This window comes from Lonchura striata, chromosome 4 (genome assembly GCF_050655825.1).
Source record: "Lonchura striata isolate lonStrDom1 chromosome 4, ASM5065582v1, whole genome shotgun sequence".
Lineage (NCBI taxonomy): Eukaryota > Metazoa > Chordata > Aves > Passeriformes > Estrildidae > Lonchura > Lonchura striata.
The window spans coordinates 44,726,998-44,799,086 of record NC_140706.1 but is presented as its reverse complement, the minus strand read 5'-3'; the positions used below and the strand labels follow the sequence as shown (position 1 = coordinate 44,799,086).

The following is a 72,089-nucleotide window of genomic DNA, read 5'->3' as shown; positions in this document are numbered from 1 at the left end:
CGAGGTATGGTTTTGTTTCTAATTTAAAGACAGAGTTATCCAAAACTAACTTTAATACTCTAGGGGCTGATGCTAAACTTGGTGAGAGTAAGATGATAATCTGCACTTTTGAATGTGAGATCAAACCACTGGGACAAGAGAAATTAGGAGTTAGATGCATGCTATCAGCCAATATGACTTTGAAGAGTTTGTCCTGTCTGCATGATCTACAGTTTGTTGTTTGCTTTAATCAAGAAATTGCTAAGAATTTGTTACATGGTGGTGCAGTATGACTTGGTACCACAGTTCAGATTAAGTGTTCAGCTGAGATCATGTTAAATGTAGAAGATATGGTAGAAACAAGATTTTCCCTAGTACGTTTTTATTAATAGCTTCAGATGGAAAGATAAGTTCAGGCAAAGACTAAAAGGGGAAAAGAAAAGCAATACAGCATTATTTGCACAAGCTAGTGCAGTGGAAAGTCAGGATAGTGAGGAACTGGTTGGAAAGAAGTTCAGTGGTAGACTGGAAGGAGCATTTCCTCATTTTGCTGAACTTATATTCCTTTAGTTTTACTTCTAAGCATGTTGCAAATCTTTATTAGTTAAATATGAAAAGAAATTAAATTTTATAATTTTCCTATAGCTTGAACTAGTTGTTTTGGTGTTGTTTTTGATGCTGTTGACAGTGTGCTGCTTTGAATAGGGTTAATACTTCTATTTATGTTTTAGTGTGATCTAAATTACCCCACATTCTGAAGATGATGCAGCTTTTAATGATGCAAGGAAACCAGACTGTAGACTGATCATTTGTGCCATTTCTGTGATTTGTGTGTTTTCTATGTATCCACATGGGTCTCAGCCAGTGTAAGTCTGTGCTCAGCTCTGCTGAAGCCAAGGTTCACTTCAGCCTGTCTGCTCACTATTGGCTTTCTTGAATTTTGTATAGAACATTGTACAGAAGAGACCAAGTGTTAAGAGAACTCTTGAGGGCCACTGCATAGCCAGAAACATGAACTGGTTCAGGAGATCACGTTGGTTAAAAACAGAGCAACAGAGGAATTTTCACAAGGTTCTGATATTTTCCCCTTCTGATATCTATCCTGTTCTTAGTGTTTTCTGGGTATTTGCTCAATGTCCCTGCTGGAGACAGATTGCAGGGTTAAATGGAGCCTTGGACTACTTTCTGTTCCTACAGTAATCTCTTCATTTGAGCGTGGGAGGGGTCAAGCCTACGTAGGGCTGTGCAGTAGGTGTATCTGGGAGGTCATGGCCATCTGCTCCAGAGCGGTAATGCTGAGCTGAGTAAATTGGACCTGGGGAGGTGACTGTGTGCTGCTGGTGGTGCCACCATGAAATGACCTGGCTCCCTGCCTGAGCATGGCTCAGCTCAGCCCTGGCACACACACCAGCTCCAAGAGGGGCTTATGCAGTGCAAAGTGCCCAAGTGATACATGGGAAGGAGATGGGTGACTCCTGACAATTGGAGATGTCACCCTCGTGGGTCCTGGGATGGCTCACTTTGGTGGGTTGGAATTAAATGGCATTCAAGAGAGCAGACATCGGCTTAGACACTGCTGACTGGGGTGCTGGTTTTATGAGAACCTCTTGGTTTCTGCTCAAAACATTCTGATCTGATATTTTTTTTTTCTGCATACATTGAAAAGCAGGGGTATTTGAACATTCATATGACTTGATTTACTGTATAAGACAGTTGGCAAGTGAATTTGCCAAACACTATTTGGATTTGATTTTTATTTTAAAATATCTGTTAAGTCACCACTACTGTACAAAAAAGAGGACAGATTTTACTAACTATAAACCCTTCCTATATTGTCTGTGCCTAGAGAGGGAGAAGCTGCTAGAGGGAGAACTATTTTTTTTCCAAAAAATCTGAATTTAGACAATGCATTTTTCACTTCTGTGCTGCTAGATGTTAGTAGATTATTGCATTCTTTCCAATTATCTGAATAGCCCTCAGGTCTTTTAAAATAAATAAGATGTCAGGGTTTGCTGACTCCATCAGGAAAGACTGTCCATTTTTACTTTTAACTATAAAATATGCACCTTAATCTTAAATATCATGTAAGTTGCCATTATTATCTCAGAGTCAATAGTACCATTAAAATTTTCTCGTCTTTCCAATGAGAAAATAGCTTAATTTTTCTCCTTGCTGTTTTGGCCTATATGGAAGTCATGCAAGTCTGAGAAAATGTCCTCCATTGAGCAATGGGTTCAATGTGCAGTAGAGCTAAAGGGCTGGACTGTTATGGGAGCTCAGCTCCCACTAGCCACACTTCATCTCATTAAACACTTCACCGTGATAAGAAACACTGTCCTTTTTGATAAGACAACTGTTTAAATAGGTGAAATTAAAAGAAATAATCTGCCATGTTAGTCTCTATGGTATTGCATTATTTTGGCATTGGTACATTGCATGTCTGTTTTGCACACAGCTACCCAAGTAACTTCTGCACAGGCTGCCTCTGGGCTAAACCTGAAATCTTCCCAGTTAGAGCTATCTTCTTTCCTTCTTCTGAAATGGACTTAGTTTTTCAGTCTGTCTTTTCTTGCTCTGTAAAAACTGACATGTTGTGAGGAGGTTTTAAATCAGGATTAGCCAATCCTAGTTTTGTTAGGAAAGAGGAAAGAAATTAAATCAGATTGCCTGTCATGAAGAGACCCTGGACAGAAATGGCCTTGGCACATCTGCATTAGTAGAATCACTGTGGTGCTCTGTGCTGGCTCTAAAATCCTTTTTCATGGTGAAACAACACTATTTTTTTCTTGTGCTCTTATAATATCATGATTACTTTACTCACTATAAATCTTAGACTTTTGGATTTTGAAAGAGAGAAATATTTTCAAAAGGTACCTGATTTCTTCTGATTGTGTGAGGCAATGTCACACCATAAATTATCCTGCCTATTAATGGCAAACATTGATTCCAACTGCAAGGGCATGTGTTGCTTATACAAATGTCTGACATTGGATGCAAGCCACCTTTTTACCATGTTAATTGAAGATGGATAGTGAGGACCTGAGATCAACAAATGGGCCTGTTTATCATGTTGTTAAAACTCAATCTGTCTGACACTGAAATGTTTTTCAGCTCCTTAAAATGAAAGGGAAACTGTCAGCCTGAAAATCACATGTCTAACAGAGCTGTCATCTTTTTCCTTTTCACAATACTCCTTGAATAAGAGCTCAAACACTGTAGCTGGGAAAAAAAAAAAAGGCTAGAAAATGCAAAATTGCCTTTTATGGAGATGTGGAAAATATTATCCAGGTTAGACTGTGGTGAAACAGATCCATAAGCACTGACTGAAGCCTGTTCCAGTGTTCTTATGCCAGCCATGGGAGTGCCTTTGGGTTTTGGGGAGGCTTGGGACAAGAGAGATACAGAGCTGTGAGCATTATCCCTCCAGAAGTCCCAGAAAAGTGCCTCAATGTTCATTGGTGTTGATGGCACAGTGTCATTGCATATGGATCTTTTGTTATCAATGATCCACAGTACTGCTGCTTCGCAACCTGAAAATTTTATTGTTTGATGCCACACAAATGTCTGTGAACTATTAATAATTCCCTTCCTCTACAGGACTGATGCTGCATTCCCTGCTGTATTAAGATCTGGCATCTCGGACTCTTGTTTGTTGCTACCACAAGTAGCCCATTTTTTTGTGTCCCTATGAATGTTAAAAAGTCATTCCTGAGTTGCTTCTCCTTGCAATACTATGGAGGAAACTTGAGTTTTCAATTTCTAAAGTCTTATGAATGAACTAAAAAAACCTCTATAAAGAGTAGCCCAAGGGGATGCAAGCTAATTGTTCACTAGTAGCTGATGGTGAGCTAGCGAAAATGCAATTATCTCAAAAATAATTTGCAAAACACTGACTTTTGCTTCTCCCCACCCCCATCTTCATGGGTGTCCAAGGGGAAAAAATCCCTTATGCTGTATATGCTGAGGAATGGATTTGTGCACAGTGTTTGTCTTCTCTTGACTACTTCTGCTTGGCTATGTCTCCCTTGAGAGGGTGTATGAGCCCTTCACAGGCATGACTGTGTGTGCTCTCTGGGCTTCCTGAGCTATGGGTTTGTTTTTATCTAGACATGCAAAAATAGGATTACCTCTCTTAAGCTGATTTATCCCCCTCAAGCACAGTGTTTCTTTAAGTCAAGCAAGAACATTTAGGAATATCTTAAACTGAGAGATTTTAACGTATGTGTTCATTAATTTTAATGCCGTTCAGTCAAAGTCTGAGATGTTTCCAATTCATGCTGGTGCTTCCCTCTTGCTGCATTACACTGAGATATGAAGTGGCGGAAGAGATTCCAAGGGATGTGTGTGAATGTGGATAAGTTGGTCTGTAGGTCTGGTAATTTGAGGAGGTGTGTGATTTACACCGGTCACGGGTCTGTCTTCACTTCCCATTTACATTAATGGGCATCTGGCTTCCCCGATATAACATGAGGAAAATTGGTCATACAAAGATTAACACTAGAGTGATCATAATATCCACTGGTTGTTGCAATAAATCTGTTTATCAATAGACTCTAGACACATTCAATATTGGTGTGTTTCATAACAAATTACTGTAAGTTGCTGTTCTGTTTTATTCCCTTATTGCATTTTCACAGCACATTATAGGAGTGATAAAATTCCGTGAGCCATAACTCCTAATGGCAGAGATGATCAATTTGACTTCCAATTTGGAAAAAAAAAAACATACGCAGTATACACTCTGCTCTAGTGCAGAGTAACAGTTGTGCTTGTCTTTCTGGCAATATTGGGACATTAGCAGTAATGATTAACAGTAATAGCTTTTAATGATAATTTATTTCTACGTATGGAAATATATTTGATTCATTGGTCCTGGAACTAATGCCAACAATATCATACAAGTATGTGAGAATGTGCATCTTTGAATACATCCATAATTCAGAGCATCCCTGACATCTTTTTAAGGCACAAGAAGTTGTTCACAAAGAGAAGAAATTTTGCCCATGGTTTGTTCTACCAGTGCCTGGTAACCAATGGCAGTCTGTGTGAAAGAAAATTAATAACTTAATTTCAAAGTTGAGCTTACACTGCTCACAGCATCATCATAGTTTGCATTGATGTGGGTATTTTTTCTTTTTATTCTTTCTTAAAATGTTCATTGAGAAGTTGTTTGAGAAGTGAGCTGGAAGCTCTTTGGAGCAAAGGTTAGGAGAGTTTGGATGTTTCCCTTTTTGCCAACTAAGCAAAGCAAAAGCTACACTGAAGCCTTCCAGTGATTCCTCCATAGCACTTAAAAGTGCATCTCCCATTTGCAAACTATTGCCTATTCAAATCTATTTAATTTACAATTAACAAGACACCTCTTACTCTTTCAACTTAATTAAAGAGCTACTGACTCTTAGAAGGATTGAAATGCAATAAAGAAGATAACCTAGTTAGGGTATAATTAAGGAAATTTACGTAAGTAATAAACATGGTATTGCTGCCTTCTAAAAAAAAATTACCCTGAACTTGTGTTAATTTCTAGAAAAGCTTATCTTAAAATAAGTGTTCAGACATTTAATTAGAATAAGGCAAGGTAGCTATTGAGAATTAATTATATGTAATTTCCTTTAAGCAACCATTGAAAGCACAGCATACCAAATGGCCTCTGTGTGATCTGTCGGCAAGCCAGGGCTTTAACCTCTGTGTCTTGGATTAACCCCTTCTGCACAGCTGCTGCTTTTAACTAAATCCTACAGGTGCTTACTTCATATTCTCCAAAGAGGAAAATTGAAAAGTGGTTGGAAGTATGAAATCAAAATTATCTCCTTGTTTAAACACTCACTTGACCTTGGGTTAAAAACACAGAGTTCATTTTTTCAGGATGCTGACTGGAGCAAGATGTAAGGGACAAAGCATTGTTGCTGCGCACTGGTGGCTGGTACTTATTTTGCCCTGAGTATTATAAGTCCAGTAAGCAGAGCTGCATGGGCTTATACTAAACAAGAAAATATTCTTATTAGGGAAGAGGATTTTGTTGCCAGTCCTAGCGGGGGTGTTATCTGCCATGAGTTTCAAGATGTAACCCCACTTTACTTTGAAAATTGTTTGGCTTTTTGAGTAGGTGAAAAAGAGTCCAAGCATTGGTAAGTGAATACTTGGTGCAGAGGTGAGCCTGCAACGTGCTCACTTGTGCTGCAGGAGAGCGTGGTGGCTCCTTGTGGACCACCATGGTTACCGCTTGTGCGGAACAAATCCCTAAAGCACCACACTTGGGTTTCTTATAGCTCAGCTTCTCTTCAACCCAGTGAGTTTGCAGCTGTTTGCTTGGCCAGTGGTGTGTGAAAGTACGGTCCTGAAGCTGCTTCACCACCGCCAATGCTAATTGCTTTGTTCCCCTGTGTGCCTTGCTGGATGCAGGGAACGCAGCGTTTATTGTGCACAGGGACTACAGAGAGAAAGACTCGGGTTTTTTTGATTCCCATGCCATTAGGCTGGGGATGAAGGTAGCACAGCCACACATTTAAATGATGTGACAGTGGCAGTTAGAGCTATTAGTGCTAGTGACAGAATGGCAGATGCTTTCTGATTGAAAACAAAAAAATCTCTCCCACAAATTACATTAAGCCTTCTTTGCATTTTGAAAGGCGATATGTGCTTTTACACCTGCCATAACTGTCAGCTGGCATGTGCTGACTCTAACCAAGCTGACTTCTGCAAATTCATGATCTGGGCTGGTGCTTCCACATACAGCCACACTTTTCCCGGCTCTGAAAAATTCTTGCCTTGTTTGCTGGTTGTGCTGCATGCAGGTTCATTCTGAGGGGGAAATTAGGACTTTCCCAGGAAGGTTCATGCTTTTCATCTCCTTTTATGGATTTCAGAGATGCCTGGTTTTAATTTTGGAGTTTTTTCATTTTTATTAAAGTGGCTATTATAGCTACTTATATTTGAACTGAATGTGTAATGTTTCTATTTCTACTCTAAACTACGGTCAGAGTATAATTCATCTGATTCTGTACATTGTAATCTAAAAAAACCCCTGAAGAATAGATGCTTTATTTCTGTATTCAAACTATTCTTGTCTGGACATCCCATTTTGATTGGTGGCTAAAGCGCCTTGAATCAAAACAGGTATTTGGAGGCCATCAGGCCAAATCTACTGTCAGTGCAGTGACACTGCTTCGTTAGATGTGGGACTTGATATATTTATATGCCTGGTAGCAATGTAACGAAAGATGACAGATTAATTACTGCTGGAGTTGGGCCAAGCAGAGGACATGGTGCTCTAGCAGGTGGCCCATTCCCCATGTGATAGATCATGTTTGTTCAAGCACTCAGAAACTCATTAGGTTCAACCTGAGTTATTTGGTAGAACTGTTATTTGGGTAATTGCTGCTGCATTGTTTGGGTGGGCTTGTGTTCGCAAGACATTTGCAGGAGGGGTATTGGGGTCTGGTGAGCTGCAGGGCTGCAAAAGTTGTTCAGTTGAAGGGGGTTAATCCAACTGGAAGCATAAGAGTTACAAAACCCACCTGGAGGAGTGTCCTTGGCTTGCGTTTCTCTAAACAACCATTTGGTTCCCTTACTGTTAAAAACTTCCAAAGATGAAAAGTTGGAGGGGTAACTTATTTAGAGTATTTTAGAGAAAGAAAAAAAAGAAAACCAAGAAAAAAGAGAAAGGAAGAACTTTCCTTGTCCCAGTGCATTTGGAGCAGAAGAAGGAACCTGAGTGGAAATGTGTTGGTAAGGCATGTGTCTGGAGCTGCCTTTGATAAAGAGACAGAAACACTTTTCCTCCATGCTCTGGTATGAAGGACAAAGGCTGGGGCATTTTTTAGTGTTATAAAAGGATAGCAGGTGCTGCTTGGACCACCTTTACTCTGTCTGCCGTGCTCTTCAGGGATTTCAGTATTTCTTACTTGGGCTCAGGTGCTTGTTCTGCTCTTTTACCTGCTTCAGCTTTGTTGTGGTGCCTGCCCACTGCAATAGAAATTATCACTGGTAGGAAATGTTTATGAGAAAGAACAGAATAATTTATTACTAGGAAAAAAAAAAAAGAGAGCGAGAACACTGTTCCTCCAGTCAGATGTTTATTTAGTGTTTATTTAGTGGCTGCATATCAATTATCTGTTTGAACAGGTTTCATTACAGAAAGTGCAAAACCCCTGAGCACATTTTAAAATATGCTAATCCTTACTTAGGCAGGAAATGGAAAAGGCTCACTTACAGTTTAATTTCTAATCCATGTGGGCTGCCATGTTGTATGCTGGGACATAAATAGAAAAGTTGGAGAGGACAGCTCACTCACAATAAACAGGTGCTGTTGCTTTGCTTTTCTGCTTATCCACTCTAATCATGTGTCATAGCACAAGCCACAAAATGTTGGGCACAAACTCTGCCAAAACCATTCTATTCTGTGTTTTTCCTTTTGAGGGATAACATATGGGCAAGAGCTTGTAAATCATCATTGATGAGGAGGGAATGAACAGGTTCCTATCTGATGTGGTGAGGACCTGCACAAAGAGGTGCTACAATCCTTTCCTTTGGCTGACCATATTAATAGAACAGGATCAGCACACAGTCCTACAGGATACCCAAAAAAAGCAAAACCACATTTCCTGCTCAGATTCCTGCTACTGCTGCTGCAAATGCACTGGGACAAAGAAAGTTCTTCCCTTTTCTTTTTTCTTGCTTTCCTTTCTCTAAAACAGTCATGTTGCACTAATGAGCTCCCCCTCCAACTTTTCCCCTTTAGTAGTTTATAACATTAATGAAACCAACTAATTCCTCTCATAAAATAGTTATTCATTCAAGGCCACCAATTCTGCTATTAGACCTCCCATATCAGTGTTTAGTCAGTTGCCCGATGCTGTTGTTTTCTGAGTGATACAAATATTATCCTGTACCTTTTCAGACCCAGGCGTGGGCTACTCCCCTTTGAGATTTCTGGAAAGAAGATAGAACTTTGCAAACTTTGAAGTGCAAATCTTTCTTGAAATACATGTCTGTGTAGTTATAAGAAAATCAAGAGAGCAAGGCATGTTAGGAGCTTTGAGGGAAAATCCAGCTGTAGCAGGAGATGCAGTGGCAGTCCTGGGCCCAAGCAGTGATCCAAAAAGGGACATCCTTTTTTCAGGACTGCTGCTAACCCAGCCTTGGCAGGGCTGTGACAGATATTTGAAGTGATGGGACACAGGGTATATTTGATATAGAGCAGCAGAGTTTAATTATGGACAAGAATCAACTTGATATTCATAGGGTGATAAATAAATAATATGTATGCACTCACACAGAAGGACAAGAACATTTTTCTCAAGTGAAAGAAATAAAATCAGCAAAACAGAAATTAAAAATGGATCTATTTAGCAGAGTTTCTGGTTATGTGATAAAGGCATCAGTTGGTGGGCTCGATCTTTCTTTTTCTCAGGGAGTCACATCTTGGCTAAAGGCTATGAAATGATCTGGGGTCACCTATCTCATTCTCTGATCTCTGCTCTGAGATTTCCAGCTAGCATTTTTTCTCCTCAAGGGGTGAATTGAGCCTCGGGAGGCTTAGCAGCAGCTGAGAGCTAAAAGGACAAGTGGGAAACTGGAGGAGTTGATTTGAGAAAGTGCAACACTATTCTCTCTGGTTGGCTGAGCCAGGGGTACAACCCAGCACATACCTATTCAGCAGGAGGCTCTTTAATATGGGTTAGCTTTTAGTTTGACCTTTTCAAAAGGAGCTGGGCATTTCGCATACGAGGATCATGTATCAATGCTACATCTGCTTTTATATTTTCCTAATTTCAGGAAATGTCTCTTAAACAGTGGGTGCTTCTGACAAAGTTCCTCTCTGAAACACACATACTTCTTCAAGATAAGGTCTCAACTATGGACATAATTTTAAAAATAGGAAAGAAATAATCTGAAATTAAAAAATGGGTGAAAAAATCAGCATGTTATGTTTTCAACAAAATTATTTAAGTTTTACTCTTGGATTTGGGGAGTGGATTTAGGCCTCATGTCATAATGATTTCAATATGTGGTGCTATCAATATTGTGTTAAAAAAAATGAGGGAATTAACAAAGACTGACAGAAAATGGCACCTTGGATGCATCAGGGATTTGGGTGGCTTTCATTTGTCCACTGAGCACTTTTGCATGTTTCAAAAGGACTTATTCCTGGCTATGGCCTGAGTGGGCGCTTTGCTAAGAACCAAGCTGCATTTATTTCTAGAAAGAAAATAAGAGAGTGATCACAACAAAATGACTGTGTGTGTATATATATATCTGTATGTATGTGTAAGATTAAAAATATATATATAAAGGGAGCCTTAGGTCATACTTACTGTAGCCTAGCTCCATGGGGCAAGGCAACTTCTTGGTGTTTGGTTTTCCTTCTCTTCCTTTATCCCCTGCACTCAGCAGCTGCCTGCCCCAGCATCTGGGAGGAAATCAGAAAAATGCTGCCTTGGCAGAGGAGAGCTTGACAAGCATGGAAGAATTCATTTTTAATTAAGTTTTTCTTGTTTAAAGAAGACAGAGAGAATGTAGCATGGAAGAACAAGATCTGAAACAAATTGCTAACTGTAGTAATAATCAGTTTTGTCTTGTTTATAAGTTTTGTTTTTTTAACCTTGGCTGACGGACCTACACGAAAAGTCCTGTAGCAAGGATTAAAAAAGCAGGCAAAAGTGTGATAGAGGCATTGCTTTATTTTCATGTGACCTAGGAGGTTTTTCAAAGTTTTCCAGGAGGTGTCAGCAGTACCTTAAACCTTTCATTTTCTGTGATGGAGAGTTCTGACAAACTTCTTTTTCTAAATTAAGTAAAGGGAAGAATCTCATGCTGAGGAAATAGTAAATATCATAATCCAGTCCCACCCCTGAAGAGATGAGTCCTTGCTGCTGGCTCAAGCTAGGTTTGCAAGCTTTTGGGCACTGCATGTTTTGGCAGGGCTTCTTACTACCAGACTCTTGGCTAGTGGGCTGTGTTGGCATTGTTTTCCTTCCTGTGTTCTTGGTAAGCATCAGCCCTGCAGCTGGCTCTGGAGATCTTCTTGTTAAGTTGTGGTACGTGGCAACTTCCAAGTCCTGCAGAACCTGAGCTTTTATTACCATAAAGCAAATTTTTGCCCAGCTCCTGTGAGAAAAATATTGAAAAATATAACCATGTGTGCATACATCAAAAGATAATTAAAATAATTTCTTATTTTTTTTTCTTAAAAGAAGAAACAATCAACCCTGGTTTTGAGATTGGAAGTGCTGCTTTTTGGATGAGGAGAGAAACAGCTCTATTTATACTTTTTTCATTGTCCATAGCTGGCTTTCATAGGAGCTGTTAGGATAATCTGCTCCAAGTTCTCAGCTGGTGTAAGCTGGCAGAGCTCAGCAGGCATCACAGAGGCTGAGCCACATTATACTGCTTTAGAAGCCAGGAAAATAATCATAATGACAGAGAGAACACTTTCCACCCGAGGATCAGAAAGGAGACGGGAAAGCCCATGGAACCTGCGAGGGAGAGCATTACCGGAAGTGGCACTTTGTTCAGCATCGTGCATCTTTTTGTGATAATAAAGAAAAAAAAAAAAAAAAAGGGGGATGCACAGACATAATCTGGTGCAACTGGGAACAGAAAATGTTGTGCTTCAAATCCTGCTGTTGGTTGATGCAGCAATGTTAGTGAGAGACATAGGTGATTTTGCCAGTCTCAATGTTTTCAATCTGTTTTTACATGGCTAATTAGTAAAGAAAAAGGGTAATCAGTAGAATAAAAACTTGAAACATTTCATTTCAGGGCTTGCTGTGAGAAGGCCTTTTATAAAAAGTACAGGCATTGCAAGGAGATAGGGATTTTCTATTTCAAAATCCAGCAGAGTCCAATAAAATCAGGCAGATTGACAGGCATGAAGAATTACAGTCAATTTACTTTTGAAAATTAGTACCATTGGGTAGATAGTGGGTAGATTCACTCACTAAGGTCTGCTTTGGGACTGTTTGATCCAACTCTTCTATGTGATCATAGATATCTCTTTAAAGTATCATCATACTGACATATGATTTTTCACATCGCAATAATTAAGTGCTGGGGTGCTCAATAAATGCTGGAGAGAGCTTGGGTGGATCACAGCAAGTACTGAGCTAAGAAAGCCACACTGCTGTGATGTATGTTTGCTTAACCTCTTGTACTTGGTTCTGGCAGGATATTTTATGAAATTATCTTTAAAAATAGGTCAGTTGTGTACATATAATCAAGATGTTTGCCCTTGAGTTAGAGTGGCTTATTAAAAAAGCACTGTACTGTTCAAGCCATTAATGGCCAGCAGAGTTAGAGATGAAAAAGAAGATAAATCTGTTGTGTAGGATTGTGTGAGATGGAAGGTCCTCTGCAGAGTGTCTGCCTGAGTCTTACCCCAAAGCTAGTGGAGCCTAGCCAAGTCCAGGTCTTTCTCATGTGAGTTTTGTCATATATAATAAACTTGCCCTTGGTAGAGAGACACTGATAAGGTTTTTCCTGTCAATGCCAGCTTGCAGGAAACTTGTAGGAAGCATAAAACAGAGAAGGTAAACCAAAACTGGGCAGGGGCTCAATACATGATCACTGCAGACACATAAGCTTTGTTTCCCCAAAAACGCAAATTTCTTAGGTGTCAACCTCTCAGCTGAGCTGTCTGAAAGGAGGAAAAGGAGAAGACAGTGAAGGCTAAAACCCAATGTTAGATGCCCATTAATGAGTTTATAAGGGCAGAGTAACTGTGTGAGAGCAGAAGTGCAAGGGGAGGTTTTGGGGGAGATTGCAGGAATCCAGTCTCTTTGCATCATCCCTGTCCAGCCTTTAATCCTGCTTGACAATTGCACTTTGCCATGCTTGGCTGGAGTATTAGAGGAGAGGGGATCTTTTTTTCAAATTTTAACTTTTCCTTTTTTTTTTCCCTTTCTTTATTTTTCCCCCTTCTGGACATTCTTTCAGGAGCATATCCTCTCTGCCTGTCTTGCTGGAAGCAGCGCGCCTGCGTGCTGCAATGCCCCGAGCCGTGCTTGACGTGTCCCCAGGAAACCTGGCCCCATGTCCACTGGGACTGAATTTCAAGGCATATCCCTATTAGCTTATTTTGATGTTTTTATCTTTCCGTGATCGGGAACCATTCTCTGCAGCCAAAACAGACACTTTCCCGATGGCATCAAGTGAATTTTTAGCTCTCCTCTGAGGAGAGGCCTTCAATAAAAGATGAGCCGCTTGCCACGCTGACTGGCTGGAGCTCTGCGGCGTCTCCGGCGGTTCCTGCCTTTTGCTGTAAGTTTACACTTGTATGAACATCGGCTCGGCTGCCCCGCGCTGCTGTAAGTGGAGGTTTGCACGCAAACATGGCCTCCACAAAAGCCACCTCAGGCGAAAGCACTTCCCAGTGCAGCGTTACCCCGCGTCTCCAGTGGGTACCTCTGCCACGGGTTTGGCAGTGGAGCATGTTTTAGTCATGAGGGGCTGGGGGGCCCTTCCCTCCCACCTGCCCCCTGAGCAGGGAGCGTGGCAGGTTTGCTCCAAGGCACTTGAGAGCAGATTGCCCGTAATTTCTGCGGAGGGGCGCATCGCCGCAAGGAAGTTTGACTCAGCCATGGGAGTGTTTGTTGAAGGTTTGATACACGCAAACCTCGTGTGAACAAACACTATGGAAGCCCCATCTTCCTCCTTTAACTCCTGAGCTCCCACCCTCCCACCTTCAGTTCCTTCAGCAAATAAACACACCAGTTTTCTTCTGCAGCTTGGGAGGTGCAGAAGGTCTGTGGGTCATTCAACTTCCTCTTTTACTGAAGCTGAAAATCCATGGGAAATTCCCAAATGGGTACACATACACCCAATAAATCATGTTAGATTTTGCACCTGCTGAAACCTCCTGGGTTTTTTTCTTCATAAGGCTAATGCTTCTGTCTTGCTGCCCTTAATTACAAGTTGGGAAGCTCTTTGTTGCTTCAGGGCCACCCCTGCACTGTGGCACAGATTTCTGGAAATGTCCCTGCATGTAGCAGTTCCCACCAGCATACGGCTTTTTGCCCAGTGTCTGTAAAATACAGGTGAAAAGATGTGGATCCTGCATGGCATAAACCCCACAGCTTTTGGTCTCACCCAGGTTGCATGTTTAATGGGAAGTGTATAGAGAGGTGAGGAGGACCAAGTGTGTGAAGAGGGCATGAAGAAGAGAAAAACCATTGTCTTGGCAAAATTCTGTGAAGTTGGTGGAACTATACTCTGAGCTATTTCAGTACTGTTGTACCCAAAATGTAATTAGATCTGTGTGCCACTTAGTAGTTGTTAAGAGTTTTTACAACTGCTTTATGGGAATTTCAGAAGCAGGCTGAGACTGTCCTACATCCCAGGTGGAGAGAACTTGGCTGGATAATAATGGGCTGTCCTACTTGTTTCCCTGTGCCATGCAGCCATCTGCATCCACGTCCTGGGGGAGGCATATTTCAAGGTAATGCTGAACCAGGTTACTAAAGGAGAAATGCTGGAAGTTTTCAGGAGATGAGACTTGGGGTGTTTTAGGAAGCTGCAGGGTAGGGGAGCCAGTGGAGGGGGGAGAGGGATACTCTCAGCAAAGATGCTGAAGCTACTTAGCTGAAGGGGAGATTATTAGCTTTGCAATATATTTGTAGGGGGACTGACTTTTTGGCCAAATATTTGTTCTTTAGCAGCTTATCCTTACACAGCTGTTAGCACTGCAGCAAAGCATGTGGGAAAATGCTGCTAATAAAATGGGAGTTGATAAGGGGAAGCTTTTCACAAGCAGGTGGCTCCTTGTGGTCCCAGGACCCACTGAGTTTCAGTCAAGTTTATTCAGTTGCTCAGGAGCTTTTGAAAAATTACTGAAAGTCTCTCCCCATTCATTATTGTGGGCTCCCCAGCAGGTAGCTCAGTCTTCTATAATCTTTAAATCAAATATGACAGCTTCTCTCCTGTATTGGTTTTCATTTTCACACCAACTTCAGGATGGATATTTCTCTTACTCTTTGTTGCCACTGGACTGATGTTAACCATTTTAAAAGAAGCAACAAATATTGTCTGTTTTTGTATTCAGGTGTTCCAGCTAATTTCAATTGCTGCAGCTTTAGGTAATTCTGGAGATTAAAAAGGGAGTGCTTTAAAAGGAAAGCCAGATCCATGCTAAATGTAGAAGTATTATTTATGTCTGTGTTTGCTTTCTATTTCCCAAAATCTCCTCCATAAAGTCAACATTTGGCATTAAAATCTATCTTAAGATATCAGGCTGAAGTGTGTAAGGAAAAAAACAATAACATCCAGCAGCACATTTTCATTACCCTGAAACTAAAAAAGTCCACTAAGAAATAGTGGAATGTTTCCTTGAAGCCTTTTTTTCACCTTTCCGTACATATTTTGTCAAGCAGTTTAATCAGGCTAAAGCTTACTTTATCATTTGATTTTTTTTTCTTTTTTTTTTTTTTACTCCTACAGTGGTTCCTGACCTTTTGGGAAATTGCTTATTTAAAACATTGCAAAGAAAGTGCTGTCAGTTATTTATCGGGTTTTATGTCATGATTTGGGAAAACTGACCTTGATTTACTTGTGCCATTAGAGACTGCGTGAAAGGAATAAACAAGCATTTTTCAATAGCATCGCTAAGTAAAACCAGCAGTCTGTCAGTCACATTTTTCCAGGTTGTGTACTTGAAAAAGTAGGCAAAAAATGAATTGGTTTGTTGATTATATTGATAGATCCAAAGCGACTTTAGTTCACTGGTTAGTGAATATTTCCTCACTAAGATCAGTATTTAAAATTCTTTCCTATATAGTCCAAACTGCATAAGCAGGAATAGGAATGGAGAGGTGCTCAGAGCCTGGTGCTGTGGGAAGAGGTACAGTGTCAGATTGAAATTAAAAGGCAATTATTTCGTTTTTAAACCGTTCTTTAAATAAATGTGCAGCTCTGCAGGACACTGTGAGAATCACCTTTTGGGGTCTGGGAGGGCAAGCACTGCCACCAAATATTTCTTTGCATGGTTAATCCCTTTGGGAATTCTCATGTGCTTGAAATGAGGTGCCTGCTTTGAGTACTTTCCCCAGTCAGAGGCACGGCCAAGGAATAACAATGATGTCGATAGCAAATGCAGCAGGAAATAAGCTGAAGATCAGGAGTGTTCGGCACCCTGTGGCTACCCATGTTACCAGGCATTTGCACATAATTTTTAAGACTTTCTCCTGCTCCCCGCATTTTTTTTCCACACAAAAGCTTTGGGCAGAATCCTACTTTCCTTTCCCCTAAATAATTGTTCCAGCATATCTGGTGAGTTTTTTAAGTAGAAAAAAAAAAGCCCCTATAAATACTTCTAGCACCCACTTCTCCATTGCTCCATCCATTCCTCATTGATTAGGAACTGGAGAGGCTCAAGAGGTGCTCACAAAGGACTGATTACAAAGTCAAGGAAAATGAGACATTCTCCAAAAGGGCTTCTCATCTGCTGCTGTATGTGCTGCCGTACTTTTCCTGCAACTCTGGACCATGCCTGTAATAGCTTTGCACCTTTTTCTTTTCCTTTTTTTTTTTTTTTTTTTTTTTTTTTTTTTTTTTTCTGAAGAACTCACTGAACAGGATGCTTATTCTGGGAAGCTCATTTGAGAGGCTGGAGGTATTTTTTAAGAGTCATTCCCTACGTGTTTAACATGAGCAAATATTTTAGAGCTCCACTCTGACAGTTTTAAGTAAATATAACTCTGATTTCACTTCACAAAAAGAATCTGGATGTTTCACCTGTAGAATAAAAGAAGTGGTTTTCTTCTAGACATTTCTAACCCCTACCTGCTGTAAGCAAAGCCTCTTTGCATTTTGTATTTTAAAAAGAGTTTAGAGAAAGTGTTTTCAAATTGCATCGTGTGCAGTCTGAGGTAGAATGTAGGCTGGCTGTATTTTGTGGGCATGATAAATACAGCTTTTGATGAGAGTCTCAGCTGTAGGTGTTAAGTGAAGCAGAACAATAACAGCAAAAACTTCAAATTCATGTACTTTCACCTTCCCTCCAGATTCTCACTTGAGAATGAAAAATCAGCAGTAGCAGCAGACAACTGGACTGTGTTTGCAATAGCAAAAGAGAATGTGGAATCTTCTCATTTGGGCAAAAACAGGTTAAAAAATACCAGATTGTGGCATAATTACCAAATTACGACATCTAATTTGTAGGTTTAACTTGCTAATTATGTGTGATACATGGGTTGTGAAGGAAGAATACCAAGCACTAGAAGCTTTCCTTTTGTCTTTGGGAATTTGTTTTGGTTAGGAGGAGGAAGAGGAAAAAAATCTGTCTTTACCACATGTAACTGAGCCTTATTCTCTTGTGTCAGGTGGAATAAAAACTAACTACACAGAGTGGTGGGTGATGTGTTCGTTTTAAGAGAAATAGAGGGTGTGATAGGCATTTTGCTGGGTTTAGGTGTCTCTAATATATGTACGTATGCTTTTGTGGAAAAGAAATTCTTCGAGTGAAGACTAGCACCCTGAAGTTTTTATTGGCAGACTGTGTTTCCAATGGCTGTCAGGAGTGCCAGTGTCGATATTTATGATGAATTTGTGTGTAAGTGTCAGCCCTGTCTGCACAGAGAGTTGCTCCACATTTTTTTTTCCCCTCTGCTTTGTAAGTAACTGTCAGTATTTGCTAGCCAATATTAAGCAGGACTATTTACCTTGTCAAAAATGCATGCTTTTAAATTAATTCTGAAGTGGGGAATATACCGTTCTCCCCTGCAGCTGATGGACAGGGTTAATATCTCGCAGCTGAAATCTGGGGACTGGAGCAAAATGCAAATGGCCACGGAAGAGGCTTGAGAAAACGGCTGCGTGTGAACTTGACAGTGAGGGAAGCAAGAAGAACAAAATGACCTACATTTGCTAGGACGAGCCCGGTCGTTAATGAAAGAAAAGGGCATCCAGGCATTTGTGCTTTTATGTGTGTACATTCATAATGCTCATGCGTGCAGTAAACCTACAATCTGTCTAGAAATCATTCTGAGGTATTAAATAGCTCTCTATACAGCAGATGCATTTGAGCTGAATCTTCTAGGACTGCAGCAGCTGACTTGAAAAACTCAGTCAATATTGGCAAAAATTGAAGCACTGCCTTTTTTTTGCTCATGGACATGTAAATATTTTAGTTGTTAAAGGAGGTGGCTCCTCTGAAGCTTTTAACTGTGTTTTAGTTAAAACAAACCAACCCAAAACAAAAAATCCAACCTGACAACTATTTTCCTTTGTATTTCAGTTTTAAGAACTTGCACCCCTTTGGAGAGTGAAGGGAGAATGTTGCAGCACACACTGATTAACTATTGGGAATAACACAATGCACTCAAACTAAACCCTCTTCAAATCAATAGCAATCCTAATGCAAGACAGATTTAAGTTCACCTGAGAACCGTATTTTACCTTGGAGATAAGGGAAGTGGTTGCACTGAGCTTAGTCGCATTAATAATAATAATAATTACATATTGAATTAAATACATTCTGCCCCACATACAGCACATTTCAGCAGCAAAACCTTCATTAATAAGAGATGCAGAAATATGCCGTATGGAAGAATGAAAACTGAACAGGGATTACAAAGTCACTGTTTTGTTTGTAGGTTACATTGACTCTGCTGTTATTTTTTTCCTCCCATAAATTCAAACTCTTAAAGAAAACTGATTATGATGATATTTATTGTTACTGGAAACAAGAGTTACAGGCCATATTGTTGTACCTTGGAAATCTAATCAGCTCAGAGTTTAGAGCACGTGTGGGAGGACCAGTCCAGTAATTAAGGGACATCTCAATCATTCACAGCAATCTTTATTTCAGGGAACTGTATCCATGCTCAAAAGCCTAAGAAATAAATACGTATAGTTTTAGAAAATAGGTGCCAAATGTGCATTCTGAAACAGAGGAAAGGCTGAAATTGAAATGTCATAACCAGACAGGCAGATGCAGTTTCCAGCGTGCTCTTTTAATTGCAGATGCGTTCTTGTAATAGCAGATCCGCTTTCTCAGTCTTGCTTACTTTCTCTTTGGTGTGGTGTTTGGAGTCAGAAATACCTCAGGTCAGTAATATTCTACTGTCAGAAGAGCCCTGCAGCTGACTGCAGCCCGAAGGAGGTGTCCTTTCACAACAGGGGTTTATTGAACAAATATTTAAGGAAAAGGGGGAACAGAGAGCCTGGAAAAGCTATGCTGCAGGCAAATAATCTGATTCCATCTAAGGGAGCAAGTGAGGCATCCTGGGCCATTCCTGCCTTTCTCAGTTCCTTTATAGGCTGTGGATTTCAGGGATGTAAATCTCCCTGGCTAAACTCTTTTGTTTGCTCATTTATATGGAATATTCTCACAGTAGGCATGGCAGAATGTGAGAGGCTTTCTAGTGTTTGAGTTGCACATGTAGATACCCTCATAGCTCCATTTTTCCCTGGCTAATATTGATTTCCCTGGGCAAGCCATGTTTGCACAAGGACGTTACACCTTTCAGGGACACCCCTCATGTCCTCCAAAGAGAAAGGAAAATCATCCCCTGGACATTGTTGCTTTAATACAGGGAAAAACTTACCTTACAGTATATGTCATAATTTATCTGTTTTTTCCCCCAGTTTTACCTTGCATGGCTCAGCATGAGTGGAACATGCTTGATTTGATCCTAATTATTTTTTAATATATTTAAATCTCAGATGTTGAGACAATTTACATTAATTAAACTTCAGTTGGCTCTAAAATTGTCATGTATCAATTTCAGCAGCATTTATAGAGAACAAGATAGAGGATTTAAATTACACACCATATGGGGCAATGCTAGGGACATTTGCTATTGTGTTAATTGCTTAGAGCTACATTTTCTATCCTCCTTCTGAGTGAGACATTTGCTCTCATTCTTGCTGAATTAGGTGAAGAGTTTCTTGCTTAAAAGGAGTAAGCACAGATTTCTCCCCCACCTGCTGGCTTTCTCTCTGCTGCAAGGATAAACTATTCGGAGGGGCCCTGCCACCAGCCTTACCTCTGCCTTTGCTGGGACGCAGAGGCAAAGGTGTCTGAGAGGTCCCTGGTTGACACACCAGGATCCCACCAAATCTTCTTGGGGATAAAGAGCCTGCTAACTATGAAAATAAGTAGCCTTCTTCACTGCCAGGGTGGAGAGGGGCATGATGCTTTGTTGGATCCTGAAATGAGCCTGAATTTTCCAGCTGCATTTCTGAGAGCTGTCATCACAATTGTGTCTCGGCTTTGTTGGCACAACAGGGAAAAGCCAGACAAGTGATCCCCAGCCTACTTCTGCTGCAGGGGAATTTGCAAGGTGCAAATACCAGTTTGCAGGTGTGTATTGAGTGTTGGCAAAGCAGTGCCAGACATGCTGCTGGGAAACGGCCTTGAGTCAAAACCAGCAGGTTCCTATGGATGAATTTGTACAAACAGAGGTTATGGATGTCACAACTGGGAGGAAAGGACTTTCCAGGGGCAGATGCAAGGCAACGTCACTCTTTTCCTAAAGTTTGCAAGTGATGTTTTGAGCAAGACTCCTGAATCAGTGTTTTCATTTGAGGGAAATCAAATTTAAATGCCTTAAGAGCTCAAAGAATATAAACTAGTGAGTAACATCCTCTGAAAAACTTTGGGATTAGGATCCACTCTTTGGTGAAACATCTCACTTTTCCTTGTCTCTTCTTGAAGTAAGAGACACAGAAAGGGTCAGATGGCTAGAGGAAGATTATTCAGTATGCTCAGCAAAGCTTTCCCCCTTGGAGGCCTTTCTAGGTGAGCCCTCAAAACCTGAACAGGATGAAACCAGATGTCTCAGTCCCAGTCTGCATCCCTGCCAGACAAAAACTTTTGCAAAGAAACCCTTCCAAATATCAGTACAAATCAATTTTTGCCTTGCAAGAGCATAAAGCACTTGAAGGTGCTTTCCCCACAGCTGGCTTCAAAGAAGTGGTGAAATAAAACACAGAAAGATGTTAGGGAGGTGTTATGTGCATCTGTATCTACCAATTTGCAGAACCTTTCTGCTTCTGTCTGGTGCTTCCTGCTTGGCAACATTGTAATGGGATTCTCCCATATTAATATTTTAAATGAATAAATAAATATCTGATGAGATACTGTGGATCTCTGCAATCTTTTCATAAATTCTGTGGAAGGCAAAAAGAGAATTAAAGATGAGATTAAAACAGCCTGGGTGATGTATTTCTCTGGGATGTGGTAAAGTCTCTAGGTATTTAAGCTATGCCGTTGATGTTACAAGTTACATCTGTATTAGAAAGCAAGGGGGTTTCCTACATCTCTCTCTCTCCATAAAGGCCATGCAGGCTGTCTGTCAGCAAAGAGGGTCCCAATTTCCCCTAGAACTGTTGTGATAATAATGATAGCCTATGACAGCACACTGTTTTTAAAGCATCATATGTTTTCACTTCATTTTGGTCTGAATCTGTTCTAGCAAATAAGTCAGCTGTATGAAGATCTTGTCTTCCTGATGTTTGGGAGAAGTATAAAGCATTTTTTTCCTCTGTCTCTGCATTGCAGAATCCAGTTCTGGTATGAAAGCATGCTGAGCCTTTACCCACAGTTAGCAAGAAGTGCAGGGTGAGAAAAGATGATGGAAAGAAGCCACCCTATCTCCACTACTAGAACTGGAATCTCCAAAAGCCTGTCAGAAATGCTGCTGTACTCCAGGACAAATACTAATATTAATCCCAACATTTTAACTATGCCATTAGGTATTAACATAGATCACATCTGCTAGTGTGAGTTCATTAATAAAATGAAGTCCCCGGTTTCTGTAGGACTGTGCAGGAGCCTCAGGAGTACCCTGCATTGGCCTGACTCCTCCTAAATCAGGAGACCTTGCACAGACCTTGCCAGGGCCAGGTATTTAGACCACTCCTTCCCCTTCATTCCACATGTGCTGGTAATTAAAGATTTGGGGTTAAATTCACTGTCTCAGATGTGAATATTTCTGGAGGTCCAGAACCCTACTTTAAGTTCACTTTAGTGCTAGTGCAAAGAGGATTAGTTATTACAGGTACAACAACTGCATTTTGAGAGATTCTCCAAATGGAGTCAGGTGTGAACTAAAAATCCTGTTTTCATCTGAGAATGAAACGCATGGTTTTTGTATTTTTTTCTGCATGAGAAAATACATTTATCTTTTCCTGCTGTACAGCACCATATGAGTTTGTAAGGGACTGGGGGAAAAGGAAGGGTAATCCCCCCAAAACATGTTGTTTATAGGTATCTCTGTCATGTCAGCTGTGGCACAACATGACCCAGATTACTTTGAGTAAATTCCATATTTAGGTCCAATATTTGTTTCCTGTATCTAACATGGAGTTTTGTTCAATATTTCTAAATGGCAAACATTTTTCTTGATGCAAAATGTACGATTGACAAAGTGCTGTTGGGAAAAGCAGAGTTATTTTCACCAGGAAAACTCTTAATAAGAGTAAACTATGACATTTAGTCATTTTTCAAAGTGTTTCTTACTGAAACTTTAATAACCTCCTGCTATATATCCTAAGTCATTGCTCAGCACCTACTGTGAGCCTTCCTACTAGGCAGCTGTGTTTTGCAGGCAGATGGAAAAGTCTCATCATATTTTGGACAGGTTCTGCCTTTGACCTTCAGCTGCATGCAAACAGAAAACTCCCAGCTCAATGCTGGAGCCCTGTGGCCTCCAGAGCCATCAGCTCCCCTGCAGCTGGAGCGAGGAGCCACAGGAGGGGATAATTGCTGTGCAGTTTCCAAAACATTTTTCTGCTATCTGCTTCCATGTTTGTGAGCCACATTTCTGGCTACCTGTATTCATCAAATTCATGCTTGGAATAGACTATTGGCTGCACGTTAATAACCCCTTGTTCTTTAATGTTCTCTTTCTAGTTAATTAATCTATTTATGATAATAGTATGTCTCATTTTGTGCTTTTACTCTAGAGGGTGTGTTTGTATTATCCTGCTGTATAGTGTTGACTGGTCCTATTATCATTTATCATTAAAGGCAGCAGCAACACTCTGGCCTGGCCTGCCAATAATTTTTCAATTAATTTCTTAGTGGTTGCTTTTTCTTCCCATTTGGTTTTTGCCAGTGAGTACAAGGTCTTTAACATTTCCACCAGACTTTTTTTAAACCTTGAAACTTTTTCTGTGCTGAGGCATTTGAAGCCTGTGGTGTATGGAAAGGATACAGGAGGGCAGGCAGGCAGTGGGCTGTGGGGGAAGCATCAAGGAGGGCAGACAGGCAGGGCTGAGGGCCAGCAGTGCTCTGGGTTACGCTCCCAGATCTCCCCCTTATGGGAACTGGAGCCTGCAAAGGGCAGTCCAGCAAGTTGAGAGCACCACGTCTGTGTCTGGCAGGTGGCACGCTCAGGCCTGGGGCTGAGATAAATCATAAAGGTTCAAGGGATGGCTGCAGCCTTGGACATTGCTATGGAGTGGCTGAGAACAAAGTTGCTGAATACAAGCCCCAGAATTTTGTTTATAGGCGATCCCCCTGTGGAACAGGGTGGCAGCAACCAGCTGTAGCAATAGGTTTGTACATTCAAAGTTTTGCTTGAACCTAGCTATGGTCTGTCTCCCTTGCCATGGGGCAGCTGTTTGCGTGTTGGGTTCCCATTAAGCCCACTCTGGATCCAGAGGGACCATTTCAAGTGTCTGCACCCACCTGGATAACTGTGGAGTGTTAACCAAGGGCACGTCCTTGGCACCAGCAGCATATTGCTCCAACTTCCACTCTGCCATTGTGGCACACACACTGCAAAGGACCACAGCCACCACCTAATGCATCTGTCCCATGGCTGGCCAGGCTGCTGGATTAATGCTTGCATTTGTCTACATTTCAGCCCTCTGGAGCCATCTCAGAAAGGATGGCAACACATGAGTTTAGAAAATAGAATAGCTGCAAGCCACTAAGTACATCTAATGAGGGAGTGTTAGTGAAATAATTGGAGCTAATGATTAGTAGAAATGTTTGGATTTTCTTTGTTTACAAGCACTTCATTATAGCCTTGACCTGCTTACCTTAAATTAATTTTGTTTCCAGCCACGTGGCTACTTGTTTCCTTCCATTCTCCCAAGTGTTTTATTTTTAAGCAGATTCTCCTCTGGACTGTGGTCATGCCAAGTTTTGTCTTATGTTCTTTATCAGTACAACAATATGAAATATTTAAAAAGAAGTTATCACTGTGCCAATATGAAAGATTAAATAGGCTTGTCGGCCTCAGTTCCTGAAGGAAGAAACCTGGTAGGCAGAAAGAATCAGAAGAAACAGCATCAAATATACAGATGTAGAGCTGGATCAAAACATGGGAAGCTCTGCTTCATGCTCAACAGCTTTCCCCTTTGTCATGCCAAAGGCGGGGGGGGGGGGGGGGGGGAAGGAACAGAGCTGTATTTGAATCTAAATTTGCTGTTTGAAACTAAATTGGCCTTGCCCTGCAGAAGAGGGAGCAGCATAGGAAGCCCTTGTGCACAGAAGCACTGCAAACGCATTGTCACCTTGTTGGCACCTCTGTGCTTTTATCCTGGCTCCTGTGTTACCTTCAGCCTTTATTTCTGCCTGGGAAATCAGCCGGCTTTTACCCCACGCTCCTTTGGGACCCTGCATAAGTCATTTAAGCCTCCTGATTTTATTTTTTTCCTCCTGTTATACTGAAACATCTTCCTCCAAAAGGTGCTGTCAGTGTGTGTATGGCAGCTTCCCGGCATGTCTGGTAGAAACCTCTTGGGGGATTGATGGGCAGAAGATGGCTCAGGCAGCTTTGCACAGGCAAAATAATGGTATGTCTAGACAGCAGAAATGCTGAAGCAACATTCCCGGCAACAGTGGTGATGCCAGAGAGCAGAGCATGCCCAGCCCTGTCGGGTATCAAAAGCCCTTTCTGTCAGTCGCTCACTCTGGTGCAGACATCTGCCATTCCCAGCAGTTTGTTTTGGCCAGGAAGGAGCCCCTGTGTTGGCTGCCCCACCAAGGGAATCTCTTTATTCCCAACATGGTGTGTGCTGGCAAAAGTGCAGGTTTCCAGCATGTGAAGGTTAGGAGGGGTTTGCTGTTAGGAAACTATGCAATAGTTTCAGTACCATGTAGCTATCGTAATGTTTTGATTCTTGTAAAATAAAGTACATGACAGAGGTGGCCTCAGAGAGGACTGATAATGCCTGCAGTGTGCTAAGGCATATGTTGGGCTCTTTTTTCTATTTTGTTATCCATATGACTCATAGAAAGACTGTAAAACTGTATTTAAATTTTCACACACATCAGTGTGTGAAAATTTACTGTCTTTTACTGTCAGTAAAATTTACTGGCTTTTACTGTCAGCACCCTTTGATCATCCATGTAACTCTTACATTATGTTAGTATCTTTGATGTTCTCCTTTGTATACTAACAGACAAAAGCTGAAGTCTACTGATTGCATCACTATGTTTTAAAAAGCATTGAACAAGTAAACACTATAAAGCTGTGATAATTTAAAATTGCTATTGTGCGGTTGGCTTTGTATGTGCATTACATGAACGTGCATTTATTTTATATAGGTCAGCTGTGTCATTGTTGAAGTGCATCAGTGTCAGATTGCTGAGGCATCTCCCAGTACATAGAGTGCCCTGTATATAAAATGTGTATGGAGCATGCAGAGAACCTAAGTATTCAATGTAGACATGCAGATTTAACCCTTCTTCTGTAAGGCAAGCCAGCCAGTATTCAGAAAAAAAGCAGCCATGCCTTTGGGCATAAATGGTTTCCTTTTTTGCAGTCTGCAGCAGGAGTAGTAATTAAACATCTCTGCAGTAACAGGTAGCTGGTATCAGCAGTGTGGCGGGCACATTAGCAAAGCAATGCCATGACAAAGGAGTTGTCTCCTAAGGAGACAGGGCCTGTTCTTGGTCTGGAAATGCAGTAAACAGGCAGCCTTCTGCATTTGACAATGGCTAAAAGCAGATTGTTAGAAACAGAGGCAGCTCAGAGACACACCTCTGCTACTTCCCCACCGTGTTCTGTTCAGTAGGGAGGTACAGAGCTTTCACCTGGTTTTGAGAGATAGGAGATCCCTTTTTGGCAATTCTGGGCTCGAGCAGGCAGTGCTGCAGTTCTTAGTTAGAAATACGAACTGAGGAGCAGCGTTGCTACCAAGGACTGATGAGAAGTAAAATTATTTATAAATGGGGAGAATGAAAGTTGCTGCATATTCTTTCTGGTTTTATCTCCTTCTCTTGTGCATAGTGATGACTTTCTTTCTGTCACCCTATCTGCCTATAGAAATGGAGCAGGAGAAAATGAAAGTTGTGTGCTCACTACTCAAAGGCTTAAAATGCAAAGGTTAGGGAGGAAGCATTGTTGCTGGCATGGCTTTCTGTAATGAGAAATTGAGGCCAGAGTAAGAGAACAGAGGTCATGCCCAAATGCTTGGGTGTGGTGGTGCTGGTGAAGTGCTCAGTGTAGGAGGATCAAGCTCCCACAGGACCTCTGGCTAAGACAGCCAGTCAGTTCCCGGCCAGGCTGTTTCACTCCCATGAGGAATCAGGGTGTATCACATGTCTGGAAGCTGCAGGGATGTTATTTGCTGTGGATCTGGTCTGGGCAGTAACATGGCAGGGTCATATGCTGCCTAGCTTCAGAGGCCATCTGCCTCCTTGAGTACCAGCCCTTGGAGGTGATTGCTCCCTGCCTAGCTGCATTGGTTTTTCCTATGAAAAACCCATGGGAAGAGAAGCAAGGAATACAGACTGGTTTGTTTCAAAGAGATTTGTTTCTATTTTGCATTAAAATGTTCATATTATTGAAAAAAACAAGCTTCATTCCTCCTCCCCTTTTCAAATCACCACCAGATTCTACTGCTTTAGAAGAAGTTTGCATTTAAAACAAATCAGCACTTAGAAATTTACTTTATATTCAAATAACCCCTTCCTTACTCAGGAACTCTTGAATTTTTGAAAATGAAAGAGAACTCAAGGGTGTTGACAGGTGCATGTCTTCAAAATAGTCCCAATGGTGCAGATTTGCAAGCATTTATGAGTTGTTTTGATAATCATTTTGCTGAACTACTTTATAAATTCAGGTTCCAAAATACTTCCTTGACTCTGTCCCAAAAATGAAATTTAGGCACTTAAATCAAAAATCATTAGGAGAAAAAAATTGCACTGGTAATATATAAGCCCTTTTGAGAGTATGACTCCATGTCTTTGGCAGCAAGTCCATACAACTCACATGTCAGACAACAAAGCAGCTTTTGCTAACAAGAAAATCCCCTCAACTTTGAGAATTAAACTGCCATGACACCCTACAAGTCATGTGCTCTTTGCAGCAGCCTGTCATCAAAGCTCAACATCTTATTCAGGTCCCACACCAGTAGGATAGTTGCCTATGCAAACCAGAAGCTGCTCTGGCACCCCTCCAGAAAGAGCAAAGTGTGACAAATTTCTTCTGTGACATCTCATGCAACAAAATCAAGGAAGAGTTTTAAATTGGTACTCAGAAACAAGCAAAAATAATTGGTGTAGCAAAGTTAGATGACCTACCTAATTACACAGTAAACAGGTAATGCCTTTGTACATGCACAGGAGAGAAGAGTTAAATACAGATCCTGACTTGGATTCTTCAACAGGAAAGTGTGGTTGTTTGGTTGGTTTCTGCAGGAGAAGGGGAAACCTGCACAGTCAGGCAACTGCAAACATGTCAAGTTGTAACTCTGAGTGTGCCCTCCACTAAACCTGCATCTAGAAATAAGTTAGATGTTCATTTTGCCTAGACCTGGATCTCTGCTGTTGCAGGGCTGGCAGACAGGAGTCCAACCTGCAGGAGACGTTGTTCTGGAGAGGCAGCCCAATGCTTGGCTGTGTTCTACAGAACAGGGGAGACATTTCTACCCTCTGATTGCCTAAAGGTGAATTGGAACACCTCACCACATCACAGACTATGACACTTATGCAGAGTGTGATGATAACGTTCTTTTACCTATGCATCCCTGTCTACTTTCTGATGTGGCACATGATAGATGCATCTTATTCAGCTTCCTTTTCTAGTAGTCCAGGAGCTTCTTTTCACATATTTCACATATTTATCTTAGGGGTGAGAAGAAAAAATAAAAAAAAAAAACATCAATAATCTGGTATTTCCTCTGTATTTGTAATATGTGCTTGGCCTGGGGGCTTCTTTTTCCAAACCTGGTGCTGAGTGGATGACATACATATATGTAATATAAAGCATATAGTTACTGATTGAGGTATAAGTTGGTTATTGAGCATTGTTATTTACAGTGGGTTCTTTTCCCCACAGTACAGACTACTCCCATTAAAGAGTCCCTGAAACAGTTTGCTTCACTGAGCAGTCATGAAACAGCCTTAAAGAGAGTGTTTCAAAATCTTATCTGTTCATTAGTCATATTATTCACTCTTTTTCTGTGTCATGGATTTTGCTGATCAAAACCACCGATAATACTTTATTTCAGGCAGCTTTGTAGCCTTCACATCCCCTCATCTCTTGTCATTTGCTTGTTCCTGGTGAACAGTATCAGATTTTTAACAATAGAACCATAGACTATTTTGTGTTCTGAAAGACTTTTAAAGATCATCTAGTCCACCCTCCCTTCAATCATTCAGGACATCTTCAAATAGATCCGGTTGCTCAGAGCCCTGTCGAACCTGACCTTGAATGTTTCCAGGGTGGGACACCTACCACCTCTCTAGGCAACCTGTGCTGGAATTCCACTACCCTTATTGTAAAAAATGTTTAGTCTGAATCTTTCTAAAATATTGAAGGGCCACAATAAGGTCTTCTTGGAGCCTTTTCCTCTCCAGGGGGAGCAAACCCAACTCTCAGCTGTTTTTTGTCAGAGAGATGTTCTAGCCCTTTGATAGTTCTGTAGCCTCCTCTAGACTTGCTTGTCACCAGAGCACAGTAGAGGGGCAGAATCACCTCTCTTGACCTGATGGCCATGCTTCTTTTGATGCAACCTAGGGCACTTCGGCTTTTTGAGCTGCAAGCATGCACTGTTGCCTCATGTCCAGCCTCTCACTCACCACTGATGCAACCCTTGCTAAGTTCAGTTCCAACCCGCCTTGTCCTTCCTGATCCAATCCTTACACAATCAGGCAGTGTTCCTATATCCTTCCCAGGAAACTCTGCTTCCACTGCCTGTGCATTTCCTTCCTGTCCTTCAGTTTGACTAGCAGGTCTCAACTTATCCTTTCGTGTCCCTTACCATTCTTTCTTGATTTCTTACACCTGGGCATTGCTAACTCTTGCTCTGTACAGCTCCCTGAGGCCAAGGGGACAGACCTGCAGAGGGTGACTGCCAGGATGCTGCCTAATCCTGCCCAACTTCTGCCATATTCATGGGGTGGGGGAAGTTCAGTTCCTGCTCTCTGCAACACCAAGGGGACTCCTGAGATGGTTGTAGATAAATTGTTGTGATCACTTGATTGTAAGTATCATAGTTTGAGTATATGTTGAATAATCAACTTACAAGTATACAAACAATAATGAATTACTAGTTTACAAATATTAGCTGATTATTAAACACTTAAATATTAGTTAATAAACTGAGAAAGTTCAAGTGTAACATGTGAAATTGAAGATGCTTTTTGATGGTTTTCTCACTGAAAAGTGCCTTCATTCCCAGGGAGGGAAGAACCAGTTAAGTCCTGGGTTCATCTGCAGAGAGTGAGGGCAACTAGGCCAGTGGCGTTGCCCCACAAACTGCTGAGTGAGAGCCACGTATGTGCTGGGATACATCACTCCTGCCCTTGAAAGTAGATGGGGAGAGACCTGCCCAGGATTCACTTAATCCGTGACTAAGAAGCCAGGCTGCCTGCTGAGGATGAAGCTGCTGCCTGCTCTGCTCCTGGCTGGGGAGAGCCCTGCCCATCCTTAAGCTAAATTACAGCTTCTGTTCATTAGAACAGTGGGGAGTTTGACAGGATCGTAAGTCAATCACTGTTCTCAGAATATGAACTGTCACAGTTGTACATTGTTGAAATATGGACTAATGAGTTAACGACTGTTCCAGCTGCCGTGCACACCTTGAATAAGGAGTTGTGCCCGTGAACACAGTGTGAAAAGGCCAGGCTCAAAGGGGCTCTGAACAACCTGATCTAGTGGAAGGAAGCAGAGCTGAGCCCAGTGGAGAGCAGCGTGACCCAGCTCAGGTGATGCAGCTTCCACGGGGTTTGTTTGTCATTGTTTTTTGTTGTTTTTTGTAGGGGGCAAGAAACATTAACCATGGGAGTCTCCCCTGCCATCTCACCTTTGTTCCTGATGGCCATGGGATGTGGTGTGCAGGAACAGTCACCATCTGATCCTTGTCTGGAGAAGCCACGTGGACACAACCTACGACAATTTTTGATCCTGGTGGTGAACACCTCTTTGTAAGTAAAACACTCTCTGGTTTTGCATACTCTTGGTATTAATAATGTGGTTGTTATTGTTCATTTCCTATTCCATTGCTTTATGCTTTCAGTAAATTGTTATCTCAACCCATAGGCTTTTCTTTTCTCCCTCCCTTACCTATAGGGGTGGAGTAAGAGGAGTGGCTTATTTGGAATTCAATTTCTTACTGGTATTACATCACCACAGTGCACAGAAGCAGAAGGACCAGGAGTAACCTCAGTAGCTAGAAAAATAGTAAGTTTCAGATAAAGAAACATTTTTTATTATTTCCAGCTCTTCTCTCATTCTGCTGCTCCTTCTGGGCTGTAACAATAAGGACCAGTTTGATTTCTGATATTCACAGTCAGAGAGCATTTGCATAGGAAGGGGCACGAGCCATTTTTTTGCAATGAACACATACATACACATAGGTTCAGAAATTGCTTTCACCATTTGCTCACCCAGCAGGCTGCTATGCCACTTGGATCTGGTGGACATGGGGCTTTTCAGCCACACAACCCTACTCCTATGTAGCTGTTTGTGCTTAGTACAGAGCTGTTTTCTAACAGGCCTGCTTTTTCTAGCCATTTTCCTGAAATAAAGGTGGTTTGGGATTTTCTGCCTTTCTTTAGCACACACAGCTGCAGCATTTAGAGTTTGTATGGGCTATGTAGGTTGCAATCATGACATGAAGTCCCACTCTAGACCCAGACCCTGAGCATACACTAATCCTCTTACCAAAGTTAATATCCCCTGTACTTCCATGATAAGCAAGAGTGAATAGAAATTCTCAGTCTGCTTTATATCTTGAAGTTCAGGACAGAAATTAACATCCATGTATAATGAGCTGTACTTACATAATAACAATATTGTTTTTAACTAAAAAAATATTTGTGCCATTTTCCTCCTACAATGGTATCTCCATTTAGCTCTGCTTTTAACTTCCCATGGAGGCAGACATCCTTTGATGCTAATTCATGAATGCTCAGTGAATTCCCGTCACTCCTAATCCCTCAGCCTCTCATTCTTTATAAAATGTCTTAATGCCTTCAACAAGGCCCATTAGCACTGGAAACATGGGTTTCCTTGGTCCCCAGCTGAATTAAAAGGAAGCAAAAGTGAGGGCCTGTTTATAGGATAATCTTGTCCACCATCTAATCCTCTTTCATTTGGGTTTATTTCCTATTGGGTTTTTTTACCTCTTAAATAATTGCATTCTGGCACCAGCCATTCAGAGCACATTTCTCTGACTCAGCCTGACACCTGTAATGCCACCCCCTTGCACAGTTCAGGCTTTCTAATCAGCACCCATCACTGCTGCTGGTCCTCGTGCAGGCAGGTAGAAGTAGAACCTCACTGTCATGGGAGGGAAAGCTGCTCATCTGCCAAGCTGGATTACTTCCAACACCAAAGCAGCTTTTCTTCCCATTTCTTCCTGTACTTTCTCTTTGGTCTAGGCTTGTACAAGGGATTTTTAATTGCTAAATGTTCAACGTTAAGTGCAGTTCATAAGCAGCTCTTGTGTTCCAAGTAGGAATAAAATGATAGTGTTAACTTTTTTCAGTTGAACAAGGGAAAATTCAGCTATGATGCCAACTTAGATGTTTCCAGTTAGAAACAAGTGATTTTAAATGAACTTTGAAAGTCAGAGCTGGCATGTAAAAATCATCCTTTCCTTCCAGATATAAAGCAAACAAAACTAAGCAGACTATCAGACTTTGTGTACTAAGTACGTAGTTCTTATTCTGTAAAACATCATTATGTTTCAGTCAAGACAGAAATTTGTAAGTGCTTACAGTTGCAGTTGTGGACCCTCTTAAATGTCTAGTCTGGTGCTGATTAATCAGCACTGATTGCTCTTACTTTTAAGGAAAAAAACCCCAACAACCTCTCTCATCTGCTGAGAGTTGTGGCAACTCATTGATTTCAAGGGCAGAATGGACAACTGACTTGCTTATCCTATTCCATTAATCAAGGGTCATTGTATTTTTCTAATTTCCTATTCTCCTCATGGTTTTGTTGTGTAGTTAATTATCCTTAGTTAAAAAAAACCCAACCAAAATCAACAAACCAAACTAACCCACAATTACAAACAAACAAAACATAAATAGATATTTATATAATAAGTATTATAATCTTATATAATATATATTATCTGGCTTTGGCATCAAGATTTTTTTCCTATTACACCTTTTTTTACTGGTATCCAATCCTCTTGGTGACGATTCACATGAGCCTATTCCCATTCTGTGTCAGGATAATGTACAGCAGCCATTGTACCATGACAGTCACTGGGATAATGCCATTTTGATTGCATTTGTCCTTTGTTAGAAAACCTTTATTTTAGCACAGGATGGTCAGATATAGTTTCTGTGTGCTACAAAACACAGAATTATGTGTCTCCACTGTGGATTATCCAGCACTAGGGACACACTTGCTGAGGTAGCAGTCTCCCTTTATGCTCTTCATAAAAAACCTTGGTTTCTAAAGCTGATGGAAGAAATCCTGGTCCTAAGGCTGTGTCACTAGGCAGAGGGAATCCGACTGGATTTTTAATCCATGCACCAAATTATCACAAAGTCTGAAGGTTGTCAGGGTTGCTAATGCAGCAGTAAGGCTCAAGTTTTGATGTGTTTGAATGAGATGCAGAAAGCTTTGGGCTTGAAATTCTTCCTAAAGGTCAGTGGGTTTCTGTACTGAATTTTCTGATGGTCATTTGGAATGTAGCAACTTATTACAAATTAATATCCACACATCATATAAGTATTTCAGTGAGAGAATTAGCAATTGCTGTGGTGGAGTGTTTAAACATCTGATAAATCAAATGGGTTTCTAACTTCAAAACAGCACTTTTCTAGATTGACACTCATTAGCAAATATACACTGCCAATGGTTAGTGCTTAATCACTATCAGTCGTTAACACTACTTATTCAAACAATTAATCTTTAACAGTCTTATTCTAAATTAGCCATGAGTGTGAATGAGGCTGATGCTGTGTAGCTAACACTGATGCAGCTCTTGGTATTTCCATGGCTGAGGTCCTTAAAATCAGATTCAAGAGCTCTTCCAGAAGGAAAGCTGGAAGAGGAGTTTATGGTGTTCTTCTTCCCTATTTTGCCTTATTACCCCTTCATTTTTTTATGCTTCTCAGCTCTCTCCAAAAAGTGGAGGGATGGGAAACTCACCACCCAGCATTATTTATCCTATTTTTAGGATCCAAGTCCCCCTCTTTTCCCACTGCAGTTTGGTGCAATTTAGACACTTCTGCTCAGCTGTATTACGAAGTCTCACCATGCTGATAGCTGTTGCTAGTGGTTTTACTGTGACTTGTACACTGTGTAGGTCAGGCCAGTTTAGTGTGTATATGTTTGGGTTGAAGGCAAACAAATATTGATTATATTTTTCTTTGAATACTTGTAATTTACACTTCAAACAGGCCCTATCTTTCCTACAAGCTCTTTTGGTGGAATTTGGATGGTCAAGTTTTAGTTATTTAATAGATGAGTGCACACTGGAATAGAAACTTCTCCCTCAATAATTAAGGTGGGGGAAGTTAACATCCCCAGAAGGTGGGAAAATTTATCCCATTTGTGTAAAAGATGTGTCTTGCAGTATACTCCTTTGAAAGTCTAGAGATCCTGTTGATGTGGTGGTTTCAAGTGAATACAGCTCAGCAAGAGTGTTATTCTGCACTAATTTTTCCCAAGCTTATGCTGCCTGAAGGCTGAAATGAAGCTGTTGCTGAAGAAGCCCACCAGGTGAGGTGACTGTATATCCTCTCTCCTGAAGTATGACATGATTTAAAATCAAAGCTGATACTTTTGAAGGGCCCAGGATTTTGCTGACTCTGTGTCAGGCTGCAAACAGCTAACATTTTCACCTTTGTCACACTAGATTTAATGTATCTGGGAAAACAGGCAATCTGATAATGTATTGCTACTATTGACTTAAAGGAAGGTGCAGGAGGAGTGCTCTCCTCACAGATATGTCCTGGGGAACTCAATATTTGATTACAAAAGCTGTGAGTTCTTTTATCCAGGCACACTTGATTTTAGAGGTGATATGCAGAGCACCAGCCTTGCTGTACATCTTGCCCTCAGTGAGTTTTACACATCTGTGTTCCATGCTTTGCTTGGTCAAATGAGACTGTTCCCTGCCTGAAGTAAGGCATCAGTAGCTGAGGACTAAATTTCCCAAATGCCAAATTTTTCTCCTGTCCACCCAGTACCCTCTTTGCAGCACTACAAAATGGCATGTGCTCCTATTGGACCAGCAGCTTTGCGGCTTCCTGCAGCTTCCTTGATGTTACAGCCACTTAGGTGCCAAGTGTTTGACAACCTCTCTTGCCTCTGTAGCTCAGATTTCAACCAAAATATTCAAACAATAATGGCCTGACATGAAACTAAACGACAAAAAGTATTAGTATAAAACTGAAGTGATCTGAGCCTGCAAGCACCCTCTGGGTATTTTTTTTAATGGAATACAATGCTGTTGTTCCCGGTCATGAAGCAATAACATGTGGCAAGGGCTCTGTCAGTGTGGAAGGCCTTTGTAAGTGTTTCCCTGAGAGCTGTTATCTGAGGAAAAATTCTGAGCCAGCATGAATAAATAATGTGCTGATAAGTTTGTCTAGCAATACCCACTCTACAGTGAAGAAACCTTACGTGATCAGCTGGAAACCAGTGGCCTATCAAGAGTGTGTTGATGCCCACAGCAAAGTCATAATTCTTTTTTCCACTGCACTACTGTAAGTACACAATGCTAAAACCACCAATAGTAAATGAGAACAAAATACAGTGTAGACAGCATGAAAGTGTCAGACAAGTTCTCTCTGATGCTAAAACCATCATTGTAATGATGCTCCAATGAAGAGCATCAGTGGAGAGACGAGTCCAGAGAGAAGGGAATAAGCGATCCTGACACTAATGGCAGCCAGCGCAGAGCTGTGACCTGTAACACATCCTCTGGGTGTCAAAGTTGAATTTCTTTCCTGAAGTATGCTAGTGAACTTTTAAACAACCTTCCTTCCCTTGTGGCATGTGGGCATTTTTAGGGAAAGTTCAACAGCCCTGATGCTAGGATCTCTACCAGCCAAGGGGAAATAAAGAAAGAAAAAAGTGTTGTGGAGTTTTTAAGAAATGTTATTAGCCATGTATATTACCTAGTGACAGCCTAGTTCTCTGGTTGGGAGAACTCTGCAGCCAAGGGCTATTACTACCTTTGCCACTGACCAGTGATGGAGGGTGAACAAGCTGGGTCCCCTCTCTGTGTTCTTGGTTCTTGAGCTTTATATCCATCAAGTCAATTCAGAACTCTTCAATGCTGACTCCCAGGAGCCAGAAGTCACCTTCCTTTAAGTCAACTGTTTATGCGTTGTGTAATGAGAGTTGCTTGGACCTTTAGGCTTATAGCAAAGCTATTAGTAAAAGCCAAGTTCATCAGACTGCTGTGGACTTCAGCTTTGTCACTATCATTTCTGAAATAGCAGTCAGGGGATCCCATTGACCATTTCTTCCAAATTACTTGATAATGCAATGCAGTATTTGAGCACATTTCCAATTAAATGCAGCTACTTTATAAAACAATGTTTAAGTTGCTGGCCTAAATTACTCCTTAATTAGGTCATTTTTTCCTAATTGATTAAAAATAGGATTTCAAATTAAAACAGAGAAATTGAGTAACATCACACAAATGATATTATTCAAATCTGAAAGGAAAAAAATCATGGAAAAGAAAAGACCCATTATATTGAATTGCAGATCAGCTGTAGATAGGACTTCTGGGATTGTTCTCGAGAAAATCTATTTTTTTCCTTCTTTGAAATTAGGGCAAGGATGCAATCATGCAATCAAATAAAAAAGTTTAAAGCCCAGAAGAAAAAAGCCATTACAGGACAGCTGATCAAATATGATATTATTATTATATGTAATTTGTAGTATGATAGTACCTAGAGACCTAGACTAAGGCCCCATAGAATTTGCAATTAAAGTCAACAAGACAGAGGATGAGGTAAAAAAAACAGAGATCAAGAGTTTAGCTTCCAAAACCTGTGAGAAAACTTGTAGGTAGCTGAAGAAATAGGGCCAAGAGGTCCATTGGCCTCTTGTGTCTCTGAAAGGCCACAGCTTCATACTGCTGTGTGCTCCAACACAGAAATCTGGTGATGGAAAGACTCCAAAATACTCACCCTAAACTATCCTCTGTATTTTAAAATAAAACACTATGGCCCAATCTCTAGTAACTTTAGTTCTTGTCAGCATCATAAACAACTGAAGCCACAAAGAAAACTCAAATGTCTGATGAGGCTATTCAGAGACAGTTTGCAGTGTGGTGATTCAGGGGTTTTTTGGTGAAAGAAAAAAACATAGGCTGGCTGACTGGGATAGATAAAATTTAATACACCTACACTGATTTCTGTAACACTAGAAAATTCAGGTAAAGCAGTGTTAAAGTGAATTGACTTTGGTGAAGCATTGTCAAATAGTTGATTCTCTCTCTTTCCTATTGCCACCTTGATTTATTTGAGATGAGAAACTAGACCCTGACTTAAGCTCAGTTCTAGCAGTTTAGCTGATGTTTCACAGCATCATTTCCTTAGCAGAGCAGAAATGCAGACTCTATGCTCCAGATTTTCTTCTCTTCCCAAAAGCGCTTTCCTGACTCTGTCTTCAGTCAGTATCCAGCAGAATTTATGTAGGCTGGTTGCTTTCACAGCCAGATTAACACTTCATCTCTGCTATACTTACAATTTGGCTTAAACTTCAGTTTTGCGTGTCCATCTGTTCCTGTCCCCTAAACTTACTATCTTCTACTCTTACTGTCTTCTGGCTTTTCATTTTTCCAACCTTCATGGTGTACAGAACCACTCTAGGCAATTTTCTGCCATTGTTTTTAGCTGGTCATGATATCCCCATGAACACAAAGTAATGCTCCAAGAGCAGTAGTGTGAAATATGTGCTGCAGAAGGATTTGGGCTCAGCTTGATTAAACACACCCAAATGCCTCATCTGCCAAGGCAATAGCTTTTTAGGGTCAAACCAGAGCTCCCTTTCACACAAGTAAGCAACACCAAGGCAAAGAGAATAGGTGTACAGCAATATCCTTGCAGCCTCTAGTGATCCACATCTTGGAGGTCTCCTGAGTTAGCTCAATTAGCTGAAGCTTAGTTTGGCTTGAGCTGTTGTCTTGTATGAGTCTGTACAATTACACTTTGCACCCATGTGAATTGATGGTGTACTGGAGAACATGCTGAATATTTTCAAGAGCGTTATGACAAGTAGTTCTTGGGTTCAAATATGCAGCATATGTAAAAAATATTGGTCTTTTTTTTTCTAATCTGAATGCTGACAAGAAACGTAGTAGCCTCTGGTTCTTGTATTCTGAGAAAAACCAAACAGTAACAATTTTATTCTTTTACTCTGCCAGTTGAGACCTTTTTTCCTCATAAACCTCAGTCCCTTTTTTCCTCATGACCCCTCAGTCATCTCTTTATTACAGTACCAAAGCCTAGTCTATCATCACTCCTGGACAGGAAGCTGTCCAATTTCTTTGATTAGTCTTATAATCCATCTCCAGACTCTTTCCCATTATTCTTTGATTCTTGCTGAGACCAGGACCAGAACTGCAGCTGGTATTTAGAGTGCAGACACATATTAGAGTTATGCAACATCATTGTTATGCAACAATGTTGTCTCCTGTTCTGTTCTTTTTGCCTTCCTCTAATTTAATAACTTTTTAGACCAAAACTGATGTGTTTCTTTTCTAAGTGATTTGGAGCATACTACTGAGCATGCATGGCTACCACTTTTTTTCTTCCTGCCTTAGTTTGCATTTATTGAACCTAACCCTCATCTGTGATTTTTATCTGCCAGCTTCTGATACATTTTTCTGCAAGTACTTAGAGTTATTTTTTGTTTAAAAACCTTGAATAGTTTAGGAACACAAGCAGAGTTCTTGTGCACAGCCTCTTACCAATAAGCTGAACCAATTCACCCCAAATAACTCTGAAGGAAATCTAGCACTACGCTGTCTCTATTCATTCCCACTTCTTTTGTCCTTTACTTTAATCAGTGATCTATGAGAAGACCTTTTGTTTATTACAGCGAAACATGGATCAGGAAGAAACTATTAATGTCCTTGAGGCTGTTTAAATTGTTCCATAGTCTTTAAATAATGTTAACATCTTAGAGAACTTTGATTATTGTGTGTCTGTCAATTTAGAAATTCTTGTGACTTGAACTCTGCGCACTCACTCTGTGAAGCTCAAATGCCTGTGCAGAAAGCTAAAAATTTCCCATGCAGAAATTTGCTAAGAATTCAGAGAACGTGGGTATCTGGGAAGCAGAAAAGCACACCTCTCAGGCTGCAATTTTTAAGAGGAACTTCCACCTGCTGAACATTTTTTGCCAGCTTTAAGTATTTACAGCGCTATCCTGCATGTGTTTGCTATAGAGCTGTTAGGATAATGCACTTTTCATAGCCATGAATCTTCATAGCTCATGTTCTCATAGCAGCAGCAGCAGCTTCTCTATGTATCTGTTGCTGTCCAGACTGTTCCTTCACTGACACCTTTTATTTACAGCCCCCATCTTATCACAAATATGTATCACTGCTTTCTCTAGCACATTTGAGCTTTCTGTTTTGGTAGGCAGCTATCATGCACAACTGCTTCAAACATTTCCCCAGCAAGATCTTTCTGCTATCTGGCCCCACCTGGCTAATCCCACAATACACTGGAAAAATCTGAGTGCACTTGTTGGAATGGATCATGTCTGCCTTTCTCCAGAGGTAAAATTAATTCCACAGAACATGTTGAATGGCCAAAAAATCATGGATAGTGTTCAAATCAGTTTGTCTGTCATTACTTACTTTTTCAAGCCAGTCCAAAAAAAAAAAAAAATTATATATTTATTTTAATCACTAAGGATTTAATCAGCTTTTCAGAAAGATAGATATATTCCAGCCACCACTGAAATGCAACCTCTGCTTAACATCAGTATTAGTTTACAGTATGAAGAACAGAAAAAAGAGAAAAAAAAGACAATCCTAACTGAAGTACAGTGTCCTGGGTTGTAAGATAAGCTTGTATTCTATTTGCCATCTGTTGGAGGTTGGGCAGGTTTGTTATCTTTTCCAAGAACAATGGTTTGCTCCGAAGAGGTAATGGTTTGTTAATGGGCCATTGACTGCTTCAATGCAGGGCTGATAACGTAACACCATCCCATTGTGAGGTGCTCCACCCAGAGGGGGAAGCCAAGCACTCTTTTATTGGATAAAAGGGGTACCTTTTGGGGGACAGAGCAGCTCTCTCTCTTTGCAGGATTTCCCAGAGAAGCAGCTCTCTCTTTGCGGGATTCCCAGAGAAGCAGCTCCTTCGGTGGGATTCCCAGAGAAGCGGCCGGAGCGCGGTGAGGTGGCGGTGGCGGAGCTTGGAGGCGGCCCCGGCGCAGAGGAAGACCGGCCCAGCTGCCACCAGATCTTCAGAGAAAACTATACCCTTCTAAAGATCACCACTGCAGCTGCAATTCATCAACCACTGCAAGAGGAGCAGCTGTCATTTCAACCGGACTGCTACCAACACCCCGAATCCTCAGGTTGTGGACTTTATCACTAGTTTTGTTTGTACTGATTGCATTTGCCTTTTAAATTGTTATCTAGTTTTCTCCTAGTAAAGAATTGTTACTCCCATTCCCATATCTTTGCCTGAGAGCCTTTTAATTTAAAAATCCTAGTAATTCGGAGGGAGGGGGTTTACCTTCTCCATTGCACAGGAGGCTTTTTGCCCTCCTTCACAGACTCCTGTCTTGTCAAACCAAGACATACAGCAATTTTCATTCAAAATTATGCCTTTTAGAAATGAAAAAACCATAAAAATCTGCATGATTTCGGTGCATAAATTTGGGCCAATTATATGACATTTAAGGGGAATAGTAACATTTCCCATCCCAAGAGCTATAAATACTTTTTGACCGTTTCATGTGACACATTTAAATCATCCTCACATCCTGAAATTTCTGTTGTCTGAAATATACTGGAGTTGTTGTAGGTAAGTTCTACAGTGTCTTTTAAGGAAAATTTGCCAGTTCATTTCATCAGAAGCCTGGGATTCAGGTAAATGTGAACTTGGCAGTACAGTTTAGGCTTTGTCACATTCTGTGTGCTGAATGTGGCACTTGTGTGATCCACCTCTGTATGCTTTAAAGAAACAGCTGAGTTTCAGTAGTAAGTGAAGTACTCCTAACTGTAAGTCTTTAATTTTTTTTTAGATGTGGGTGAGAAATAGAATTATTATTCATTGCTAGAATTTTTTATAGGCATTTATGTACATTTATGCTCAAAGTAAACTCAACACACGTAACTGTTGGTGCCAGTGGGAAATACTGCCATGAGCACTTTCATGACAGTAATTCTGAGGGTGCTGGTTTACACAATATTCTTATCTCTAACAACCTGATGGGATGGCCAACCAAATAACACACGTTTGCTTTTATTTAGCTCTGGCTATCCCTCCAAATCTTCTCCTGCCTGCTTGAAAATTGGATTCAAATGGTTTTTAATTACATTGTCTGAAGCTTTGGTAATATCAACCCCTAAGTACTTGTACTATATTTTTGGGTGCCCACTTATGATTCCATGAGGTGAGCAGGGCTGAAGGGCAAACTCTAGAAAGCTGCATCACTGTAGTCTCAGAGCCATTAATTTTGTGCAATGATAACTTTGTACTCAGAGAGCAATATTCATTATAAGCAGGAGGGGAAGCATGCGAGTCCTTAATTAACAGTAGGATATCATCAGCATAAAGTAATAGTTTAATGTTCTACAGAATCAGTGTTATGGTCTTTTAGACTGTTGGGTTTTCCATTTTAGACAATGCCAGCATAAGACTGTAATTGACTGGATGCCATTACCTGGCAATCATTATTACTCTCCAGACACTACCCACAGCACCCCATTTCCTGTAAGTGACCCACAGCTTCTGTTTAATGACCCAGATAAATGTCCTGCTTTTCTAAAGACCTCCATTTCCATGGTGCATGTGAACAACAACTGAATTTTTCCCAAAATCTGACCCAATCTGCTGTCTTGCCTCTTTGATAGCTCACAGAGGGGGCAGATTTCTGCACCAATGGACAGATCTGCAAAAGGAACAGGTGGTTTATTTTATTCGTAGGACATGCTGCATCAAAGGAGAGCCACCTTTTTTTCCCTACCTGAGTGAGAAGCTGAATTTCTGTCACCTTGCCAACATCACCCTGAAAACACCTAAAACAGTAACTTTCAGGGACCACCAACTCAAGGAGTTAGTTCCAGCACCAATGTACTTGTACTAACCAGCAAGCTGTACAGCCTAAGTGAGGACCCAAATCTGAGACAATACCTTTAAGAGCAGCATGAGGAGGCACTGGGTAGGCCCAGTCTGTTAGAGCACTGTTAGGCTGTGACATCTGTGGGGATGAAGAAGCCCTGTGGATTTTTTGTCCCCATGCAATTAATCTCATATCTATATTCATAGTCTCTTGCATATTTTTGCTTTGATTTTTTTTTTTTTTTCTACAGACTGGAACTGAGACATCTAGAAATCTTAATATGGCTGACACTGCATGAGGGTGCCTGTTCCACCAGCACAGGTTTGTGAAGACAGAAAATAAGTAATAAACTTTCACCATTAAAAAGAAGAAAATGTAATTAATACCTTACACAAGAGGGACAGTTTGAACCTGGTGTTATTTCTCAGAGGAGACTGACCACTCTGTTTCTGTGTGTCCAGGGCTGTGCACCAGTGAGGCTCAGTGGAATTTCTTTCTGGAAGCAGACTACATTAACACTACCTTCTCAGCCTCACATACGAGGACTAGGACTCGGGTTTATTTCCAGTGAAGCTTAGGAGAGACAGAAAGGTGTTTCAAGGTTAATATATTTGTTGCACATTTCAGGGAGTGAGGGAAGAAATTAATTCCCAGAAGACTAATTCTGCATGAAGGGGAGCACTAATTTTGGAAATGCCATACCTCTGCTCTGTGGGTGTAGCTAACACTTGTGGGTTCTTCACAGAGCTACACACCGTTCTTCAGCAGAGAACTGACATTGAACCCATAGCTTCCCCTTCCCTCTTGAAAATTTAGTACCTTCAAATGCAGCTTTCATTGTTCCTATGAACAATAATTATCAGAATTATACAGCACGTTTTCTGTTGTATTTTGGGAATATTTAGAATAGCTGGAAGGAATGTGTGTCAGACAAGGCTACATGTGCCTTTTCTGCTTCTATGCATGCCTTTTCAAGGTAAATTGACACTCTTTTTTTTCCAGACTGAAAGATCTCTTAAGGAATCCACCCCTATTTATTTGGCCATCAGGTAGCATTTGGTTGTTATTTGAAGCACACATAAAGCATGACTTGCTCTATCAGTGTATTCTCTTTGCATGTAATGTAGTGGAGTAGGCCATAGGCAGTTGCTTAAAATAGAGGATTTGTTCCTTTTTAAAATCAAGGTAGTCTGCTGTAGATCCATTGCAGTTCATATACACTTTTGGGAATGCTTTGTTTCAACTATTTTTTTTCTGAGTTCTCTGTCTTAAGTAAATCCCACTTGTTCTTTTTTTCCTGAAGTAAACTGCTAAAGTGTATTTAAAATAACACAGTGCTATTTTCAGTTCTTCATGACCTCTACACATAGAGAAGGCAGATGATTATTAGAATGCGTATTTATACTTAATTCTGGCCCAATAGTTTCCTTACACTTCCTGTGTAATTAGAAGAGAGAAAAGCTAAACATTTGAGCTAGAATTAAAATACTGTGGAGTATTTATCCTAACTCTTAAAAAGGACTGAACCACTTCAAATATACTGACATTTAAACATAAAAATGCTGAGGTCACCTGTAGTGACTTACAGTTGATACCCTTGAAGACAGGTTTACCTTCATGAGGATGGCTGCTTTGAAAACTTAGCTACCTGAGTACAGAACCAAATATGAACAAAAAGCAGAACTGTATCATTTACCTGTGTCCAGTGGCCTGGAGATCCATGGGGCCTACTGGATTTAGTCCCAGTGACAAGCATTCTACACCCAGCAGACAACTGTCATTAATTTTCTGTTTGGTGATGTGCTCCAGGTTGATGACTTTATCCTGCAAGAAAAAAGTAAGAGGTAATTTGATCAGAAAAGGCATAATCCAGAAGCTGACTGAAATGGGTAAATAACTTTTAATTTTCTATAGTAGAGTCTGGGTAGGTCTGAGATGAATTCATGCCTCACACAGGACTTGCACTGCAGGGCTTTATCCAAGACTTCACTGCACCACTTCTGCCAGTATGGCTTTTTTTTTAATTAGAAAAACAACCAACAACCCAGACTAGAATTTTTATGATGCATTGACTGTAGTACTTATTTTCTTCCATCAGCTAGTTCTAAATCCCATTCTGATTTTTGGATTTGTTTTGGGGGTTTATTTCCCAAATATTTCATCCATTTGATTGATGTAGCTGATCAGCACTTCACAACAAAAAACTCAACTTATCTTGAGGGATTTATGACAATTAATTGACTTGGTATTTAAACTGTACTCACTGAAGTAGTCTGCTGACATAGAAAACAGTGAAAATATGTCTGAATTCTGCCTTGACTTTTTTAAAAATTTAATTCCTATTTAAACCTACCTTAAATCACCCCAAATTGCAGACCAGCTTCATTGGGAAAAAAAAAGACTGTGTTTTTCATAAGCCAGACACGTAATGAATACACCTATTTTTTTAGAATTCATATATTGGCTGAGATGGAAGCTGGATTTCCATCTGTAAAAAGAGAACCAGTTTCAGAAAACATTTATACTTCCTTGTATGATTCTTGCAGTATGCACCCAAACCCATGATACTTACTGAACAATAGCAATATCCAAATGCAAATTGAATGACTTGCACTGTCTCTCTTTATGAAAAGAATATGTCATTTTCTGTATATAAAATGGAGTTTTCTGTCTGTCATTCATAAATTATACTAGCAGAATGTATTCTAACATTTAAATATTTACATACACAACAGGTCTTTCAGATACCTGCATTGTTTTAATGGATGCATCCACTTGCTGACCTGGCTATTTGTGGGCTCCAGTGCAGGCCAGAAGATCCAGGTTAAAAAACACTGCTGAAGAAAGTAACAGAGGCAGCAGAAGCTGCAACACTGGGCAACTACAGCCCCAAGCAGGGAATCTGGCTATTCTTATAAAGAATGCTCAGGCTGACTCACTTGAGAGATGGCAGGCCACTTCTGCCATCCCACTTACTTTGTCAGCCTAAAGGACTGTCATTCTTTGTGCTATTTGGTCAGCGGCCTGGGTAGAGGCACACACACACACTGACATCCTCTCTATCTGCTGTCTTCTTCGTCTCTCCCTCCGCCCAGGGCTGCTGCTATCTTTTATAAGATATATTACATATAACATGTTTACAATTATTCCCCAATACCTACTACCTACGTTGCCAAGTGTTTTTCTACTCTAAACCAATCTGCGAGTGCCGACATCACCAAGAACATGGAGGTAAGGAAAAAGAAGGAGGAAGAACAGGACCAGCCCACTTTCCTCCATCTTAGAACTTCTGACCCCCATGTACAAAGTGAAAACCCCCCTGTACATGTGTTAAAACCCCCCTGTACAATACTAAAAAAATTTCCCCTCTATTTTGTAATTACTTATACTATACTATCTAACCTTTTGTGACTGCTTGTTCCACCTCCAAAGTCGGTAATTCATTCCATGGCTCAAACTCAAAATCACAGCTGTTTTTCAGCTGTCTGCCAGGTCTAGAATGCTTCTGACCAAGGCCTGGAACCTCTAAAAATGTCTGAGAGACATTTTGAGTTCCCACAATTCTTCCAAAAATTCATCAGGAAACAAAGAGACACAGATTTACAACTCCCTCCTACAAACAGTTCTGGATGACAGCAGCATCCTTAGAGTAACTAAAATATCTCTTCAAATATGTCACCTCACCTGGGTGCCAGGTCAGTGCTCAGCTCTTGCCACAAAAACTGGGTGAACACATACAAATTTATTCTGCAAAGGACTACACCTGTGGATCACAGTTGTCCAGCTCCTGCTAGCACAACATCTTCATGTTGAAAGGACACATGAATAAATGAACCAAAAGATATTCTTAGGAGAAGCAGGAGGTGCAGTTGCACAGTCAGTTTGAATTTGGTCAATATAGTAGTGCCTCTGAAACAAGAGAGAGATACTTTCCTTTTGATGGTCTCAATCTGTTCATGAAGCAGCACTATCTCAGGCATTCTGTGAATATTGTTACAACCATCAGGATTAATATGTACTGCTGGGTGCTGGTGAGGCACTAGACCAGAAATTAGGAGAAATGGCCTCTTTCCTGGTTTCCTCTAACATGGTTCAGTAACACATCTGTAATTTTCCAGAATAAATAACTTAGATTACTTAGATCACATCTTGAAAGCTATTCCCTGATCCTGAGTTCTTAAAGGAATAGAGAACAGCTCTTTGTAAGATGAGACACCAAACCACAAGTACCCCAAAACACCAGTCAGATTTAGCACACTTTCTTTTTACCAGCTTACATCCTTATTTCCTGAATTTAACAATGCTTCCTTGTAAAACACTCTGAGACTGAAACACAGAAACTGCTATTAAAGCTATTGCTATTTTTGTTTTGATTGTCATTTTCTATTTCTGCTGCTCTGGTATTTGATTACATTTGAGACATGGGAATATAGAAAAGAATGCCATTATAGCTGTTCATTCTTCACAAGGTTGCTCTCAGGCGTGCTTGCTCACACATGCCGCCACACTCCCATTACTGTTAACATTCCTAAGGCAAGGGGATGTGCTGGTTTATGGACCATCTGTCGGGCAGCACCAGGTCCCTGTATATTGATGCCATGTTTGTTGCTAGCCCTTATTTGAAACAAAGTTCAGTTCAAAGCACTTCCAAGTACAGAGAGGAGAGAAGAAAATAGATGTCAATGTGTTTAGATTACATTAAAGTTTTAAGATTAACTAAAAGAAAGGGGAAAAACAGTCTGCTAATGGGTAGAGCTCAGTGAAGAGCATTATTGTATTACTTCTAATGCACATAAAACATCTATTAAAAAGGGATGGCAGTTTTACATCCTATTAAATATATCAAAGCTGTTCTTCAATTACAAATCCTTTTATATGCATGTTTTAACAAATATGTCTTTGATAATAGAGTGCAGCGGTAGTTTTTTATATGAACAAGATCCCTACAATACAACACAAAGATAGAAAAGTGCCAGAAAAATGTAGGTCTGTTTGGCAGGTCAGGGAGGGACTTACTTCAGTATTTTCATTCCCTTTGTAGCTCACAAAACTGAGTTTTCACACCATTGCAATGTACATATTAAGACACTGATAAAATAGCACAACCTGCAAATGGTACACTGAAGGAGTTTGGCAAGATGCTATTGTTTTTCCACATCGTTATCTTTGAAAGCAAGCTGTGTGCTAATAATGCTAGAAACAACAAAAATAAAAGCAAGCCGTGCTTGGCTGCAACCTGCTTTGGAAAACATAAAATTTCATCCAGGCCTGAGAAAAGCATTTTTTCCTGCCTGGAGAAGGCAATGAGGTGACAATGCACATGGTCCTGTGTTGCAGAGGATAGACAGATATGATTGTTATTTTAGCTAGCCGAATGTCACTTCTACCCTTGGATGAATCCTGGAGTGAAATGGACTGTTCCATCCCACCCCGCAAAAGATTGTGGTTCATCCCGCACCTCTGTACCTGCCCCTAAAACAGAGTCTGTAACCCCATTGGCCCATGCCTTGTCCCAGCCCACCTGGGAGCCCCTGATAAGGGGACTCTGAGCGGCCATGCAGCCTCTTGGATTTCCTCCCTCCTCCCCTCTTGGACTTCCTCCCTCCTCCTCTCTAGGACTCCCTCCCTGCCTGGGGCTTCCCCTCTCCTAAACCCTCCGTTTCTCTCTCCCCTCCCCCGTCCTCCTAAGCCCAGCCACGTGCTACGCCTGAGAGCACGAGGCTCGGGCATTCCTGAATCTTTGAATAAACCTCTCTCCCCAAGAGCAAGCTTCAGAGATCTCTGCCTCCCTACACCCCAACCGTGCGGAGGAGCCTACTCTTCCCTCAGTCCTGGCCCTATGTACTTATCCACAAGCATCACTTCCACAAGCCACCAAAGTCCTGATGCTGCCCTGGGAAGCCCAGCATGTGAAATTGTGCAGTAGCCAGTCTGGCACTGTCTGACCCAGGGACAACCTAATTGTGTTAGGATAATCAAAGAAAACCAGAGAGGGACACAGTGTGATCCTCAGTTACGTTATTAAGCTCCTTCTGCCTCTTCAAAGAGTTGCTAGAGCTGGGAAGTACACTGTAGATTTTTCTGAGCCCTCTTTGTGCAAAAAACCAGCCTCTTGTATTGCCTTCCTATATATGAGGCCTTGGGAATGGAATACTGGCATCTCAAATTTCAGACACAGACACAGAGACACAGAGTTGAGATCCCTGTCTCTCACCATGCCCACCCCTGGCCTTACAATTATGCCAAACCCAAACTCCATTCCTACTTAGGAGGACTGGAATTACAACAGTAATTGGGTTGGGCAGCAGGCTGCCACAAACCCAGCTCCATTTGCACGGATCAGGTATTATTGACATCTGGCACAGGAATGAGCCCGTGCCTATGGAAATATATGAACACACAATTAGCTTTTCCAGGCTTCTGATGAATTAATTGAATGGAAGGTTCATGAATCTTAAAAAGAAGACAAAGGATATGATAATAATAAAGAGCAATAATAAATTCTGCTTAGCCTTTTGTCCCTCTGGTTTCTTAGTTATGGAGATATGGAAAGCTGAAGAGATTTAGTGAAATGAAGTCACTTAACTAGAAAATAAAGATGAGCAACAGCACTGTAGTATCATAACTCTCATGCCCACAGACTGAGCACCAGGGCTGTCACAGCACTCACAAAGTGAGGTCTTGCCTTGCCTGTCCTCTGCAGCTATTTATGCCTACATGTTGTACTTGGTTATGCTGGGCTTCTCTGCCCAGCAGGAGAGCTCTTATGCTCAGTCTGTCTCCTCAGCAAAGTGAAAGGGAAAAAGGGAAATCTAGAGCCAGGTTAAGCCCCCTCCCTTCCCCAAAAATAATGCTATACAGCAGCAAACATGCCTGCAGAAATGTGCACAAAGGGAGTCAGTACAATTGGAGAATTGGTCTCGGAACTGCTGGAAGATGGCATCAGCTATGAAGTAGAAGGAGAGAACCAGAAGAAATTGGCTGTTGTCCCTGATTGCCATCCTCTGTCTAAGAAAGATCCACAGAATGATAAAACTCTGTGGTACTCCATGAGCAATACACTGCACTTCTAGGACAACCAGGTTGTGCAAGACAGATGCTGTCTGCCTTGGCTTGCAGAAAGATGTCACCCAAAGGAAACACTACCTCCCTTTGTCTCTGGGCCAAATCCTGTGTGTGATATAGATCAGTATCACACCACTGAAGTCAATATTACAGATTCCAGCTGGTTAAATTGGCTTCAATCCACCCAGTCAATGAATCAGATGCTCAGCAGGTGATATACAGTGTTTGACTTGCCTAAGCAATCATTACATCCAGAGACTCAGAGATATATTCTGGAGTCTAAGCAAACAAGATAAAATGTGTTCCTCTTTTGGCCTTATATATATCATTTCACATTAAAAAGATTTCTTGGGTTGGAGGCATCAGCATTACTTCCAGCAGTTTCTGGTGCTAAAAACTGTCAGTACTTATGGCTGTGTTTATTTGTGCTGATTTTTTTTCCTCTTTCCAGCTGCCTCTGTTAGCACAATGGCTAAATGCAAATTGAAATCACTGTGGTGATTAGCTGCAAATACTGCTTTTTGCAATGGGTTTGGTGTTGCAAACAAAGGACCGTTCTCCAGTGCACTGCAGACAGTATGATTGTGTACTTCACAGATGTCATCGTGCAATCACTTTTTCATTACTGGCCTAAACATAACTTTTGATAGAGCTGAGAGAAAAGAGTGGCCTGCAATGGGAAGCAATAGTTCCCTTACCTGGTACACAATATTTCTTCCCCTGCAGACATATTGATTACTGAGGGGCTGCTGAATGAATGAGGTGCTACTCAGCATGAGCGTGGCTGGAACAAGCCCTGTATAATTAAAGAAAGGAACAAATTACCTGTCCAAAAACTTACAGTGACTACCCCACAGCATTGTAATTCATATCCAGGTGCACTTTTTTCACTTTTTCTCTGCTATAGGTCAAAAAACCATAACTGAAGGCTGGCAAATATACAAAAAAGGAAAGTGTTGTTTCTAGAGCTAGAGGATACTGGGGACAAACTCCAACACCCACTGTCTTCTGAACCAGAAGCTAAGGCAGCTTTCTTCAAAGATGTGGAACCTGCCTGTAAGAGCATTACAGTTGGGCTATAATGCAACACAAGCTCCTCAAAAACAGTAAAAGGTCTGCAGAAATGGCAGAACCTGCAGGGTTGCAAAAGGCAGAAATGAAATTCAGAGTCTTTCTCTCTGTGCACAGTGAGGAGATCATGTAGTCATGGCTGAGGGAGATTTAGGTTAGACGTGTTTTGAACATCAGAAAATAATCTCCGTGCTTCTACTATGGCTCATTTTTCAAGGCTAGACAAATGGACAAGAAAAAGTTAGAGTTACTTCCACCCTGAATAACAAGAAGACACTAGATGATCTCTTAAAGTGACTTTTCATCTTTTTTTAGTATTATTATTATTATCTAGTATTGCATTGTTAGGGCCTTAGCCCCTGTAAATCACAAAAATCCCATACAGAGAGAACAGGAATCCCTATGTTGAGAAGGAAGCAGTGGATGTGCATCTGTTCTACTGCTCTGTTAGCTTCCTCATGAAGAAAGGTGTTTGTACAAATAGGAATAAAGAGGCATTGAGCAAGCACTCAGAATGCATTTAATCACATCAGTTAAAATCTGTGATGCTTCACCACATCCTTATGTGCCTTGCTGGGATGGAGATGTGATTTTTAAAGCATGAAGTTGGAATAGTGGAAGAAGAAAGGCAATCCTGCATAGCAAACAGGAGCATTGCAGGATGTCAAGACAACACAATATAAATGACTGAGTAAATTAAAGGTAAAGAAGTAAGCCAATACAATAGTAAGGAGGTTTTTAAATTCATAGTCCTGGACTGTGACATGGAGGAAATAAGGCTGAAGATAAATTTCTGTTCTAACATGCAATTGTTCTGGTACATCAGCCTTTTTTTTCAGGAAAGGGTGATGAGTAGACAGAGAATAAGGTGAAGAGAGATATGAAAAGAGATATGGCAAGAGATACGAAAAGATGAAAAGAGATATGGCAAGACAATCACACCCAGCCACACAACAGCATCTGTTGGTAACATGATGTGCTACTCTAACTATAAACAAAATACATGGAAGCAGGAAGATAAAAAATGTTTCAAAGGGATTCCCAAGTGTTTCCAAGGCAAGGACTTGGACCAGGTCTCTAATATAAATGACTGAGAAAGATACAGTCCATTGCTGATTTTCTCAGAAGCCTTCAGTGCAGTGGTACAAATAATTTCCTAATTTTTTTGCCTCAGTTTCTCCACTATTTGTTTATATTCACTTTTTACAAAACATCATGAGCAAATCAATAAACTAATGATCTGAACTGAGAGAGCACAGTACAGGGAAGCAGACCATCCTCTGCCTGAGACTTTCTCCAGAGAAGTGCTATGAAGGTTCTGCCCTTAATAAAATTTCTTAGTATTGATAAAATTCTGACAATGGAATTGAGGCTTCACTATCAGAGAGAAAACTGTGGCTTTGATAAAGATCTTCTCAATGCTTCAAGGCTTAAGCAGTCTCCTAAACACCTTTTTTTTTTTTTTTTTTTTTTTTTAACATCATCCCTTGCCTTGTAGCCCGGAACAGTGAGAAAGAAAAAAAGGAAAGGATGTGATCAATAATTAAAGGGCTGGAAATGAACAAATGGAATTAATTGTTCCAAGAAAGGGTGAGGAAAGGAACCTGAGAAATATAATCTATCTTTATCTCTCAATCTGGCAGGAAAATTTACAAAGCATCTTTAGAATGAGAGGGGCTGAGGTTATATATTCCCTGGTTCAGGTTTCTGAGTGATATAAATTTAAAGGTTTTTTTCAGGTCGAGTTTTTTTATTTCTTTCTACATTATGCTTTCTCATTTTATGACACTTCTCAGACTTGAATCATTCACAGCAGATGGCTCCATGAATACTGGATATTTCCATAAATAATGACAGATTTCCCTCCAGTCTCCCCACCCTCCTCCACTTCTCATGCCCAAATCTTTTGTGTGTTATCTGCAAATATTCATTCAAATTCTGGTCAGTAAACAAGCCTATCTAGTACCATTGTCATTCCTGCAAGCCCAGTAGAATCAGTAAAACAATGAACTCATCACCCCATCTGATTCAATAGCATTTTTCCCCCCAAGAAATTCAGAAAAAGAAGCAAAAATCTGCTAGACACTTAATGGAATTTAACACCTCCATGGGTGACAGTAGAGGACCCCTGCAGAAAGCTTCCTGTTAGTCCACAGCACTGGTGAGACAGATCTCCTGCACATTGACTTTTAGTTCAGGAGTGGACAGGAAATGTTCTCTGAACTGTCCTCAGGTCCTCTGAACACCCTGGCCACAAAGAAGCTCCAAGCATTATAGCAAATGTGAAATTTGCCCTGAATTTAGCTATGGAAACTGTTTGCACAGGAAGAATTTTTAATAAAAAAGGAGCCCCAAGAGCCAAAAGGAGCACAAAAATCCTTGATGTTGGGGCATAGTATTTTTAGTTGATACACATACAATAAATGGTATGTGATTATACAGTCCTAGTAAAAAAATATGCAAGATAGCTTTTAGTTTGGGGCATTAAGAAGAAAATATGAAAAGATTCTTATCAGAGCAAAAATTTGTGGTTAACTTATTGCTTCAAGTGCTCATAATCTACCATCTATATACATTTCTATCAAATGACCCTCTAAATAATTAATAGATCTAATTCTGTCAGTGTTGCCAGGGCAGGTTTCCCTGTAGAAGGTTAATGCTATGATTTAATTCTTTATTTATGTGATTAGCAGCCCCAATCAGGCTGCTTTAATGAGGTCACAGGCAGCAGATTATCACAACCAACTGGCCTAACAGGAGCCTTCAGCACTCTGAGTGATTCCACTGCACTGTCCAGATTCCCACAGGAAACAGCCAACAGGTATTAGGAAGTAAAGCTAGGTCCCTAGCCAGGCACCAAACACTATTTAAACCTTTCTGGGGAGTAGTACCAAACCACAGTAGTCCAGATATAACATGGAAACACAGGACTCGCTAAAGTTCATCAGCTCCACAGTTTATCTATGTAATTCTCTTACTTCATAATGCCCAGAAAAGCACAGATGAGAGTAGCACTATAAGAAGATGCAGGATAATTTGTTATAGCAATGCTTATCTGCAATAGTTAACATTTAGGCTCATGTGTAATAGCTAGCATTTGGATTCAATCCCAGTGATGATCCTCCCCATGTCAAAAGGAGTACGGCAGATTTGAGATTCTTTACACTCAACACTAGGGAAGGAGATGATAGAACTGCACCATTTTAAGAGCTCGTTCTATGTACTCAAAAGATTTAAGCATACAAAGAAAGCAGAACCAGTGTGCCTTTCTTTAATTGTCTTGCTCTTTTTTCCCATTTTCCCCCCAACATGTTCCAGCTCTCTAGAGTTCTCTCTAGGCTGCTTAAGGTATTAAGTGCCAAATGCCAATATTAATTTTCATAAAGACACTTGAGACCAGAGCATTCACCTTGTACTCTAACCTCCCACCTAGCTGGTGTCCTCGCTTCTTGGGAAAAGGGCTATCCAGGAATCCTCTGCTTTCAGCCATTCTGATTTCAACAGGTTGACAGTAATAAGGGAGCACTAGAAAAGCTTGGCCTGTCTGGATAGAAAAGGTGAGATCTCTGTACTTTGTTATTCAGTCTCCATTCAGGCTGGTTGAGAAGGGCAGGAGGAACAGCGTAGATGTGTCTTTTCCTTTTTCTTCTTTCCCCCTTCCTCTGTCAGCAAAGGTGTCTTTCTACCTCTTTTACTGACCAGCCTTTTTGTTCTGTTTTGTTTTCTGCAAGGTTGGTTTTTGTTGTTAGGTTTTTCTTTTTTAAATTATTGAATGTTGTTTCCCCAGCCAAATTGCCTTCAGCTCCTGTTCTGTTTATTATACTTGGCACAGAAAGGGATGAAAAGGAATGAATCTTGGAAGAGAAACCAAAACCTGCAATAAGCTATATTCTGAATTACCCTGTAGCATGCTGACTGGGAACAAGAAGACTTGCCATGCTGATACATACAGCTGAAAATTGGGTTTGCCATGTACGGTGGTGTTAAATGAAAGCCTTTCACTGTATCCCTCACAGACTGCCACTGTGCTGTGCCCTTCATGAGCACTCCACTGCTTATTGGCACAGGTATAAAAATGTTCTTTGGATGACAGACAGCTCAGGTAAGCTCTAGAGAAATCAAAGCAGGAAAGCAGATAAAAGGCTAGCAATATTTCTATCACTAACTCATGGATAGGTTTTTTCTCTCTAACAATTTCCACCTTGGAAAGCTCCAGGTCACTAAATCAACACCCAGAACAATGAATTGAAGATATTGAAAAAGATCACATAAAATTCAGTGTTCTCACAGAAATGTAGAAACTCCTTCTATTTCCATGTGTTGGCTAACCCCAGGCTTCCATCAGGTTGAGCACTTTTCTGCCTCACTCACACACTGTCTCAGGTTTCTGTGCAAAATCCCTCTGAAAAGAATGGAAACTCATTGTACAAGATAAATGGCATTAATTTTATCAAAAAATGGGACCATCTCAATCCTCTGATCAGATTCCCAGGATGCTACAGACCAAAGATGCTCACTTAAAATTTCTGTGCTATGCACAGGGAAAAAGGCCTGGTCTCCTGTGGTCAGAGGCTCAACATCACCATCCCTGGTGGTTTAAGTTACCATTAAGGCTGCAAGACCAGTAGCTGAGACATCACCAACAAAATCTCTCTACACAAACCCCAGCAGAGGGGCAGGGATAACAGCAGCAGTCACAGAGTATTAAACTGTCCCAACAGGAGTGGGACAGCATAGGAGTCACTGTCCAATGATCTGGCTGCTGACCTGGCAATATTCACACCAGGAATCCTTTGCAGGGCATAGTCCAGTGATGTCATTTGGGTTTGGCATAACTAAATAGGAGTAGGTGATGTAAAGCTACTTGCTGTCTGCATAATTTTCCTCACTCTTATCCTGACAGAGAATGTTGGCCCCTTGTTACTGCTTTCCATCATTTTAAACCACAGAAGTAGTGGCAGTATTTTCCCTCAACAGGCAAATAAAAGAGAGGAAAATGCTGAGCCAAACGGCACTGTCTACTCAGGCTGTAGATTATTGCAGGACTCAGGAGAATAGCTCTAGAGAGCTTTCCTAAAGACCCAGCTGAGGCAGTGTCACATCCAGAGCAATGTCCTCGTTATTCTGGTGCAGCGGCAAACAGCTGCCGAGGCCCGGGGGACGAGGAGGGAGGGAGCAGAGCATCCAGGCTGCCTCTCCCACATCTCACCTGCAGCAGCTCCAGCAGCGGGCAGCAAGCCAGCCTGCGCCGGCGGAGGGGAGGCAAGCGCTGCCCTTCCCACTTGTGCTGGGCGCTTTCTGGGGTTTGGATTCCATCCCTTTTTTCAGGAAGTGTTTATGTTCTGACAGTTTTCTGCTTGTTTTCTTTACAAACAAACCCTGTGCTTAAGATCTCTTACTCCCACAGATGTCCTTTCGTTTTCAGTTAAGGGAAGAATGAATCCTAAAAGCAGACTGATGAGAATTCCTTTTACTATATCTGCCACTAATTCACAGGGCATGTTCCCCTTGATATCTCGTGTCTTTAAAAGCATTGTTTGAAAAATGCTGTTTTCTCTGATAACATGTCTCTTAGCGTCTGGTTTTATCCCCTGTAGTTACTCCACTTCTATTTCACATCCTGGTTCTCTTAAAAACACATCCTAATCTCCAGGCAGCTCCAAATGATGATTATTTACAGTTCTGGGTCTTGGTTTTTTTTTTTTTTTTTTTTGGAAGGTACTCACTTCTGTGCCTGTCTTCAGTTTGGGAGATACATCAATGCACTGCAAGACAGTTTGGAGATCAAAGCAAGCTCAACTCCTGGATCTGTGCCCAGGCTAACCTGAGGAAAGGGGTAGGAGTGCTGCCCTGCCCACACATTCACTCCCCCAGTGCTACCCAACTGATCAGTAAATCATGACTTTTAATCTCAAGACCCTGTTGGGCTTTTTGCCACAATGATATTTATTGCCCTCATTCATTCTTTTATTATTATGTTATTATTTGAGCTTCTATCAATGTATTTATTATGGGATTCTCTCAGGAAACAGTTTAAAAAAAAAAGTGCTACACTGGCGCTTACCCTCTGGTACCAGAACTGAAGCTAGGGGATGGTATAGTTACCAGTAATCCCTGACATCTGAAAGAAGTTTTTCTGAACACTCTTTCTGCTAGTTTATTTTTTTACTGAGCTTACAGACTCCAGCAAGCTTCCTGCTTCATATGTTTGACACAGGACTTTAGGGATTTTTTTTTTTTTTTTTTTTTTTTTTTTTTTTTGCAATTTCTGTAAGTTTCCTCAACTGTTTTGGCCTTTCTTATTGCATTTTCCTCTATAAAATGCCTGGGTTTATGAGCCTATCTACTTTCCTCCATGGTCAAGACCCTGCTACATGAAAAATGCTTTCCTGCTTTTAGTATGTTTTACCTGCTGTTCAGCCATTTCAGTTTCTTTGTGTTTTTTTTTTTGTTTGTTTTCTCAAATTAATGGATAATTTAGTCCTAATGTACCATTTTTCCTATTGAGGCCTAAAACTTATACCTGAGTTGCTGACATGGCCAGTTTAGGGATGTGATTTGGTTCCAAGCCTTCATGAACACAAAGCACCACTCCTCCACCAGTACTTGACTGTCTTTCCTTACACTGTGCTCCTTGGCCCTCCCTCCTCCCTGTCTGAGCTTGCAAGGCTGGTGTGTCAATACTGTGGCTTGAAGCTATTACTTGGGCACTTACATAGAAATAAAGGATCTACTGCTCCCACCTCCTCCTTGTCTGCAAATGACTTCAGTGACACACTTAGCACTGACTGTTGATTACCATTCTTGGTAGATCACTGCCGATTTCTGCCCGGACTTTTAATTTAAGGACATGGATTTCACCTCTCAGAGAATGTGATATCTCAGAGCACATGTGGCTTCTGGAAGGAACTGGTTTAGACTTAAATCCTTACAAATCCTTAGAGGTTTTTCTGTGTCCTTTAGGCTTAGTCCAGTTTTACAAAGTTTGTGTCATAATCCTTAGGGACATCAGGGATAACTTCATCTTGTCCTGCATCCATTGCTTGTACAAATCACATCTATAAAATCTTCTCTCATGTCCTCTTTAAATGAGAAAGGAGCAAATAGAAGAGATCTTACCAGACTGCTTAGTTCTTATCAAAGATCACTACATACACTTATATTCTCATGCACCCACTGATAATAAACTCATATCACACAGACAGATCTAAAAGAACACTATGAAGTGACATTTAGGCTGTGAAGCCTTAATTTAGGCACCACAATGATTAGAGTGTTTTAATATCATAATAACTGATAAATAGACTATGTGTCAGACATTTCATTCCCTTTTAATCAAAACTCCTAGTCTGCTAAATTAATCACCCCCTTGGGGTACAGTAGCAGATTTCCAATTTAGTCATAGAGCATCATTAATAATGAAAAGTTCTGGAGGCAAATTCTGCTATTCGTGTTCCTTTGTATGATCCTGCAGGTTTAAAGAGACAAGACAGAGAAGGTAAAAAACATCAACACCTTGCAACAATTCAATAAACAAACATCATTTTTGATGTCAATCTTCTAATGATTCCCCTCCTTGAATATTAAGGATATCACCAAAAACACCACCACCACCAAAAAAAAAAACAACCCCCCCAAAAAAAAAACCCCAAACCATAAAAAACCCCCAAAACCCAAAAAAACAACCAAAAGAGAAAGCAGTCAGAAGAGTTTTAATCTTACCCAAAAGGTGTTACCAATATCAAAGCTTTAAAATGCATGAGGAATGGAGAGCAATGCTGCATTTTGAGCAGCTCCTCTATTGTCGTGCTGTATATTTGGTCTCTTTAATTGGCTAGTTTCAGAATAAAGCTGTTTCTGAGCAAGTATTCTTTATCTGATATGTTTTGATTTTTATCACTAAAAAATAATTAAAGGCATATTTTCTTCTCTTTTTCTTAATTATAAACAAATACATGCACAGAGAATAAATTTCTGCACTACCCACTAATGGATATGCTTCATTTTCTGTTCAAGTGTTGCCTAACTGCATTTAAAAGTTTGTGACAAATTTGATCATAGTAATATCTGGGGAGAATGAGTGGCACTGATTATACCAAGCTAATGGCAACACTAATTTTGTTGATCTTCAGGGAAGCATTTTCCCTTGCCACATATACTCGCATCTTCTAATTCATGCAGAATTTCAGGCTGACTCTGAGCCTTTTCAGGACACAGGTAAAGATGCATTTTAAAGTGCCCATTAATTTCTTCCTATCTCTTATGTTACATGCAGCAGTGGCACAAGAACTTGGGAGTAAATTCATGTAGCCATCCTTTGCCATCCCCACAGTGCCAAGCCTTTTTCTTTTAGCACTTACAACGAAGAAAACACAGAGAACAGAGCTTTATGTAGCCACAAGCTAGATATAGATATAGAGTTATAAGCTAATAGTCTCCAAAAACTTTGTTGCTTGCAGCATATATTGGGCTATCCCATTTAGTACCAAAAGAAAAAAAAAGTATATTCACACCTTGCTTGTAGTTGGCTGTCAACCAAAGTAAACACATTACTGATTCATAAATGGCTACAGTAGTTATCCCAGAAAGCATCTCTGTACACCTACATCTGTATCTCAGCTGTCTGTGGTGAGAGATCATTTAATCCTGAGGCACTGCTTGGCTTTTTGCCCCACAAGGAGCAGGCAGGCCTGTGCTGCATAAGGAACAAATTGCTGATTAGAAGATTTCTTTCTGTTCATGCGGCTTGGGAGAGTTTCTCTAAGTGCATGAAGCTTTCCAATACAACCCTCCTGCAAATCACTCTGGTGTGCTGACAGTGGCACCACTCCTGTCCCTCCTCCACTGGGAGACCCATAAAAGTCCAAGGCCAGAGACTGCTGCTGAACCGACAAGCAGGAAGGATTTACAGCCGACAGTAACATCTGACCTCATCAAACTCCACTCTGGGCCATTTATCACTTCTCCGTAGGAAAGCAACAGTATTAGGATTGAGAAGGGATCAGTGGAGACAGAAGGAAGGGAGAGCAAATCCCAGTCACTTTAGCTCCACTAAAAGTTATAGAAAAACCACCAGCAATACAGACAAGTGCCTAAATGCCCTTGAAAACCAGTGTCTCAGGAAAAAAATACCCTAGGCATTAAGTGAAATGGGTTTAAAACAAATGCTGAAATTTATCAAATAGCTGAGCTACCCCTTGTCTCTAAAGCTACGCAGCACAGAAGAAGAATGTTTAGGACAAAACGTGGCAATGTGTGCCATAGCAGGCAAGAGCATGTGAAAGAGACTGCCAGAAAGTCTTTCTGTTGAGTGTCTGTCACAGATAAGTTGACCAATGTGCTTTTGTCCTGGGGGATAGAGCAGGCAGAGCCTTGCAGGTGGAGTCAGTACAGGAAAACCTGTCTGCACCCTGTGTCAGTCTGATTGTCATGGTGGTGGTGAGGGCCCAGCAGAGACCCCAGAGAGGAGTTTTCTTGAACTATGGTGTTTCAGCATCTGACCTGCTGGCACATAACACATTCAGAAGCACACATGCAGACAGATGCAGCACACATGCAGGTGTCTGGCTCTGGGTGGGCAGGAAACAACTGAGTGCCTGCACTGGACTGACCACAGACTGGTGAAAGAGATAAACAGCAAGGGAAAACCAGTGGGACAGTTAGACTGTATCCTGCAAGAGGCATAGAACAGAGAGATCTTAAAAGAATGGCTTGGAGAAAGTCAATCAGTCTGATCACCTGAGCCTTTTACTCAAATAAATGTTTTCCAGAGGAACATATCTTGACATTTGCTCCATCTGTGATGCCCACACCTTGGCTGCTCTTCCTCTGCTGTGTATTCTTGAAAAGCATACACAAAGAGAACTAATGAAAGGTTCTTTAAGGGTAAGAGCAGAAAATCTCTGTGTACAAGGAGCAATAAATGGAGAGCAAAGACTTAATTTAAAAAAATTCACAAATTTTTTTCAGTCTCTCCTTCCAAATTTCATGCCCTCCTCCCACTGATGCATTTAGAGAGGTGCCTAAGAAGAAAGACCCTCCAATTCCCTACTGGCTTCTAAAAATCCCAGGTTTGTGTTTTAACAGAACAATGTGAAGCTGAGGTGCACCTTCATTTTGTCTGAAGGTAACTGCTGAGAAGAGGATCGTGGGAGCATTTGCCAGCCCTCTGAACCACATGTATTGGCTTAATTAAGGCAGCTGGGACTCCAGTGGCCATTTACACTATCAGAAGAGAGAGCTGTTCTGCATCATAGACAACATGTTCTCATCATAGCATCAATTTCTGAGAAACCAAGGTAAAAAACCCCTGACATTAACAGTGAAATCACAAGTTCTCAAAGAATCTCAAAGGTCTGAGGATGGACAAAATTTCTATTTCACAGCTGATTCACTCAGTAATATGTAAATAAAATGATGAATAAATAAATAAAATAATAAAATAACATAGTAAATTCGTGCATGGCTGTAATAAGCAGGAAAGATGTAAAGATTATGGTTTGAGAGAGCCAGCATGGAAATGAAAAACCATGTAAAATAAGGCAAATATAAACAATCAGATAATCCCCCCCCCAAAAAAAAACCACAGAAAGTTATTGGATGGGAGAGAAACATATGTTTTGTAACCACAAGAAATAGTTCTCACAGAGAATTTCAACATCTGCAGATGGAATTCTCTAAAACAAACTCAAGGATGAAGAATTGCACTCAAGCTACCAGATATGTCTTTTGTTGTCTGAAATGTTACATTGCTAGCAGATGTGCTTTAAAATTTTATTTTATCTTAATAAGACATAATATATATGGGGCACTGAGGCACTGGATGTATTTCTGTTGACTTTGTGGACAGCAAACCTAATACTTTTCTTGCAACCCCAGTATCTTCTGCATCTGTTATTTTTCTGTAACCTAAAAGATTTAGCTGACTTAAGTTTTGCCTACTCATATTCACCAAACTACTATGTATGATTTTATTTCTTCTCTCACTGGCCTAAGACATCCAATGTTTTCCAGGAGTTTCTTTGAAATAAGATAAAATAATACAAATTTATTCTTAGAAATAAAATAAAATAAATTTATTATTAGAAAAATTGTCTCTAAAACTAAAAGTTGTCCAGTTAGAAACAGTAGTTTGAGAGGTGCAGTTTGTGTTTCTCACATACTGATTCTCCCCCATGGATCTGGTGAGCTCTGTCCCTGAGGGACAAAAACCCATTGCAATGCAAGGTCTGAGGATGGTACAGCACAGTAAACACATCCTGGCTTCCTGGGACCAATTTAGATTACAAAAAATGAAAAAAAAAAAACAAAACAAACAAACAAACAACCCCACTCTTTCCCTGAAATATGCTATTTCTTTAAAGGAAGGGTTAAAAAAAAAAAAAGGTATTTACCATCAAAAATCAGCACTGGCTGATTTTTCAGTAATCCTTGCACCAAACAAATTACAACATTCCTCACTACAGCTTTCCAACCCAGTAATCCTACAAAGAACTGTGCAATCAGAATTTTAAATGCCCTGGGAACTGAGCTAATACCAGATGGTATCCAGCTATATTCATCATTATAATTTCCTAATATTATATTAACATTTACTAGTTTAGCACTTGAATCATGTAGCACGACACTGCTAAAATGTATGTCCTGAACTCAATATCATGCAGAACAGTTTTCCTTCTCTCTCCTTGGCTGTCATTTCTTCAAGTTTTTAATAATCTTGTTTTTTTAACATTTCATGGCCTTATGTAAATGCACACATATAATATTATTTTGTCTTTTCAGTTACAAAAACAGTATTAGATCAATCTGTATGTGCTTCTGCCATTTCAAGAGATGCCACATTTTTAATACTATCAAGATGAAAATGTTGGGTTTTTTCAGACAATGTAAGATAGGATGTATGAGTCAAGTGAGCATTTTCTGAATGGGGGAATTATCAGAGCTGTGAATTTCCTGATGTTGTTCTTCCGAATACTGCATTTAGAAAACTGCTGGAAATCTCCAATTGCATGACTATCTCTTCTCCACATGCAAGTTTATGGCACTTAAGGTAAATACTTTTTATCCCAACCTCACATCAAGGCTAATTCACTAAGTTATACTTGTCTGAAAGACATTACAGTGATAAAACTCTTTTTTACAGAGGAATTTGGTTTTTTCTTAATCATATGACATGCTTCCAAACTTCTTGGGTGAATATTTTCCTTAGAACAGGTCTACATTTTTATTTTAGCCCTCGGCATTGTTTGGTGAGAAAAAATAATTTTTGTTTCCTACCCTTCCCACCTTGTGCCTCTGGTGTGTGGATATAATCTATTCAAAGCTTGAAGAGCTGACTTTATCCCTGCTCTTCCAAGAAATGAGCCCCTTTTCAAAGCAGAAAAAGCATCATCTCACCAAGCAGCATTTTCTTGGCTTTCAAATCACTAGCATAGTATTTTGAGCAGCTAAAGCATTTCCTTTTCACTGTGGTATGAAAGAGCTTGTGAATAAACACTAAGGCACACGTCCACTTAAGCTGTAAGACAGTATCCAACATCTGTAGTGCAAGGCATACCTGTATCCCTGTACATACATGGGAAATCTGCAGTATAGTCTCTTCCAACAATATCTATTCATTGTCACTAGCAAAGCAGCAATACTGAGCATTTCCTGCTTGAGATTGTGCTCTTTAGGAGCAGCTCCTGTGAACATACAATACTTGGTGTATGGTGCCCTCTCTTTGCCCTCCCACTTTATTTACTCCAGGCATGCTACTCTTGCACAGCAACCTGCCCAGTCAGTGGAATTGTATTGAATGTACATCATGTTAAGTCTTCTTCATGTGTTTTCTGCATACCAAGACTATCCAAATCTACCGTCAACATCAGGAAATACTTTGAAACCATTACTCAGTGTTGTGCTCTAGGAAATAAATTGTTCAATTACAGCTCAGCAGAACTTACTGTACGTGATCATGGGAGTATGTGATTATTGTTGTTATCTGTTTACAGCACAGGTCTTAACCCTTCCACTGGTATTTTTGATTCTGCCCACCGCTGGAAACCAGCTGGGTTTGGGTTTGATCCAACCTGGCGGTTGCTTGGGGTCTGTGTATTTGGATAAACGGTGACCCAGCCTGGTTAGCCCAGTTAGGGCATAATGGGATTTGTATTCTCATTAGAAATGCCATTGTTCCTCCTTCAATTATCGTTCTACCCTTTGACTCTCTTATTCCCAGCAGGAAACTAAGAGGCACCACTGTGCACAAAACTGACAGGTGAAGCAAATGTGGTCTCTGCCAGCCTGATAACCCCCTGGTCAGCTCCTCTGCTGGGCTAGACTGCTGTGCTGCTTGGGATGGCAATTTACTTGCGGGATGATGTGACTCCATAACGCTTTCTCTGAAAGAAGATGCATAAAAATTATTTCAGGGCTGGACGAGACTCCTGTGATCACCCAGTCTGATGTCTTACAGATCATTTCACTCTGTGACTCTTAGATCATGGAGAAACAATGCACAGAAGATGGCTTTGAAACCATGCAGCAGTTTCTAAAACATCATTCTCAAATCCACCATTAATTTAAAAAAAAAATTGACAAAAGAGCATGACATCAATTTTTTCTCTGAAGTGGGGTTATCAATAATGCATTATTTGTGTTAAGAGAATGGATGCAAAAAGTACACAGATAAATGGCTACAGTAGTTTACTGTGCTTCTGTATTGCAAAGCAGGTTAAATCTACTTTTTAAGATTTTTTGTCCTGCAAGCAAGCATCTTTGCTGTTGTGCCTACTATTGTTGTGCATTTAACTTGGGGAGTTAGCTCACTCCCCCATGACATAAGGAAGTGAGTAGCCTGCAGTACATATGCCTACATTTTAAGGAGAATTTTGCCAGTTCTGTGCTGACATCATGACATATCAATGGCAGCATTTTCAGCATGTCCATGCAGCTTAGGAGCCTAACTACCACTTTCAAAATTTAATTTGGTAGATCTGTGCTTCAAGATTGAAATAATTAAATTGCAGAGTGCCATCTTAGCTCAACTGCCACTTGAAAGTGACAGGTGGACAAACAATAAACACCAAGTTCCCCAAGATGCATCCAAGTAAGATGTCTGTGAGGATCTAACCTGGTGACAGCTAAAAGAATGGCACACTTATTATCGAAAATTTCTTAGCAATTCTAGAAAAAGTTTGTTCCAGAAATCACTGGACTTCAGACATTTCAGTCAGTAGCCTTACTGGCATGGATAGCTTTGGCAATACCTGGGATATGATGTCATAGCCATATTTTATTGCCCTTTTGCATGCAATATATTTCTGGTATGGTAAAATGGATAAAGAATTTATCAGAGCAAAAAGCATCCTTGTGAAGACAGACCATGTATATTAAGAGCATACCAAGTTTGCATAGCGAATGTCTTCTGCATCTTCATTTTCACCTCCAAAATACTTATGAGATTTTTTCCCTCTGAATCAGGCATCCTTTGTATCATGGTGGAAGATGACCACCTTTCATCATTTAAATCTTATCAGGCACTCTTTGGAACAGCACTTAACCCTGCTCACCATTATTGTGGATCCCTAAATTCTAACTGGGCAAACATAAAACATTAGAGGTTGCTAAAAATTACCAGAAAAGAAAACTTGGTGGAAGCTGGTAGCAGACTTGCCCTGACAAGGATAACAAATTCTGAATCAAGTTCCTGCATCAGGAGTTTGTCTGAAGAGTGGCAGATACCTCCTTCAGAAGAGCAAGATGTTTTCTGTTTCTTGTCTGTCTTTCACTAGCATAAAAAACCCCACCCCAGGCACTAATTTTGCTGGAGGACAGAAGAAGGACCAGCTGGATAACCTACTCTTGATGATATTCACTGATACACAAGACCAAGGTTTCAGGCCCTATACTCCTGCACACCTGGTGAGTAACTTGAAGAGATCAGATAAGAGTAGAGGGGTTAATTAAGAAGTAGCAATTTGTATGATATACCAGCATGATCCACAGTCCACTAAAATCAATGGAAAGGATCCCTGTAGTTAATTCAAATTAATTAACCCAACTCTGACTCTTGAGTGCAGTATGCAGCAAACTGGAAATCAGAAACAGTTATATTTTGCATCACTTTATGTGAGAGGTTAAAAAAGCCTGTATGGTCAGTACATATGAAATAGCATTTTCTACATGTTCCTAGAGTCATGTGCCCCTTTGAATGCTAAATTTCAGTTGAAATCCCCTGAGCAATTAATATAAGCCACCACCTTTTCAAATCAATTAAAAATATACATGCATCTTCTTTTAGAGATGAACACACTTCACTGAAAAAAATTCTCATCAAATAATTTCTATAGTAACAGGAATGTGAAAGCAGAACTTAAACTTGCCACTTTGAAAAAAAATATTCTTTGAATGTGCAATTTAAAAAAGCACAGCAGTATCTAAACATAAAGCAGCTACACGCATGAATAGTGTGGCTCAAGATGTGCTTTCCCTGCTAACCAAAGAATCCTGATCTGTACTCTAAATTGTTAGAATGATGCATATAATTCATAATCAAGTGATGAGAACTAATAGCATCATGCTGAGTCTTGCTCTCAGCAAGGGCTCTCAGTCTGCTCTTGTTCCACAGCAGAGTTACTTCTGATCACAGTTACTCCTACTACCCATCCTTTCCCCTTAAAACCTCCAAGTCCTTCCCCCAAGGTGATCAAAACTTTATTCTCCACCAAAAAACTGCTACTGAAGAGAACACAAACTATATTATTGCACCCTATGGAATGGTGCATGAAATCAAAACTTCTAGTTTAGAACTGCTGAGATGACTTCCTTAAGTCTGGGCACTGTTTGGGATTATCCACCAGATTTCCCAGCCTGTCAGAGACATGATGTGTACCAGACTGCGGACAAGCCATGCACACCCTGACTGGCAAGGCCAGCAGTCCTGCATCCCCCTTTTAACTCAATGTTAATATTTATAAATTGGTAAATAGATTTTCCAAAGTATCGAGCAACAAACAACTTAAGGAGGTTTATCTTTAAACATACAGAGCTTGCAGCTGAAATTAACTCTCAAGAGGAAGACAGACACAATAAAAAGGATCTGGATATTTGCTAAAACCTAAGCGATCAGTTGAAAAGACAGTTTTCATTAACTCACCCCAGTAAACAAATTTCTATCAAAACTGGCTCAGCACCCTGCTTTTTGTCAGGATACCACAGGAACCAGAATTTTCTGTGTATGCAGCTTTTGAGTGCCCCTCTCCCAGGACCAGGAAATTCAAAGTCTCTGGGAGGTTCTAGAGGTCTGTGCAGTTAATAAACATAACTACATCTCTATAAACCTTACATCTATGTCTTTTAAAGGAGATTGTGGAAGCAAGATTTGGTTTTGTAATTTTTTTTCCTTTAACAAATACCACACAGTGGGAAAAACACTATAGAGACTTTACATCCAAATCAATGAGCAGTTATTACCTCTCCAAGGTCGTTCTGACAATTTTATTATCAGTGACACAGGAGCAAATGTTGCAAAAGCAATGTGGCAAAATCACCTACGTATTATGCTCCTGTGCATGGTCTGAAGCTAAATTACTTTGGATATTGTGCCAGTGATAGTTCTGATAATACATTTTAAGACCAGACATGGGTCATGTCACATCCATGGATTATGTATGGAACTGTCAAAATTCCCAGAAGACCTTCTGCTGCTTTGTGTGCTCATCTGTGTGCTGGTAGCCAAATCTGTAATATTATTAATAATTATAAAGTGCCAATAAGTATATACATGGGAGAACATTTAGGATTTAGTCTTGCACATATTGAATAACAGCATACATTTACTTCTAGCTGATCATGACAGACCTTAAAAATATGTACACGTTACATCTTGAAAAGCATAAAAAAGGGAAAGCAAAGCCAAAAGGTAGTGTGTATAATCCAGTATATACAGAGACAACACAAGGTTTCTCCTGTCTAAGAGTGTATTTCCAATGAAAAGCACCATGATGTCTTGACAAAATTTTCTTGTTGCAGATCACAAAATGCTGCACAAGCTGACTTTGCAGCCATAGCCTGGCAAGTCTATCTGTGGATGATGTGTTCTACTGTCTTGCTTGTATATATATGCACACAGACAGTGCTTGGGCTTGCAAACACACCAGCCCCAAGCTTTACACAGGTTTCTTTTGAGATATGTGTCCAAAGCAGATGGAAATATATCCAAGAGCACTACAAGCAGTTTTATGGGGAAATACGCTGCTGGAGTTGAGCTGGGTTGATCTCTGATGGTAAAGTAGGGGCTGTTTTGTTCCTTTCAGCAAGTGGCAGAGATGTTTGATAGAGGGGAGATCCTGCTCTGAGATCAACTGAAAAACACTGGGATTTTCTCTCGGTCTTGCCTCTGTGTAACTTCCTCTACATACCGCTCTCTCCAAAGAACTTTGTTACGTTTCTCCAGCTGTGCTCTAGTGCCTATAAAGGCAGGAAGCAACTAGGAAGGTGTTTTTAGCACACAGAAAAACATATGCTTTGACAACGCCTGTCTTGAAAAACAATAGCTCCCTTCCTTTGCAAATTAATTTTAATAACTGTGGCTACTTTGCTGTGAGTTGAGTAGTTTTGCATGAACACACACAATTAAATTAATATGCAAATGCTCCCATTCCTCTGAGAATACTGAGGCATTCTTTACAGTGTGTGAGACAAGGAGACAGAAAAGGAAAAAAAAAAAATAGCAGGCCCCAAAAGAGTCTTGCTTAGGAGGATGGGATGTCTTTTCTTTAGCTAAGCCACTGAAAGGGGATTCAAGCCTGACTGAAACAATGCTTGTTGATGAAGCAGAAATAAAGAAGGAAGAGGAGCCTTTAGAGATAAAGGAAAGAGGAAAAGACTGGAGCATCCCAAGTTGTTAAAAACTGACCTCAGCAAGTCTAAATCTTCACAAAAGTAGCATTGACTATGTCAGGCCTCACAAAGGTTCCCATTCTTCCCTTGCCTTTTGGGACCCACTCCTTCTCCAGCCATGTTTGAGCAAGGGCCTCAGACAATTAGCACAGACCCCGGCCCTTCGCCCTTGGGCTGTCAATCACCTTCCCAAGCAGATGGCAGCACAGCAAGGAAAGGTGGTTCCCAAGCGGCTCTGCCCTTTGGCTCATCCCTGTGCGCCGGGCCCCTGGGAATGGCGGCCTGGCGGGGAGGGTGTGGGAGTCCCGGGAGCACGTACCACGCCGCTGCTGCGCGCCCAGGCACGGCTCTTGGTGCGCTGGAGCATGAGACAGGGGACATGGACAGCCTTCCCGGGAGCCGCCGTCCTCTGCACAAAGGGCCCTCTGGAAGTGAGGGGCCAGAACAACTCAAGAGTCACTAAAAGTTATTATGGAAAATCAGCCCTTTCACTCGAGCTTGCTGGCTTTGTAGGCTTAGACAAAAACCACTGCTACCCAGAGAACAGCTATATCATAGGAGAGTGCATTTGTGACAGAAAGATAGATTAGGAAAGACTGGGAGCATGGAGGCAAATGGACATAGATGTGGATCACCAGGGAAGGAAGGGAAGGAGATGGGACACAAAGGTGGCCTTGTGCTGCTGTCTCAGCACAGAGCCTGTCTCTAACCTCTCGTACCAGATTTAAGGGAGTGAAGACCTCTGGTTACACTGCACTGGGACCAGGTGCGAAGAAAGGCCAAGGGACCAGGAAAGAGGACACAATTCCCACATCCTCTCCCAGCCTGAGAACAAAAGACAGGGAAGGATTGTGGGATGTGTAAAAATGTATGTGCAGCAGAGCAAATACAGTCTGGTAGGCAGGGAAGCACTTAACCCTTATATAAACAGCAAGAGAAGAGTAAGTGGAGAAGGAAGAAAAGCTGATTTTGAGATAGGATGAGCTAGTATAAGTCTGAGATTGACCAGGAATAGCATGGGTCTGATCTGAAACCCTCTACAGCTGACTGTTGAACAGGTCCCAAAGGATAAATAGGCTAATTCTGCTCACCCTTCTTGGCCATGAAGGGAAACAAAGGGGATGGAAAGCCCCCATATTCAGTGACCTGGCATTTTCTCCTTACAGCCTCGACTTGCACAAGATTTGGAAGATCAGTGGTCTGAAACAAGCACAGACATGTGACAAGAAGGGAGAAAGTGGGGCTACACACCCTTCACCCACCCAGCACATCTGGGCAGCGTGACAAAAAGAGGGTGACATGCAGGGGTAATCACCACTCATGAGGAGCTGTGACATTTAGCACATTGTCACTTTCTCTCTTTACTTTTCATACTGTCCTTTCAGGGATGAAAGTGCTGTGACAGAAAGGAACTCAAATTCATCCAGAAGAATATGACAGTCTAGGTCAGTAGTTGCAGAAACAAATGTTTTGCTAGGAATTGTACCCATTTCTTAAAATCTCATAAACATTAATGCAGGGAGAGGATACTTTATAAATATCATCTTCTTCTGTTGATGTGAACCTGCTGTCCCTCATTCTGAGGAGTCCAACACATCTGAAAATGAACACTAAAAGCTTCCCCTCCCCCTAAAATTCTACAACTGGTTAAAACCTACTTGAGATTTTAATAAGAAGGATCCAATTTGGTTTATATTTACCTTCTGGTTTTAAGTCTTGAAGAAACAAATTGGTATGCAGCTTTGCCAGCAAAAAAAAAAAAATTAAATCATTACATAAATTAATCAACAAATAAACTGAACAAAAATAAACAGATCCCTTAAAAAAATTCATGACACTTTCAAAATCCCCTGCTCCCAAGAGCTGGCATAGTAAGGAGTGCACCAGACTCTGCCATGCTCTGAGAAACAATAGCAAAATTTATTAAGACTTTATGCATGTTGCTGCCTTTCTACTGTTGTTACTGAGTCCATTATACTTTTCTCCTTCCTTGTTGTGCACACATTGTCTGCTACTAAGTACCAGGTAAACAGGAGAAGGGTATCATTATTTGTAGCCACAGACTAAGGCTGCAGCACATAAAATTAAAAAGGTAAAGACAGTCAATGCACTAGAAGGACCAGATATCAAAGCATAGGTGGGTAAGGAAACCTACAGAAACAGTGAAACCATTCCTTGGCCTCAGGGGTGTAGGTTGTGATGGCAGAGGTGATGCCCTTAATTTTAATCTCTTTGAGGAACACAAAGGGGAGAAGGATTTATGACACAAATAAAGAAATTACTATGAATAAAATGTCTCTCTGACCTACAGTGAAAATTCCTGGCCCAGAGTTTTATTGAGCTTTTGTTTAACCTCCTCACACAAGGCAATAGGAAGGAACAGGGGAAGCCTCAGCCAACACCTCCACATCAGCAGCAGCAGGCAAACACAGGCCACAGGCATGAGCTCAGCTCTTATTTCGAGTGGGCTCTGGAGTCCCAAAGGGATCTGCAGGCACAGACACAGGTTTTTTAATATGGATGTGCAGGTACTAACAATATTACTTCACAGGCCCTGCGGTCCCTGCTGCCCAAGACCAAATATTCCACCAAACCACTGAGACTGAAATAAATTGCTGGGAAATACATTCTTTTCTTCCTCTTCTCAAAGTTTACTTTCTGGGGAGTTCTGGGCCAAGAGCTGAAAACCAAGAATCTAATTTAAGCATAACCCCCTTTGTTGAGGAGGAACTGCCTGGAGATGCAACAGAGGTGCAGCTCTCAGGAGTGCTCTATCTTCTCACACAAACATGTGAAACACAAGCTGTGGTGTAGGCTCTGCTTCCCAGTTGTATCTCAGACACAGTAACTCACTACTTCATGTGTTTACAGTTAGCCACAAGTTTAAGTGCTCAATGAACTAAGGCAGGAGCTCCTGCTATTATTTAAATAACTTAAATATATTTCAGCCTGTTTTCTCCCTTTTATGATCACTGGCTATTTTTCACTGGATACCCTCTAAGTTTATATGGCTGTATCTGTACATCAATCACCTGCTGAGTAGCAGTTAGTCAGTTTGAGAGGCTTTAGACCTTTGTAATTCAGCTTGTTACTGAGCAGCATTTCTTTTTCTGCTCTGAAAATGTGAATATCTTAGAAATTAAAAGCTGTGACCTGAGTGGGGTGATTTCACAGCGAAATAAAACCTGCAACAACAGAAAAACTGAGATATTCCTAGAATGGCTTTCTAAAAGCAAATGGGTCCTGTGAGGGCACTGGTAACAATCTGTAGTAGATAAAAGCACATTACTATTACACAAAGCTGTAGCTACTTATGACAAATCTCACAGAGCAGGTGAGGATGAAGTCAATTGATTCAGAGCTGTTTGCATCCATACAACCTCCAGGTACTGACATCTTGACTTCCCACTGGCCTGGGGAAGATGCTCGTTCATTTTTATGAATGAAATAAGCAGCAAGACAGTGATACAATGAGAGAATAAACGAGTCAAGGATAACCATGGCACAGCAAAGAATGCAATAGAAGTACTACATAGAGAATAATCAAAGCAGGTTAACTCAGCAACATAGGGGATTTAGACTTGAATTTTCAGAATCCTGGATGATTTAAACACAAATCTTTTGTTGTGTCTGAAGGGGAAGTGGGGTCTGCTTGATAGCTCAGTCTTCTGTATTTCTTACAAAATGTCCTTTTGCAACAGGTAGAGGCAACAAAAAGACAGCTAAATTACAGATATGTCAGGATCTCTTTGTACTCATTGTCTGACACTCAGAAAATGGAAAATGCCAAAAAACTCATAATACTTGAGCCATAACACTTGAGAGAAGACATGGAGTCAGTGTGCTTGTGAGCTTGCATAGCAAAGGGTACAAATAAAAAAATACAGAAATGCAATAGGCATTGTATGGTCTTTGTCAATGTGCACAGAACAGGAGAAGAGAAGAAAAAATTGCTCTTCCTTTTCCATGCCAGTGCTGGCCTCAGCCAAATCAGGTATCAGCCAGCTTTCAGGCCTCTCACACCCAGTCCAGTGGCTTGGCCAGGCCTTTGCCTGCATGGCTTCTTCCTCACACAGCAAGGATGTCTGGGCAGAGAGAGCACAGACCAAGGCCAAGCAAGGAAGTAGCTGGGAGGAGGATCCAGCAGTCACAAACCTGGCACAGTGCCTATTCCTCAAGAGGCAGCATCAAGGATGGTGATGCTGGAGATCTGCTCTGCCACAGCTCCACCCCTCTCATCTGGATGAAGATGCAGAACCCCATGCAGGCTCCGGGATACACGTTATTGTCTGTAACCATCACTGAAGTTTCAAAGCTCAGGCAAAATTGCCTGCATTAGCTCTCCTGCTATGTTCATCTTACTTCATTTGTCTTTTCCCAAACTCTCTCTCTCCAGCAATCATTCAAAAAAAAACTGAACCTAGAGACTTCCTTAGATGAGGATACATTTTTTAG

At 40.8% G+C, this 72,089-nt stretch overlaps 1 long non-coding RNA gene across 2 annotated transcripts; it reads left to right on the top strand.

Moving 5' to 3' along the window:
* The first annotated feature begins 26,453 nt into the window (after window positions 1-26,453).
* Window positions 26,454-62,679, top strand: LOC146767609 (uncharacterized). 2 transcript variants are annotated; one of them, XR_014955149.1, is made up of 3 exons: window positions 26,454-30,307; window positions 39,629-39,902; window positions 41,866-62,679. It is a non-coding gene; the product is annotated as an uncharacterized LOC146767609 (long non-coding RNA). The 2 variants fall into 2 exon arrangements; XR_014955148.1 differs by having other exon boundaries at window positions 39,629-62,679.
* The last annotated feature ends 9,410 nt before the right edge of the window (window positions 62,680-72,089 follow it).